Raw genomic sequence first — 72,089 nt, 5'->3', positions numbered from 1 at the left:
CTTTCATCCTTCTTTCATTTCCATCACTCTTGGGTAGCAAGGGTGTATAAACCTACTTGGATACTCAACATTCATTCCAGTAAACTATTATAGGAATAGTTTAAGAGATACAAAACATTATTCCTATTACAAGGAACTACACCAGAGTCAGTTCATTCATGAGTCTATATTAATACATCAATATGAAGAGATACTAATACATCAATATGAAGAGATACTAATACATCAATATGAAGAGATACTATTACATAAATACTATATCATGAGATACTATTACATATTATATGTGTAGATTCTATTAGATATGTATGGGACTAACCATTCTACGCCCAAGACTGTTAGCTACAGTAGGGAAAATGCACATCGACGGATGTCTACGGTTAATACTTTTCGGCGAGTTTCCACGCCGTGTTTATCCTGGTACCAAAGGATAATACTTCAATGAATATATTTTCCCTAATACTTTTATTTTGTGACACATTCACATAAACGATGAGGTAGACAATAATTGTTAATATTCACTCAGGGGAAAAACCATCTTTGTTACAAAAATGTACCTTTCAAAACAGTCAGGTCTTGGTAGAAGACTACTTTTATACTAGTAGGAAATATGGGATTTTCTAGGGTTTTCACACTTACATCAAATGTTTCATCAACAAATGCATGTTTTTCATAACAGCTTTCCAAATCAATGACACTTAAATACTTATGAATTCACCAGCTTTATGCTGATCTACACTTTCAAAATAACTTGTATTCGCAGGTCACCAGTAGACAGGTACGATGACCAGGTTTTGAGAAGACGGAGCATAGACATGACTCGTCTTTTATTTTGATTGCATATTTTGGTGTCTTATTACAATGAAAGAACACTCTTGTATTAAAACTTTACTTTTAATGCAATGGATGATGTTGTTGCTTGTTTACTACTTTGCACTGTTATGATACTTCACATGACATCCTCCACCCCTGAACGTTTCCGCCGTTCTTGGTTTTGGGGTGTGACAGATTGGTATCAGAGCTTTGTTTATAGTGAATTGAGAATATCAACCCATAAAAGATATACTAACTATAAATACAATGGGAATAAAATACTCTGACCAAGAGTATATACTTTTAAATAATAAAATATTTAATTAAGTATACGTGCATGCATTCATACTAAAATCAGTGTCGCAATGACAAGAACAAAAGTATTACGATTGTTGAATATCACAAGTAACCTCGGGGATGTATGGTCAGTCCTGGGAGTAGCATAGCCTGATCAACTATGCTAGTCCGAGGAGTGATTAGCATATGCCCAAGAATGGTTGTGATGTGGTAACAAGTCTAAAAACTTACCAACAGTACCACAATGAAATACCATAGGGGTATTTGGTGTTACTGTAATTACTTATCTGAGAACTAAATAGATCTTTATCAATAGGTCAATAGTTGCTTAGTGGATACATTAAAATTATATGTATCTAGGATGTCATAGACTCAGAATCTGTGAATCTTTGCTTTATGTCCTATCCTCGTTGGGTTGGGGGCTTAGGGTTAGGGTCACTTATTCGAAGGTCTATCCTGTCCTAAATACATATAACTAGTATGCACTAAACAAGTATTGGAGTAACTGATAAAGATCATCTTATAATTATCTTAGTTAGTTCGACTATTTAGTTATTTCTTATATCCCTTTTGTCGCGTAGATATCATGGCTGGATTCCATCCCCACGGCGACCCGTACTTCCCAAACCAAGGCAATGCTGGATGGCTAGAGGAAGAACCAGAAGATGATCACCCAATCCCTTTGGATGATCACCATGCTGAAGGCTTTTCTGATAGTTCTGACTCGGAGCCTGAAGTCAACAACCTACCCCAAGCTGCTCAAAACCCAAACCTGAACCCTCGTCCAGCATTTCAAGGACCCACACCTTTGTGGGCCACAAACTTGAATAGATGGAGTTAGGAATAGGGTCAACCCATCCCCTACAATGGAGACAGAAGCTTCTACAACCTCACTGAGGGAGGTTCAGCTGACAGGGTCCTACCCATCATGATTAATAGGATTTCTTGGAACACCGTACTGGGACAAGCGACTATCGATCGAGTCGTGGAGATTGACGCCAACTCTGGCGTTAACACCGTCCGCATTCGCCAACTAGAGTCTGCTCATGAAAGGACTCTGGTCCGCAATGCAGCTCTGCAGAGAGAACTTGCTGGAACCCAAGCTGAAGTCAGGGAACTTCGAGCTCAACAAGTAAGATCTGACAGGCGTATGAGGGATATAGAACGCCTACTGTCGGAATCGAGAACTCACTCCAGTAGTTCTCATCGCCGATAAAATCTCATCTACTTCTCTTTTAGATATAACCTAGTTATGTAAAACTTTGGTCTAATTCCCTATGTTTGTAAATATTAGACCTGTTAGGTCTTGATTAGGTCGTAATCCTGTCAAAATTTTCCCATCTTGGTTGATGTAAGGCCACCTTCAGTTGGCCATTTTTCCCGAACTTGTTACGTCTGTAATTCCAGTAATATTGATGGGTACCTAATCTAAAAGGGAATTATTATCCAATTGCTATCATCTGTTGTTGAACTATGGCGATTTAGTTCATGAAACACGTTCATTTTCTATACTATTGAATTTTTATCATTGCCTTTATCTTTTCAACTTATAGTTGAAAAATGCCGCCTCGCAGAAGTACAAGGCATAACAATAATAACGAAACACCGATACCACCACCTCCTCCACCACCTGTTCAGTTTGACGCTGCTATGTTCCAAGCGGCCTTCATGGCGGCCATAGCGGCTGCCGTGTCACACATCAATACTCCTGTCCCTAGTGGATCGGGAACAGGTGCACCACCTTCCAACCATGGCGAGAGCCGTGGGCATCCCCAGGAATACACCTACAAGGATTTTACGAATGCCAAACCCCGGAACTTCAATGGAACTGGTGGGGTTATGATCTTAAGGCAGTGGATTGAAAAGACAGAATCGGTCTTTGAAATTTGCGCCTGCCCGGAGGGCAATAAGGTCAAGTTTGCTACTTGTACCTTTTCTGACAGGGCTTTAACTTGGTGGAATGGCCACGTTAAGTCTCTGACTTTTATAGTGGCAAATTCTATCAGCTGGGAAAACTTGAAAGCCATGCTGATGAGAGAGTACTGTCCTCGAGGGGAAATTCAAAAACTCGAGCAGGAACTCTGGGGTCTTGAAATGGTTGGTTCCGACATATCAACCTATACTAATAGATTATGTGATCTGGCAATTCTATGCCCATATATGGTTGCTCTTGAGAGCAAGATAATAGAGAGATATATCTAGGGACTGTCGCCCCAGATCCAGTCAAGTGTGTTAGCATCCAGGCCTGTTACTTTTGATAGCGCCAAAGAGCTGGCACAATCTCTTATAGATCATGGAAAACACCAGAACCCAACAATCCGTACACCCGAGCCACAAAAGGGAAACAACAACGACAAGAAGAAGGGGTGGAACAAGAGGAAGAGCGGGGCTTCGCAAGAATCCTCAAAGAGACAACAACTAGTGGCAATCAATGCTGCCACGGTAACCCCTGTTGTCCCTGCCAACCCCTTCCCAACAAAGCCTTATGCCGGTAATCTTCCGAGGTGCAACAAATGCACTTTTCATCACCACGGACGTTGCCGGGAAATGCAGTGCTCTAACTGCAACAGGAAGGGGCATACCGCCCGTTTCTGCAAGACTCCAGCAAGGCCGACCGCTCAAGTTCCTAACGTCGGGGTGGGCCAAGCTTGCTACGGATGTGGCGATGTGGGCCACTATAAGAGGAACTGCCCTAAGGCGGGGATAGTTGGCGGAGTGGGAAGAGTTCTGGCCATAGGCCACGAGGAAGCCATACCTGATCCTACGATAGTTACTGGTACGTTTCTCCTTTATAACTCATATGCTTGCATACTTTTCGACAGTGGAACAGAGAAAAGTTTTGTAAGCCATAAATTTGCACACCTACTTAAACAAAAACCTCGTGCTTTAGATAAATCATTCACAGTAGAAATGGCAAATGGGAAAACGGAAAGTACTAACTGCATATACGTGGGTTGTATTCTAACATTAGGTGGCCATACTTTCAAGATAGACCTCATGCCAGTCCCAATTAAAAGTTTTGACGTCATTATCGGCATGGATTGGTTGAGTCTTCTTCGCGCCGACATCATGTGCTTTGAAAAAGCAGTCTGTCTTAACCTTCCTAACAGCGAAACCTTAGTTATCTTTGGCGACAAACCTAGTACTAGCCTTCGCATCATTTCATGCATCCAAGCCCAGAAGTGCTTACGAAAGGAATATCATGCATTCCTCGTACACATCGTCGATACGAGTCAAGAAGTAAAAGACATTCAGAACATCCTAGAGGTACGTGACTTTCCCGACATCTTTCCAGAAGAACTCCCAGGATTACCACCACAACGCCAAGTCGAGTTCAGAATCGACTTAGTGCCAGGGGCTACTCCTGTAGCCAAATCCCCATATCGTCTGGCACCGGTAGAGATGCAGGAACTTTCCAGTCAGCTTAACGAACTTCTCAAGAAGGGATTCATTAGGCCGAGCTTCTCACCTTGGGGAGCACCGGTCTTGTTCGTCAAGAAGAAAGACGGATCGTTTCGCATGTGCATCGACTACAGGGAACTCAACAAGCTTACCATTAAAAATCGTCATCCCTTACCCCGCATTGACGATTTATTTGATCAACTTCAAGGAGCCAACTACTTCTCGAAGATAGATCTACGATCCGGTTATCACCAACTACGATTGTTAGAGGAGGATGTTCCCAAGACAGCCTTCCGAACTCGTTATGGACACTACGAGTTTGTAGTGATGCCGTTCGGATTAACAAACGCGCCCGCAGTATTCATGGATTTAATGAATAGGGTGTGTCGTCCTTACTTGGATCAGTTCGCCATCGTCTTCATCGATGACATACTCATCTACTCTCGAAGTAAGGAGGAACATAGTCAACACCTCCACAGAGTCTTAGAAACATTACGATCGGAGAAGCTCTATGCGAAGTTCTCTAAGTGCAAATTTTGGATACGGAGAGTCGAATTCTTGTGCCACGTAGTTAGTGAAGAGGGAATACACGTGGACCCTTCCAAAATCAAGGCCATTGAGAACTGGTCAGCACCGAAGACACCTACGGAAATTCGTCAATTTCTAGGTCTCGCTGGCTACTATCGCAGGTTCATTCAGAACTTCTCCTGCATAGCGAAACCTCTTACAAGATTGACCCAGAAAGGCGTGGCCTTTGACTGGGAAGAGAAACAGGAGAGAGCGTTCCAAACGCTCAAGCGAGCCTTGTGCACCGCACCAATACTATCCCTCCCCGAAGGGATAGAAGACTTCGTTGTCTATTGCGATGGTTCAAATCAAGGGCTCGGTTGTGTTCTGATGCAACGAGGTAAGGTCATCGCCTATGCCTCGAGACAGCTGAAGACACACGAGGTCAACTACACCACCCACGATCTTGAACTAGGAGCAGTCGTGTTTGCTATGAAGATCTGGAGACACTACCTGTATGGTACAAAAAGCACAATTTTTACAGACCACAAAAGTCTACAACATATATTCGACCAGAAAGAGCTCAACATGAGACAACGACGGTGGGTCGAGCTACTCAGTGATTACGAATGCGAAATTCGTTATCATCCGGGGAAAGCCAATGTAGTAGCTGACGCCCTAAGTCAGAAAGAATATTCTGGCCGCAGAGTCAAATCATTGACTCTAACTATCCATTCACACTTGTCCACACAAATTAAGGAGGCTCAGCTCGATGCTTTGAAACCTGAAAATGTGGCGGGTGAATCTCTGAGAGGGATGGATAAGAAATTGGAAGCCAAGGGTGGCGGAGCCTTATACCTCATGGATCGGATCTGGACACCGAAACTTGGTGGTTTCAGAGACTTGGTCATGAACGAGGCACACAACACTCGTTATTCCATCCACCCAGGTTCAGATAAGATGTATCTGGATCTGAAAAAGCTTTACTGGTGGCCCAACATGAAAGCAGATATTGCTACCTTCATAAGTAAATGCCTTACTTGCGCCAAGGTCAAGGTCGAATACCAGAAACCCTCAGGTCTACTGCAACAGCCTAAGATCCCGGAATGGAAGTGGGAGCGGATCACTATCGACTTCATAACCAAGTTGCCCAAGACAACGAGTGGACTTGATACCATATGGGTCATCGTCGACAGATTGACCAAGTCCGCACACTTCCTACCCATCAAAGAAACCGACAAAATGGAGAAACTTACGAGAACCTACAATAGGGAAATTGCACGGCTGCACGGTGTTCCCATATCCATTATCTCGTACCGAGATAGTAGATTCACTTCGAGGTTCTGGCAGTCGCTACAAAGTTCCCTAGGAACTAGGCTGGACATGAGTACAGCCTACCATCCACAGACCGACGAACAAAGTGAGAGAACTATCCAAACCCTGGAAGATATGTTGCGAGCTTGTGTGATTGACTTTGGGAAAGCTTGGGATACTCATTTACCCCTTGTAGAATTTTCCTACAACAATAGTTATCACACGAGCATAAAGGCAGCTCCATTAGAGGCCCTCTATGGTCGTAAGTGCAGATCCCCTCTGTGCTGGGCTGAAGTGGGTGATACCCAGTTAGCTAAAGGACGAGTTCCTGAAAGCACTCTCACGGGTCCGGAGATCATTCGGGAAACGACAGAGAAGATCGTTCAGATTCGTGAACGGTTGAAAGCCTCTAGAGACCGACATAAAAGCTACGCTGACAAGCGAAGGAAACCATTGGAATTCCAGGTGGGGGACCGTGTTCTACTGAAGGTCTCACCCTGGAAGGGCTTGATATGCTTCGGAAAGCGTGGGAAGCTCAATCCAAGATACATAGGGCCTTTCGAGATTCTTGCCCGAATCGGCCCAGTAGCTTACAAACTCAATCTACCGCGCGAACTCAGTAACGTACACCCTACTTTCCACGTATCGAACTTGAAAAAGTGTCTGTCCGACGAGACTCTTGTAATTCCACTCGACGAGATCGAGATCAACGAGAGCCTCAACTTCGTGGAAGAACCAGTAGAGATCATGGACCGAGAGGTCAAGCAAACGAAACAAAGCCGTATCCCGATAGTGAAGGTTTGCTGGAACGCCAAACGGGGACCTGAATTCACTTGGGAGCGAGAGGATCAGATGAAACTGAAATATCCTCGTCTCTTTACTTAGTTATTTGTAACTACTTATTTGTTTAAATTCTAATTTCGGGACGAAATTCTTTCTAACTGGGGGATGATATGACAACCCGAAATTTCTATTCTATACAACATTTCAATTCAATAGAAGTCAGAACTGTTCCTGCTAATTTTCAAGCTTTTTGGAATAAGTTTGAGTATTTTAGGATTAACACTTTAGGAGATATCAAGAGAGAGGATGCTCTAGGGTTATTGTGCAACAATAACATTCCAAAACTCCAAGAGTTTGGAGTTTACGGCCTAAACAAGGTGTTTACGGCCATAAACCCTAAGGGAAGGGGGTATATAAGTGACACTTAGTCATTTTTACCACTTTTTCCACCTTTCAAGATCAAAGCTCAATTCTCTCTCAAGTATCTTCGACTTTTCCTTCTAGATCTTCAACTTGTGAGTGTTTCTAACCCTTTTAAGTTGGTATATTACTTAATCTAGTGATTTAACACACTTCCATCCGTGAAATCATTCCAAAAGGTTAGATCTTCAAGTTTCACCAAGAACACACACTAGTGTTCTTGGCCTTTTGGTACCTTTTCGAGCCTCTATCTTGTAAGTACTTCTATCCTAGAGTATCCTAAGGCTTGTTACACTTCCATATATCAAGAAATCAACCAAGAAACACCAAGATCAAGGTGTTTACGGTCCAAGGTGTTCTTGGACCGTAAACCCTACTTAGGGTGCCAAAGTGTGCCCTAGTCCCTCCTAAGCCTTGGAAACTTGCATAGATCCCTTCATTGATGAGCTAAGGGCTTGAAAACATCAAAAGACCATATACCATAGGGGTTTACGGCCGTAAACCCAAAGGAAATTGGTCTTAGGACCGTAAACTCCATTTAGGAGTGAAATGGTGCCCTAATCACTTCCATAGGCTTATACTTCAAGTGGAAATGCTTCTATGGGCTTGTAGAGCTTCAAAACAACAAATGGTCAATGAAACATGAGTTTACGGCCGTAAACTCATGAGTTTACGACCGTAAACTCAATGAGTTATGGTCATAAAACCGTAAACTCTAAAGAAGGGTCCTCTTGAACCCTAAACTCAATAGCAAGGTCCTACAACACTTAGATGCAATCCTTATGACTTGTAGCACTTAAATAAGGTGTTTTACATGTCTTAGGATGTCTTAACTTTGATAATTAGTTGTTTAAAAACTAATTGGATACATATATGTGTTATTATATGTTAACTATGATCATTGTGTGTGTACAAGTCTTCACTTGACACTTAGCATCCTACATCATTCAGTACATCCAAACCACCAACTACAGGTGCGTTCATACCCCTTAATAAATCTTTTAAATGATTTTAAATGCTTTAATGGGGGGGGGGAATACTAGTAGAAAACATCATGTTATAGAATCAATCACATGTGATTTATAACTGTGTTTTCAATCAACTGATTCACATATTTCAAAATATGATAAACACCATGGTTTTCAGTCCTGTTATACTTGGTTATCAAATGAAGTATTTTTGAAATGTTTTATAAAATGACATCAAGTCATCGTTATTCTTGTTCAAAACTCTTAAATGTTTTACAAAACCTCTTTCAACTTATTGTTAAAAACCATATCTATACACTTATGTTTCATGTATATATGTATTGATATGAGAGCTTTCATCCTTCTTTCATTTCCAACACTCTTGGGTAGCAAGGGTGTATAAACCTACTTGGATACTCAACATTCATTCCAGTAAACTATTATAGGAATAGTTTAAGAGATACAAAACATTATTGCTATTACAATGAATTACACCAGAGTCAGTTCATTCATGAGTCTATACTAATACATCAATATGAAGAGATACTAATACATCAATATGAAGAGATACTAATACATCAATATGAAGAGATACTATTACATAAATACTATATGATGAGATACTATTACATATTATATGTGTAGATACTATTATATATGTATGGGACTAACCATTCTACGCCCAAGACTGTTAGCTACAGTAGGGAAAATGCACATCGACGGATGTCTACAGTTAATACTTTTCGGCGAGTTTCCACGCCGTGTTTATCCTGCTACCAAAGGATAATACTGCAATGAATATATTTTCCCTAATACTTTTATTTTGTGACACATTCACATAAACGATGAGGTAGACTATAAATTGTTAATAATAGTCACTCAGGGGAAAAACCATCTTTGTTACAGAAATGTACCTTTCAAAACAGTCAGGTCTTGGTAGAAGACTACTTTTATACTAGTAGGAAATATGGGATTTTCTAGGGTTTTCACACTTACATCAAATGTTTCATCAACAAATGCATGTTTTTCATAACAGCTTTCCAAATCAATGACACTTAAATACTTATGAATTCACCAGCTTTATGCTGATCTACACTTTCAAAATAACTTGTATTCTCAGGTCACCAGTAGACAGGTACGATGACCAGGTTTTGAGAAGACGGAGCACAGACATGACTCGTCTTTTATTTTGATTGCATATTTTGGTGTCTTATTACAATGAAAGAACACTCTTGTATTAAAACTTTACTTTTAATGCAATGGATGATGTTGTTGCTTGTTTACTACTTTGCATTGTTATGATACTTCACTTGACGTCCTCCACCCCTGAACGTTTCCGTCGTTCTTGGTTTTGGGGTGTGACAATATTTCGGGGGAGAATACAAGTAAACACACGGTTGATCCCGAGTGAAAACGTGAAAAATCTTGTTATACTTTGCATGCATTAGACTTATACAAAATGCATAGTATCCAGGGTAGAATTCCTTGTTAAACCATTTTATGCATTCAAGGAACTCATGCTTTATGCTTTGTCAAACATTGTGAAAGGGGATAAACATTGCATACAAAACTACTATTTTAATACAGACTTAGTTGAGAATCTGTGAGACGATTACATCTTCAAATGCTACCTTTGTGTTACAAAGGTACTACCTAAAGTCCTGTCTATTATAACCAGAGTCTCCCGTTTGAAGAGCGTGTCAAGTGTGTATAGATCTATACGGGAAGTCATGATCCTGCGCCCTGACTGTTAGCTACAGTCCTTTGGGTGACAGTTTGTCATAAACGGTACGACGCCTGAAGACCGTCGCCACAGGCATATTATGTTTAGTATGGTTATAAAACTCACCGGATAGACAATTATTATGGTATTCTGCTTTTATGAATGGATAGCTATTAAAACTATTCTTCATCTAACAAGTGTAATCTTCTTATAGCTTTATTATATAAAACTATGTCTCAACCTTTCAAGTATGTCAGTTGCTTGCGATTTTCGGTCTTGGACATTAGAGAATGCCTTTTTCTTTAGGAAAATAAGGGATTTTCCTGTATCCAACACAATCAACTAATAGGAAAATAAGGGATTTTCCTAGTGCAACTATTTACAATTTACAACGCAAATATTCATATGCATTTCATACTTTAATAAGAAAATAAGGGATTTTCTTGGAAAACGCACGAACTTTGGAATGGCATACATTTTCTCAAAACCGCTTATGAACTCACCAACTTAATTGTTGACACTTTTTCTTTGAAATAACTTGTATTCTCAGGAAACCGCTAAGCAGGTTTGGAAACCAACTTTTGGGGATTAACGCTCTGACGTTAATTACTTCGTTTGAATGATGTTTATGTATTTATCTTTTCAACATGTAACAAATACAATTATGTAAACATTTTGAAACCTTTATATGTATGTGTTGGATTAATGTCTAAGTCCATAACTATATTTGGTATGTACTTGACCCGACCGTGCATGGTCCATTTGGGTTGCACTTCACCGACACAGTTTATATGGATAGTCTTTTGAGAATAGTATATTTATGATTTATATTAATATATTATAAGTTCTAATATATTAATATGGAATCATATTATTTAATTAGTATTGATCAAGAATTAATTTAGAATTAATTAAGTGATCAAAAAAAACTAATTAAATATGGACTCTTATATATATGGAATGGGCCAAGTTCATTTAGGTTGGGCTAAGCTTTCATGGATGGTCCATGGAGCTTTTAACCCATGGATCCTATGTAAATGAAAGGTCATGGGTATTAGGGTTTACATGGATGTAACCCTAATGCTCCATAATATATAAAGGGGTCCTTGGCTCACAAAATTGACACAAGTGTGTGAATATAAGAGTGGGCCGATTTTAGTGTGCATACATATTCTCTCAAGTTCTTCCAATGTGTTTTGGTGATTTGTGATTCCATTTGAGGCTTCCAGACTATTGGGGCTAAGCTCTTAAAGCTTGAAGACATCAAACTACATCAAAAGGTATGTCATCTAACTAGAACTTTGTAGTATAGGTGCTTCATAATATGCTAGTTAGGATGAAACCTTGGAATATTTAATATTTGTATGTATAATAGAGAAAACATAGATCCCAGGTTTATAGGGTTGTATGTACACCATATGAGTGTTAGAATGCTCAAAACCCAACAGTGGTATCAGAGCCATGGGTTGTTTTCTGTTATATTGATGCAAATGTTTTATTTTCAAGTTGAAAAAAAAGGAAAAAAAAACATGACGTTTGTCAAATTTTAAGATAATTACTTGTTTTTGTGAAAAACTAATTATTTGTAAAATTTGAATCATTTGCTATATGAGTTGAATTAGGTCAAATTTAGTAAAAGATAAAATGATATGATTATTTTATTTGTTTTAAAAGTTTGATCTAAAGAGTTTTTTGAAACCTTCATAAGTTATGGATATGAAAAGGTTTTAAAAAAAAATTGATTCAAAGTTTTTTATGGAGTTACAAAACTTGGTCTTAATGTTTTAAAGAATTCCATAACTTGTTCTTAAGTTATGGAACATGAAAAGTTTCATCATAAAACAAGTATTTAACTCCATAAGTTATGGAATCCAAAAGTTTTCAAGAGTTACAAAACTTGCCCTCAAGTTTTGGAATTTGGAAAAAAAAAATTTATGATAAAAAAAAGAATTGAATTCTAAAACTTTTGGGTTCATAACTTAAACAATTAATTAAATGGTTTTAATTTTGAATTTCATAATTGAAATTATGATGTTTTATTGAATAATTCAATTAACTCTTATGGACTTTATTAATAGATAATTAAAGTGTTTAATTAAAAGAGAATTAATAATTCCATAATGACATGGTTTAAATTTAATTAAATTAAGAGTATAGTTTAATTAATAGATTAAACCACCAAGTATTTTATAATATTAAAAGTTTAGTATATTATATGTATAAGAGCAAGTCGTCTTACCATTAGTAGGCCTCATTCACGAAGCCGGTCTATAAGGGGGGTATAAGGTTACTGCCTATAAAATGGCAGTTTAATGGGTGTCCACTCTCACTCACCGCTTCCTTGACCGGTGGAGGGTCGTTAGCCGAACAGGTAGGACAAGGACTATAATTCTCCCTTCATTATAAGTATAATGATAAATACTAAGTAACTAAACACTTATAAATTCCCAATCTTAGTTACTTAGGAAAATGTGAATAAGGTGCTAATCCATGAAATTACACTTTGCACTTTGTTTAAGCTGTTAGTGGAGCGTGTGTGGTTAACCGGCACACTAACATGGACTTAACAAGGTAGGAAAAGGGTAACTTAATGTTTATCATAGTATCGTTGGAGCGTGTGTGGTTAACCGGCACATCGATTGAGGGGTAAATATTAAGGGTACCAAGTATATTTGCATGGTTACTTCACACCTTGTTTTGTGATCCTCGGCATCCCAGTCACAAAACCTGAAAGGCACACTCGAGATTGAAACATGCCATTGAAAAGTTCAATGAATCTCAAAAGAATCTAGGAGTTTCAAAACCAATTAAAACCTAATAATACATTTCGTTTATCTTGGTGGAAATTGGTGAATCGTCATTCACCTACCTTCAAATATTTTATAGCTTGGATTACGGCGTCCCTCTTCCAAGTTATAAAATAGTTTGTTGGGTCCTAGCCTTAATATATCATATTGGGTGTTATATTAAGGACTTAAATCAACTTTACGTGAATTTCTCCCATTGTTGATGTCTGGTTTAGACAACAATGATCTTCCTAAACCAAGCTTTCCTAATGAATATGACTTCCCAAGTTTGGCTCATGGAAGTCATACTTCTCTTCCTCCACCTCCTCCAATTATTCTCTTTAACCCACAAGTTAAAGGTCACTCAAGCCCTAATGTCAAGCAAGGTCTATGTGTGATCACATCTTAGAGATGAAGTCACATATTGACAAGCCGGGAGAGTTGGGTGTCAAAGTCTTGAGAAAGTTGGATGTTCAATCACTTTCTAAGTCACATAGTGAGTTCCTTTGGGACTACTATGAAACAGACTATGACATGAACCTTAATGATCATATCTATTTGCTTGGTGCTGCTGAATCAGCAATGATTTGGAACGATAGTAAAGCAAATTTGATTAGAAGATCAACTTCCCCAAAACTTTATGGACAGTGACAATGGTGACACTGGAAATCCAGAAAAAGCATTCTCTTCCCAATGGAAAGGGATTGGCCATAGTCAACCCGGTTGACCAAATGGTAAAGAGAAAGGCTAAGTCTGAGATAGTCCCATTACCAAAGGGTCCATATGTTTATTTTGCCAAAGGAAGGGGCGTTGATTGCAAAGCTGCCAAATTTACCTAAGGATGTTAAAGTCAATAAGTTTGACTCTACATCAGGTAGAGCCCATTATCTAACTCTGTTAAGTTCTATTCTGAGATCCTCATTACATGATGTGACTGGGTCACATGTTGATGTTTTAAGAATCAAAGAATAGAGAGAAATCTTAAAGGAAGTATATGCTGATTCTGATCGCGAAGGTGGATTTCGATCGCATCAGAATTTTGAGCAGTTGCTTAAGAAGTTATGATATATTGCTAAGGAATAGATAACAACAATTTTCCATGTGGATTGTAAGGATAAGTTTTTCCGCAAAGTTTTAAAATAAAAGAAAATTGTTTAATTTTATTTATTTGAATTACCTTACAATGGCATTTGTGGAAAATTGTTGCTTATATGATTCCACTGACAGCAATATTGGAAAATGGATTTGATTCTTTCATTTGTGGTAGTGTCTAAATTTACCAAATCAGGAAAGTTCCTCATCGACCAAGTTTCAATTGGACCGAAACTTGGAATCATGCAAGTTGAATAGTATGATGAATGAGAACTTTCAAGCATTGGAAAATCAAGACTAATTACTTGTTCACATGGATGTGTGAGTCAAGTGAAGGACTAAAGGGATCGAGTACACATTCTTGTGTACTGGTCATGTCCACCACAAAGCTCGTTAAGACTATTTGATTTACTAAAGTTTAGTAAATATGGTTATACTTACAAGTTTAAGTATAATTCTGAAACATTGGAAAAGTCTCAATGTATGGCAGAACGAATGGGAAGAATCAAATTAGGCAGAAATATAAAAGTTTCTTAAATCTGAAAAGATGGGAGAGTACTTTAGTATCATGTTTGTGATCATCTTAATGATTTAGAAATCATATCACAATTAGTCCTCTAAAGGTCATCTTAGTGCATTCTTATGACTAAGAAGAGGAGTCATGAATTGTTGAAATGGTTAGATCAGGAAGATGAGTCATACTTCGTTCCAAAACAATTCTTAGAGTCATACTCCAAGATTGTAACTTGAGTGACATATCTTAAAGAAAGGTTTAAAACACTTGTCAAATGTAAGAGTAAAAGTGTCCTACTCTTGTACATTTGAAATTGGTAAGTTATGATGTTTTGGATAAAACAAAGACCAACTAAGGCCAATTGTGTGAAGTGTTTGTCTTGATAAAGAATCCGCACTATCTCTTGAATATTTGGCAAGATAGTCTTATATGTCAAGAGGATAGTGGGAGTCTTAAAGATCCTAAAAAGAATTTCAAGAACTAATCAAGAATAAAACCTGAGGTTCTTCACTAGCACACGACTTGAGGTTTATAACCTATCGTGTTGACATATTCTGTGCCCATTCCAGTTAAAGTTGGCTTTGCATAGGAGTTCTGAAAGTTCTCAATTGGTTGCATAACAACTTGGAAGCAATGGCAGGACATGTACTGCCAGGTGGCAAGAAGTTAAGATTGCATAAGTTCAATCCATATGAGTTTGGATTTGTCATTATCCTTGTCTTGTGACTATGGTTTTGACGATTCACATGGATAAGAACACATACAGCATAAAATCTAAGGTTCATAAGGTTTCTCTCCGATTCATGAAAATGATGGTGAGGAAACACTTCCACCAAGTAGATTTGAAGCAGAAGGCAAAAGGTCTAAACAATTGAGACTATGATTACGGCATCCCTTTTCATAGTTCTGAAATTGTTTAGACACACATGCTTGCTATCTAAGGAAAGGTGTATGATTTTGATAAAGTTTTATCAAAGCATCTCGTATCAGAAATCTGAACTTTGGTAAGAAAGTCAATAAAGTATTGATTTCTAGAAGTCCAGCTGATTTCTGAGTACATGTTAAAGCTAGTGGGAGCATAAGTGTTATGCTAATAATCATCATGTTAGTGGGATCATCATAATTATTGTTAGTGTTGCAAGTTAGCAATGTTAATTATAGAAAACAAAAGTTTCAATTCGTGAGGCTGCAGGGATTGAAAAAGTTGTTTTGCTATAATTAAGGGAGAGGATATACTTCATTTCAGTTCTAAAGGCTTAGATTGAGACCTTAATCATCCTTAGTCAAGAATATATATATGAATTTCATGTTGGATTGGTTCAACTTAAGGAAATTATATATATTGCGTTCTCAAAATTTGATTATGATTACGGCATCCCTCTTCATAGTCAAATTTTGAAAACATGGCAAATAAAAATATTGTAGCAAAAGACTGGTCTAGAATCGTGTCTTTATGTGAGACATCATGAATCGTGTACCATTTGCTTTGGATACAGGATCGATTTCATGTGCTATAATATTTGTCATTTCTAAATTTTTCCAAATGCCCAGAGGCATTAAGAAGGGAAAAGGTCTAGAATTGGATATGACTAAAATGATTAAGCAATTGTCGAGGACAATCTGAGGTTTACCAAAGATTGGTTGCTCAGGGACAGTTGGAAGTATAGTGCTAATTTTGGAAGGACCATATTGACATATTCTGAAAAGAGGCATCTCTTATTCAGAAGTGATAGTCAAAATGAGAATATGGAGTTGTCTCCATAGGTGGAAGTTATCTGTGTAAGATTAGAAAACTTAATGCAAGAAGCATGTCCAAAGCAATATACTTTGAATATGAGACTTAGTTTCCATGGAGTTGATCTCCATTGGAATACCTTATAATGACTGTTGACAAATCTTTGTGACTTTGTACATATTCATTACAGGAGGGTCAGTGCATATAAGTTTAAAATCTAAACAGATTTCGATAAATGATAGGAATTTGAAATTCTCACATTTTTTATAAGGATTTGGGAGTGTGAAATTAGAATCATTGAAATTATGTTCAGTTGGTTTATTTCACAAAGTAAGGATCATAGACAAACATAGAGTGCATACTTGGTGTATGGCAAAGCTATTGTTTAAGAAAAACATAGTGTATATGATTGGAGCATGGGACAACTAGTGTTTTTAATTCAAGTATAAAGTTGATAAAACCGAAACAATGAATAATGAGTAATCAGTATGGTGATAAATAAAAGTGTTTATTTATATTCATAGGGTTTGATACCATATTTGATTCATTTATTCTTGTGTTTCACTTTGCATGTTTTGACTTCCAGAATAACTAAGTCGCTCTTCCTGAATGATTAAGTTATTCAAACCATCCACAGTCGGTCATATGTTGGAAGTAGATATGAATCAAGACTGTCATGGGTTGGTTTGTAGAGGTCCAAGTTGGTGGACAAAGTGGTGCTACAACACTCATGAGTGCTCATAAGTTCTGAGTATTGGATTCAACCCACGCTCATTTGAATCACTTCATGGATTTTATCACGAGTGATCATGAGACGATAATATCTTATATTCTTAAAACCTAGAGATATGAGTTGTTACTATGAGTTGGTTATACATTGATTGCACGAAAACGCATTGGTAACTCGATGTTATAAAACGTGCCTTTGTGTATGATTCAACAAGTAGTAGAACAAGCCATATGAGTCGAAGTTTATCCATTCCTTTTACCTTCGGGATAAAAGCGATATTTGTGGGCCCCTCGATGATTTAGCGATGACACATGTGAGTGCTTGGCCAAGCCAGGACTTATTTGATTTGTTCAATCAGTCAGTCATCATAAATCAAAAATCGGGAAACAACAAATGGACAGAGAGAATGATTATAATCCATGTCTCAGTCCATATGATATCTAGAATGGAGGAATATATGATCCTTTATCTAATGGACAAGTCATTGAAAAAGATCAGAGTTCGACAGCGGCTTTATGAGCTACGATTGCCAGTTAGGTTTTGAAGTCATACTCAATAATAGTTTTAGACTTATCCAAGTGGGAGACTGTTGGATTAATGTCTAAGTCCATAACTATATTTGGTATGTACTTGACCCGACCCGGCATGGTCCATTTGGGTTGCACTTCACCGGCACAATTTATATGGATAGTCTTTTGAGAATAGTATATTTATGATTTATATTAATATATTATAAGTTCTAATATATTAATATGGAATCATATTATTTAATTAGTATTGATCAAGAATTAATTTAGAATTAATTAAGTGATCAAAAAGAACTAATTAAATATGGACTCTTATATATATGGAATGGGCCAAGTTCATTTAGGTTGGGCTAAGCTTTCATGGATGGTCCATGGAGCTTTTAACCCATGGATCCTATGTAAATGAAAGGTCATGGGTATTAGGGTTTACATGGATGTAACCCTAATCCTCCATAATATATAAAGGCGTCCTTGGCTCACAAAATTGACACAATTGTGTGAAAATAAGAGTGGGCCGATTTTAGTGTGCATACATATTCTCTCAAGTTCTTCCAAGGTGTTTTGGTGATTTGTGATTCCATTTGAGGCTTCCACACTATTGGGGCTAAGCTCTTAAAGCTTGAAGACATCAAGCTACATCAAAAGGTATGTCATCTAACTAGAACTTTGTAGTATAGGTGCTTCATAATATGCTAGTTAGGATGAAACCTTGGAATATTTAATATTTGTATGTATAATAGAGAAAACATAGATCCAAGGTTTATAGGGTTGCATGTACACCATATGAGTGTTAGAAAAAACCCAACAGTATGGTGGTGTGTACTTTCCTTACTATGAACTGTTATGATACTGAATATGACATCCTCCGCCCCCGAACGTTTCCGCCGTTCTGGTTTGGGGGTGTGACACAAGTGAATTCAGGTCCTCGGTTGGCATTCCAGCGAACCTTCACTAATGGGAAGCGGCTCTGAATCGTTCGCCTGACCTCTCGGTCCATGGTCACTATAGTTCTTCCATGAAGGTGAGGCTCTCGTTGGACCCGATCTCGTCGAGTGGGATTACAAGAGTCTCGTCGGACAGATACTTTTTCAAGTTTGAGACGTGGAGGGTAAAATGTACGTTACTAAGTTCACGAGTAAGTTGAATTTGTGACTTACAGGGCCGATTCTGGTAAGAATCTCGGAGGTCCTAACTATCTTGGATTTTAGCTTTCCACGCTTCCCGAAGCGTATCAAGCCTTCCCAGAGTGGGACTTCCAAAAGAATTTGGTCTCTCACTTGGAATTCCTAAGGTTCATTCTTCTTGTTTCTCTTCCCAGTCAAGGGCCGCTCCCTTCTGGGTCAAAGTCGTAAGAGGTTCCGAAATTTGCGAGGAGTCCTAAATGAACTACGACAGTAGGTCAGCGAGACCTAGAATTTGGCGAATTTCCGTCGGCGTCTTCGGTGCTGACAAATTCTCAATGGTTTTGATTAATTGAAAGGGTCCTCAAGAATTCCCACATTACTAATAGTGTGTCTTAGGAATTTGACCCTTCAATTCCAAAACTTGTATTTAGAGAACTTCGTATAAGGCTTCTCTGATCGTATTGTTTCTATGGTTTGTTGTAGATGCTCTTTATGATTTCTTTCTTACTACGAGAGTAGATAAGTAAGTCATTTACAAAGACAATGACGAACTGATCCAAGTAAGAATGGCGTACCCTATTCATTAAGTTCATGAATACTACGGCGCATCGGCCCTATCTGAGGGGTATCACTACGGACTCGTAGCGTCCGCATCGAGTTTGGAAGATTGTCCTCGGGACATCCTTCTCTAATACTCGCAACTGGTGATATTCGGACTTCAGGTCCATTTCTGAAAGGTACGTCATTTCTTGCGGTTGGTTCACCAACTCACCTAAGCGAGGTAGAGGTAATGATCTCTAATGGAAATCTTGTCGAGGTCTCCGATAGTCGATGCTCCTACGAAACAATCCATCTATCTTCCTGAAGAATAAGATTGGAGTTCTCCAGGGTGAGGAGCTTGGTCTTTGAATTCCATTGTTGAGTAGTCGTTAAGCTGTCCGGATGGTTCTTGCATCTTCGTCGGTGTTAGACTGTAGGGAGATCTGGTTACAGGGGTAATATTGGGTTCTAAGTTTGTTCGCATGACGATACGATTGCTCGTAGTCCTGGGCAGTCTCCGTCCTGAAGTTCATATTAGAATTCATACATGGTTTATCAATCACAGTCTCGTGTATACGAGTCGTATATAATTAAGATTGAAAAGGTAGTCGAATAAATGATTCTTCTTTAAGCTCACATCCCAACGAGGAAAAGAAGCTAAAGGGGAATCATCAATTCTAAACTTGTAGAACCTTGATTATATACTACCCTTGTGTATACATTCTTCATCGATAGATTAACCGTAAGAGTCCTTGTATTGAACCTGACGTACTGCACGAGTGGTACCTCAGGGAGGTTTGCTGAGGTTTCTTTGGAAAGGATAAGAAACATGAGATACTCTACGCATGAGTACTTCGGAGTTTTGAAATGAGGGCTGCGCTAGAAAGACGTTTACGGAGAAAGAGGTGTACGTACGAGTTGGTATTGTGAGGATCGAATTGACTCAAGTTGTATGATAATATCGGGAACACTTGGAAATAAAGACATTAGTACTTCGGAGTTTTGAAATGATGGCTGCGATTATGGTTGACCCTAGATGTATTTCGATCGTATGTGTAAAGAGTAAAAATAAGTTCTACAGGGTTTGACCTACATTCCTATGATGTAGTCCTAGTACAGAGTAGAAGTATGTTACCGAAGGTTTGACCTACATCCCTATGATGTAGTCCTAATACAGATTAGAAGTATGTTCATAGAATGAACTCATGACGTTTGACGTCTAAACCAGGGTATTTTGGTTGGTGGATAACATGATCCAACCTTTGAAAGAGAGTTGGGAATGATCCCGGAGCTAAATTACCCTAGTTCAATAACTTGACTAGAGTAGGATTCGGATAGATCCCAACGAAAGTATGATGAGAGTATTTGAACAAAGAGTGGCACAGAAGTTAGCCGACTATCAATATCATTGATATTCATGACGTAATAAGTCTGGGAAAAATGACCTGGGAGCAGGTCTTACATCACGTTCAGAGTAGAAAAGTTTTGGCCGCATAAAGGCCTAACTAAAAGTACCTACAGTACAAGATAGTTTCATAGAAAAATGCCACGTAGGACATAAACAGGAAAACGATTCCTTTTAACAGGGAAAGAAGTAAGGCATCTACTACTGGTGATGGTCATCCCTCTGGTGAACCCTCAGTTCAGCCAGTTGACACTCCATATCAATTAGGTGCCTTTCGTACACCCTTTGGCGTACTCGGAGCTCTATGACTTCAGCTCGAGTTTCAGCTAGCTCTTGCTGCAGGGTCTCATGGTCTACTCTAGATCTGTCACGAGCATCTTCCAGACGAATGGTGCGGAGGGTATGCATTCTTGCATTGGTGACAACCTCCGTGATTTGATGGAGGGCTGTCCTGCCTTGAATCTCATTTCGGGCCACTCTGCGGACCAGGATTGGCAAGATTCTATCTGCTGAGCCACCCTCGCTTATGTTATAAAAGCTTCGGTCTCCATTAAATGGCATGGGCTGATCCTGCCCTTGGCTCCATGTTTCCAAGCTTTCCACCCACAGAGGCGTCGGGCCTTGAAAAGTCGGACGAGGGTTGGGATTTGGAACAAGAGCCATCGGGGATAGGTTCTCCACTTCAGGTTCGGAGTCAAAATCATCAGCAAATCCTTCAGCTTGGTGACCATCCATAGGGATTGGGTGATCATTCTCTGGCTCCTCTCCAAGCCATCCCGCATTGTCAGGGTAGTACGGGTCGTCGTGGGGATGGAATCCAGCCATGATGTCTACGCGAGAAAAGGGATATAAGAAGTAACTAAATAGATAATTATAAGATGATCTTTATCAGTTGCTTCAATACTTGTTTAGTGCATACCAGTTATATGTATTCAGGACAGGATAGCCCTTCGAATAAGTGACCCTAACTCTAAGCCCACAACCAAACAAGGACAGGAAATAAAGCAAAGACTCACAGATTCTAAGTCTATGACATACTAGATACATATACTCTTAGTGTATCCACTTTGCAACCATTGACCTATTGATAAAGACTTTTAGTTCTCAGATAAGTAATTATAGTAACACAAAATAATCCTATAGTATTTTAAGTTTAATGTTCTGTTCTACTGTTCTCGTTGTAGTAGTGTTGGTAAGTTTTTAGACTTGTTGCAACCTCACAACCACACTTAGGCACAAGCTAATCACTCCTCGGATAATGTAGTTGATCAGGCTACATCTTCCCAGGGTTGACCATATGTCTCTAAGTCTATTTGTGTTGTCCAACAATCGTAATACTTTTGTTCTGTCCTAGTGACACTGATTTTAGTATGAATGCAGGTATGTATACTTGGTTAAATATTTTATTATTTAAAAGTATAAACTCTTTATCAGAGTATTTTAATCCCGCTTGTGTTTATAGTTCGTATATCTTTTATGGGTTGATACACTCGATTCACTATAAACAATGCTCTGACACCAATCTGTCACACCCCAAAACCGGAACGGCGGAAACGTTCGGGGGTGGAGGACGTCATGTTCAGTATCACAACAATGCAAAGTAGTAAATAAGCAACAACATCATCCATTGCATTAATAATATAATTTCATACAAGTATGTTCTGTCAAGTTATAGAGACACAAAAAATAATATACATCAAAATAAAAGATGAGTCTTGAACGAGCTCCATCTTCTTAAAATCCTGGCACCGGTACCTGTCTACTGGTGAGCTGAGAATACAAGTTATTTTGAAAGAGTTTATCAGCTTTAAAGCTGGTGAGATCATAAGTATATTAGTGTCTGTGTTTGTATGAAAACATTTGTAAGATGTTTGTAATGTATAAGTTTTGTAAAAGTTTGTATTTGCATGAACTCTCCTAGAAAACCCTATGTTTCCAACTAAAAGTAGCCTTCTACCAAGGCATCTAGTGTCTGTGTGTGTGTCTCTTGTAAGAGTGTGTATTTTCCCAAATCTGACTATCATTAACCAAAAATATAGTTCTTACATTATTGTTTATTGTGTGAATATCACAAAGTAAATGTAAAGGGAAAATAAAATAGTACTGTAGTGTTGTATTAAGTAACTACTGCTGTACTAATTACTTTAAACAATTTGTTGTTATTTAAAGTACCATGTGATCGGCCTGTATCCTGCTACCGACTCAATAGTAAAACGACGATGTAAGACGCCGTAAGAAATGACGTTTGGCACCCGTAGACTTGCAAGTCCCACTGTAGCGAGCAGCAAGGTGTAGGATAGTCAATCCAGTATAGATCTATACACAAACTCATACGCTCCCCAATTAAGGAGATTCTGGATACAAAACGGGTCATGACAGGTAGTTCCATGCCCCTGTTAAGTGGCTCACATAACTGTATGTAATGTATATGTATGTGCTAGTTGTATTGTGTGTTCTTTCTCTGTCTAGCTTGTATGTTTTGTTTCTCATCACTATGTATTATGTTTGTTTCTCATTACTATGTATTATGTTTGTTTCTCATCACTATGTATTATGTTTGTTTCGCATCACTATGTATTACTTATGAATGAACTGACTCATTGTATGTTTCATTGTTCTAGTAATAGTATCTTCCTAAACTATACCTATTATAGTTTACTAGTAATGTTGTTTGTGTATATGAACATGTTTGTATACCTTTGCTACTCAAAGGCATTGGACTGAATGAAAGAAGTAACCTTTATGTCTATATATGTATACATGATATATAACTAATATTTAGACGACATTCGGACGAATAACCGATACCCTAAGGCCACATCCAAACGAGGAAAAGGGAATAGGGCGAGCTAGCCTTCCTAAGTCCTTTAAACATTACTTATATAACTATACATATATAGGCATGCATTTGTCAATATAACAGAATATAAGTTTAAAAGAGTTTAATAAAAGTATTTGATAAGAAAAAGAGTTTGTAAAACAGTTTGAAGTAAAACAGTTTGATAACACAGTTTAAAAAGTAAGAAATCCACTTGTTTGGTAGTTATTAATCACATGTGATTGATATAATAACTATAATAGTTCAACTTGTATTCCCCCCCCCCATAAAAGCATTTAAAAACATTTAAAAGGTTAATTAAGGGGTATGAACTCACCTGTAGTGAGTGGTTTGGATGAACGGACTGTATAGGATGCTAAGTGTCAAGTGAAGACTTGTACACACTCAATGATCCTAGTTAACATATAATATCACATATATGTATCCAATTAGTCTTTAAACAACTAATTAACAAAGTTAAGACATCCTAGGACATGTAAAACACCTTATATAAGTGCTATAAGTCCTAAGGATTGCATCTAAGTGTTGTAGGACATTGCTATTGAGTTTAGGGTTCAAGGGAACCCATTATTTGAGTTTACGGTTTTATGACCATAACTCATTGAGTTTACGGTCGTAAACCCATGATTTTACGGCCGTAAACTCATGCTTCTTTGACCATGTGTTGTTTTGAGGCTCTACAAGTCCTTAGAAGCATTTCCTCTTGAAGTATAAGCCTATGGAAGTGATTAGGGCACCATTTCACTCCTAAATGGAGTTTACGGTCCTTGGACCATTTGCCTTTGGGTTTACGGCCGTAAACCCAAATGGTTTATGGTCTTTTGATGTTTTCAAGTGCTAAGCTCATCAAGGAAGGGATCTAGGTTAGTTTCCAAGTCTTAGAAGGGACTAGGGCACACTTTGGCACCCTTTTTAGGGTTTACGGTCCAAGAACATCTTGGACCGTAAACACCTTTGATCTTGCCTTTGTTGGGTGTTTTCTTGGTGATTAGAAGTGTAACAAGCCCTATTATACTCTAGGACAGAAGTACTTACAAGATAGAGGCTTGAAAAGGTGCTAAAAGTCCAAGAACACTAGTGTGTGTTCTTGGTGTTCTTGGTGAAACTTGAAGATCTAACCTTTTGGAATGATTTCACGGATGGAAGTATGTTAAATCACTAGATTAAGTAATATATCAACTTAATAGGGCTAGAAACACTTACAAGTTGAAGATCAAGAAGAAATGTTGGATGATACTTGAGAGAGAATTGAGATTTGGATCTTGAATTTGTGAAAAATGGTAAAATATGACTAAGTGTCATATTTATACCCCCTTTTAGGGTTTACGGCCGTAAACACCTTTGTTTAGACCGTAAACTCCAAACTCTTGGAGTTCTGGAATATTATTGTTGCACAATAAACGCTAGGGCATCCTCTCTCCTGGTATCTCCTGAAGTACTAACTTATAAACACTCTATCTTATTCCAAAAAGCTTGAAAGTTTGCAGAAACTGTTCTGACCTCTATTGAAGTGAATGGTTGTACAAAATACAAATTTCGGGTTGTCACAAGGTAATAGGATGTGTGCTTTCCGCTTCATTTCCTGTTCCTTGTTTTGTTGTGGTCTTGGAACAGATTCACCCACTCTACTACCTATTCGATTCTAGATATATATGTCCAGTATACATTGAGTCATCATAAGGGTACCAGGTATGGGTCAAGTCATAGGACACAGAGTCAATGCACAGTTTTCTAGAACATAACATACTTTCAAAATCAGAACTTTTGGTATACAAAACTAGAAACCTACCAGTTCAGGGTTTAATCCATTTTATTAAACCAGTATAAACTTAAAGGACCTTAGGTGATTAACTCTATAATACTTTAGTTTATACAGCATGGTTATATATCATTGATACCCAATAGGTAGTTCGATGTGTGCTTTCCGCCTTACTTCATGTTCCTTGTTTGGTTGTGGGCTTAGGGCAGATTCACCCCATTAACTCTCTATCCGATATTAGATCATATATAGCTAGTATAAACTAAGTGATTATAGGAGTAATCACTGTGGTCACCATTTTATTATAAGGAATAAGGGTTTTCTTAAAGAATCTTTTCATTAAATATAAAGGAACTATTACAATTAACTCCATGAGTAACAAGTGAATACACCACGGTTATATACCACAATGATCAAACAAACAATGGGATGTGTGCTTTCCGCCTTAGAGCAGATGCGCTCAATCGATTGTTTGTTTACTCTGAGTTGTATATCACTTGTATCCATTTAGTACTCATAGAAAGGATTGTAGAATCATTTTTACTTATCTTACATCAAAGTAGAAAATATAGGATTTTCTAAGAGGAACATGCGAACTTTTCTAAACAGAACTTACAACTTACTACATTTTACAACTTACCTACATCACGAAAATCTTATGAACTCGCCAGCTTAATTGCTGATCAACTCTTTCAAATAACTTGTATTCTCAGGAGACTAGTAGATAGGTACTCGCACTGGGATTCGGAAGGTGGAGAAGTATAGCTCCAAGTCTTGTTTGTTATTTGCCATTGAATTCTATGTTTTGTGAACACACACTTTGTAAACACTTTCTTTCTAATGAAATGGTTGTCTATTACTTTGATTACTATGATGCATGCCTTGTGATACTAAACATGACATCCTCCACCCCAGAACGTTTCCGCCGTTCCGGTTTTGGGGTGTGACAAATATACGAAACCGTCTTTCACAAAACAGTTACAAACCCTTTTCATGCAAAATTCTTATGAACTCACCAACTTAATTGTTGACACTTTTCAAAATCACTTGTATTCTCAGGAAAACAGTAGACAGGTACTCAACCCTTCTTGAGGGTTGGCGTCGTCGTCTCATGTTTTCCTACTTTTCAGTTATTTGTATTCAACTTTTGAACAACAGACTTTTGTAAACAATGTAATACTTGAAATCTCAATGTATGAATGTTTGTGTTGCTATGTTTCATTACTATTCAATTGTTATGATATTGTACATGACGTCCTCCGCCCCCGAACATTTCCGCCGTTCCGATTTGGGGGTGTGACATTATTCTTATTTAATCAAAACTTGCCCTTCTTCTTTTTCAGATGTCGACTTCCAACAATGCTTCAGGTTCCTCCGACAACAACAACTCCTCCAACAACTTCTCCTTCTTGGCCATATGCTTAAAAGTCACCTTTGATGGCACCAATTATTATGATTGGATGTGAAACATCAAGATGGCTCGAGGACAAGGAGTATGTGCTCGAAAAAGAACTAATCGAGATTGATGAAACAAAAGCTACTCCTGAACAACTACTGAGTATAGGAGACATTACCATGATGCTACCAAAGTGTCATGCATCATGGTGGCTACTATGAATCCTGAGCTACAAAGGTTCTATGAGGATTATTGGTCATACGAGATTAATAAGTACATGATGGAAAAGTACCATCAACGAGCTCGTCAAGAGAAATACGAGGTAGTAAATTCTCTCATTACCAGCAAGATGAAGGACGGAGAGTCTGTCACGAGCCACTTGCAACGTATGGAATGATATGTGGATCGCTTGTTGAAGCTCAATGTGAACTTCGATGAGGAATTGTCTATTGACATAGTCTTGCACTCATTTCCCAGCTGTTATGATCAGTTCATCTTGACTTATCATTTGAACAGCCAAGAGACCACATTGGCTCAACTTCAGAGCTTACTGAGAACTGCTGAAAGTGGAATGAAGGGAATGAGTATTGCCTCCACTCCTGTTGCTGCTCCTGTCTTGGCGATTGGGCAAGGAAAGGGGAAGAAGAGGAAAGGTCCTCCCAAACAGAATTGGAAGGGAGGTCCCAAACAAGGTCCTCAAGCAATGGACCCAAAGGAAATGCCAATTCTGATGCTCCTCCTGCCTCTGATCCTAAGGAAGCTACTTGCTTTTACTGCCATGAAAAAGGGCATTGGAAACAAAGTTATCCTAAATACTTGCAAGATATTAAGGATGGCAAGGTGAAGCCTGATGGGTTTTGAGCATTCTAACACTCCTATGGTGTACATTCAACCCTAGAAACCTTGGATCTATGTTTTCTCTATTATACATTCAAATATTCATTTTCCAAGGTTCTCATCCTAACTAGCATATCATGGGGTACTTGTAACATAAAATCAAGTAGAATGACATACCTTTTCCTTGTGGTTAATTGCTTGAAGTTTTGAGAGCCTAGCACCAATAATGTGGATGCCTCAAGTGGAATCACAAATCACCACACAACTTGAAAAGTTGAGAGAATAGTAATGCACACATAGAAATCGGCTATGCCTTCTTATCTCACACACTAGTATCAATTTCAAGTGCCAAGGACTCCTTTATAATGTATGGTGGATTAGGGTTACATCCATGTAAACCCTAATACCAATGACCTTTCATTTCCATAGGATCCATGGGTTAAAAGCTCCATGGACTATCGATGGACTTCCATGCAAGCTTAGCCCATCCTAAATGAACATTGGCCCATTCTCTCTCTCTCTCTCTCTATATATATATATATATATATATATATATATATATATATATATATATATATATATATATATATATAAGAGTACATGTTTAATTAGTTACTTTTTGATCACTAAATTAATTCCAAATTAATTCTTGATCAATACTAATTAAATAATATGATTTCATATTAATATATTATAGCTTATAATATATTAATAAATCATAAATATACTATTCTCAAAGACTATCCATACAAATTGTTCTGGTGAAGTGCAACCCAAATGGACCATGCCGGGTCGGGTCAAATACATACCAAATATAGTTATGGACTTAGACACCTTATCCAACAGTCTCCCACGTGGATAAGTCTGATAACTATATTTGCAAGTATGACCTTAGGAATCGACCATCAATCGTAGCTTTTCAAACTCTGTTGAACTATGAAGTGCCATTTTAGATAAGTGATCACATAATCCTCTATTCAAGATATCAGCCGGACAAATACATGGAATAACATTCAACTTATTGTCCAGCATTTTGTTTCCCGATTTCCGATTTGTTTGACATAGAACCAAATTGAACACATCAACTAGGTTCTGACCGGGCCTGGTACATAGGTCAAAAAAAATCATCGAGGGGCCCATATATCGCTTTTAATCCTCCAAGGACTAAAAGGAACAGATAAACTTCGACTCATATGCTTGTACTAACTACTTGTTAAATCATACACAAGAGCACGTTTTATAACATCAAGTTACTGATTCGTTTTCGTACAATCAATGTACAACCAACTGATAGCCAACAACTCATATCTCTAGGTTTGAAGATTTGTATGATATTACCATCTCACGATCACTCGAGATAAATTCCACGAAGTGTCACACCCCAAAACCGAGAACGGCGGAATACGTTCTGGGGTGGAGGACGTCATGTACAGTATCATAACAATGCATAATAGTAAAGACAAGCAACAACATCCATTGCATTAATATAATAATTGTAATACAAGCGTGTTCTATACAGTTTGTTAGACACCAAAAGTATAATCAAAATAAAGAGGAGTCTTGTATGTGCTCCTTCTTCTCAAAAGCTGCATCTGTACCTGTCTACTGATGACCTGAGAATACAAGTTATTTTGAAAGCGAGTATCAGCATAAAGCTGGTGAGTTCATAAGTACTTTAGTGTCATTGCTTGTATAAAAATGATTAAAACCATGTAGTATAATAATTTATCTCAATGTTGGAAAATAGTATGCTCCCTAGGAAAACCCTATGTTTTCCAGTGAAAGTGGTCTTCTACCAAGACCCGGTTGTATGTATGTTTGATCCTTTGAAAATGTAAAAGTTTTCCCAGAGAAACTATTAGTAGGAAAATATAGTTTTGGACTTCATTCATGTAAAGTAATTGGGAAAATAGTGTTTTACCCCAGCAGTATCACTGCCAGCTAATGAAATGAAAATGCAGACTCCAGGTAGTATTAAATGTACAATACACCTCGGGGAGTCTGTTTTGCCTTTAATTCTTAATGTATTAATTAAAGGTCGAAATGTGAACTTGTATGTAACCATGTTGATTGACGATCGAATCCCTGATGACCCTCCGAGTCATCTGTAGAAATGTGACATTTTGTCACCCCTAGGCCTAGTCGGCTTGGACTGTAGCTAGCAGTCGGGATGTGGGAGTGTCTGTCCCGTATAGATCTATACACATAATGCCCGCTCTCCCTCCAGGAGACTCTGGTTACACGGTGATAGCACAGTGAAGTGTCGTATCGAGAGATAGTATGTCACATTCTGTTGTAGTATGTTCTCTTTGTATAATGTATAATGTACTTTCTGGTATAGTGTATAGAGTGTTCTCTTGTATAGTATATAGTATTCTCTTTTTATAGTGTTTAGCATGTATTGACTCATTACTGTACTGACTCTGGTAGGTGTCATTGTAATAGTAGTAAGGAGTTGCAATCCTTAACTATACCTATTATAGTTAAATAGTAATGTTGGTTGCATGCCTTTGTTACACAAAGGTATCGAACTGAAGTGAAGACTTTTATATCTAACACAAACATATATGATATATAACTAAGAATTCAACGACAGTCGGACAAATAACCGAATACCCTAAGTCCACAACCAAACGAGGAACAGGAAATAAGGTGAGCTATCAGTCCTACGTCCTTCAAGTCTTAATTATATAAATATATTAGTATAGATATGGTTTTGAAGATAAAACAAGTTTAAAAGGGTTTGAAAACGGTTTTAGCATTTAAAGAATTTGATAAAAGGTTTGAAACACTTGAAAACCCAAGGTTTGATGGAAATCTGAAAGTAGCAATAAATCTTGTAGTCTGTTCTAGTTATTAATCACATATGATTGACACAATAACTATAACAGTTCAACTTGTATTCCCCCCCCCCCCATAAAAGCATTTAAAATCATTTAAAAGGTTAATTTAGGGGTATGAACTCACCTGCAGTGAGTGGAGTAGATGGAAGTGTCGGGTAGGATGCTAGGTGTCAAGTGAGGACTTGAACACACACACGGATCCTATGTAACATGTAGTGATACATAAATGTATCTAATTAGTTATTTAATCACTAATTAATCAAGTAAAGACACTCTAATGCATGAAAACACTTTGTTTCAAGTGCTAGGAGTGCTAAGGGTTGCATCTAAGGAGAGTATGGCCTCACATTGGAGTTTACTCCTCATTTGGTAGTCCTTATGTGTGTTTACGGTTTCTGGGCCATTTCCCCCATGAGTTTACAGCCGTAAACTCATGGTAGTGGTGCATTTGTGTGTTTCAAGGTCCTATATCTCACAAGGAAGGGTTCTAAGTTCGAATCAAAGGCTTAGGAAGTGGTTAGGGCACAAGAGGACCCCTCATTGGAGTTTACGGTCCTTGGACCATCCTTGAGAGTTTACGGTCGTAAACACTTGGGTTTACGGTCGTAAACCCATGAGTTTACGGCCGTAAACTCATGTATGCCTCAACTTTTTCGTGTTTTGGTGTTCCTAGCTCATGCATGCAAGTTTCTAGTCACTTATACAAGCATAGGAAGGTTTTTAAGGCACTTAAACGCCCTTAAAAGGTGTTTACGGTTTTGGGAGGCCTTCCCAAACCGTAAACTCATGTTTGCACCATTCAATCCATGTTTTAGGGTTCTAAGATCTTTCCAGCAAGTTTCTAGGTCATTAGCTAAGCATTGAAGAGGGTTTGGGGCATCAAAACCCCATTTTGGGGTGTTTACGGTTCATGAATGTTCATGAACCGTAAACTCATGTTTAGTCCCATAAACACATGATTTTGATGTTCTAAGTTCATGCATGCAAGTTCCTAAGCCATAGCTAAACATTAGAAGAGGTTTGAAAGGGTTTTGGGGATTCAAAACCCCCTTATGGGAGTTTACGGTTTTGGGAGGTGTTCCCAAACCGTAAACACAAGTTTTTGGGGGTTTTGAGAGTTTAACCCATAGATTTGCATGCATGTTAAGTTAAACAACAAGCTAGGAAGGATTACTTACGATTTTGGAGCTTGAATGAGTGATTCTTGTGCAAAAATCCGATTTTTAGAGAGAGTGTAGAGAGAGAAAGTTCTAAGGTGGGAAAGGACTCAAATGGTGGCCACTCAACCTTTATATAGGCCTTGAGTTAGTGGCCAGGTGGGGACACACCCAATCCCGACATTAAACGGAGTTTAAGATTTTACCCGATTAAGTGACCGTAACCCGACTTAGTCGTAAACTACAAATTTTTCCAAAGGATTATCGAGGGTATTATATGTGATTTTTATTGATTTCCTACACGTAGGAAATTATGACAATAACCCTAGATGAATTATTTAACTTAAAAGTTAATGGACAATTTTTAATAATAAAATAAATTTTATTAACGGAAAGGGTTACAGTGACGGAATAAATTTCGGGTTGTCACACGAAGTGATACAAGTGAGTGTGGGTTTAATCCAATACTCAGAACTTATGAGCACTCATGAATGTTGCAGCAACTTTTGCTATGTCTAAACCCCTTAGACATCTACAAGCCCAATTCATGACAATCTTGATTAATACCTACTTCCAAAGTATGATTGATTGTGGAGAGTTTGAATAAAGTAATTATTCTGGAACTCAAAACATGCAAAGTTGAAACAATAGTAAACGATTGACACAAAATAGTAACACTTTAACCATAAACAAATAACAACTTTTATTTAATCACCAAATGTCAATTACATTTTACAAGTTTCAGAAATAGCTATCTAATTATTAAAACTAATATCGTCCTTCAGCCCGATGCTCCTCGCATGCTGCAAATGCTTAACCCTAGTCAGTCCCTTTGTGAGGGGATCTGCTGGGTTATCTTCTGACGATACCCTCATTGCCACGAGGAGTCCTTCTTCTATCTTGTGTCTTATGAAGTGATATTTTCTATCAATGTGTCTGGATCTGCCATGATCTCTCGGTTCCTTGGCTAAGGCAACCGTACTATTGCTGTCACAGAAAATCTCCACAGGTTCCTTTATAGCTGGTACAACTCCAAGGTCTCTGATGAAGTTGTTTAGCCATATCGCATCCTTTTCCGCTTCACTCACTACTATATACTCTGATTCTCATGTTGAATCATCTACCGTCTCTTGCTTGGAAATTTTCCAAGTAATTGCTCCTCCATTCAGGGTAAAAACCCAGCCCGATTGAGAGCAGAAATTATCTCTGTCGGTTTGAAAACTGGCGTCATTGTACCCTAACACTCTCAAGTCACCACTCCCACCGCAGTTAAGGACCCAGTCCTTTGTCCTTCGCAGGTACTTGAGAATGTTCTTTACCGCAACACAGTGGGTTTTGCTAGGGTTCCCCTGATATCTGCTGACCATGTTGAAAGCAAAGGCCACATCAGGGCGGGTATAAGTCATAGCATACATGATCGAGGCAACAACGGAAGCATATGGTAATCCACTCATCTCAGCTATTTCATCATCTGTACTCGGACTCTGAGTCTTACTCAGTCTGGCATTGTGTTGGATCGGTAAGTCGCCTTTCTTGGAATTCTGCATGTTGAACCTTTTCACCACCTTGTCCAAGTAAGTGCTTTGACTAAGTCCAATTAGTCTCTTACTCCTATCTCTCAATATCCTTATCCCTAGGATATAGGCATCTTCTCCAAGGTCCTTCATAGCGAAACATTTCCCAAGCTAAGAAGCTGACTATACTCCCACTAGCTCTGACATATACACAGGACTCATCCTCGCTTCTCGAAAAACCAAACTCTTTGACTTTCTCATCAAAACAAAGATTCCAGCTGCGAGATGCTTGTTTCAATCCATAAATGGATTTCTCAAGCTTACACACTCTATCAGGGTACTTTGCATTGACAAAACCCTCTGGCTGACTCATGTAAACATCCTCTGCCAACATTCCATTAAGGAAAGCGGTTTTGACATCCATTTTCCATATTTAATAATAAGGAAATGCGGTAATGGCTAGCATAACCCTAATACACTTAATTTTCGCCACTCGCGAGAAGGTTTCATTATAGTCAAGTCCAAGACTTTGAGTGAAGCCCTTCGCGACCAGTCGCGCCTTGTAAGTGTGTACCTTCCCATCCATGTCGGTCTTCTTCTTGAAGATCCATTTGGACCCGACTGTCTTACGACCCGGTTCATTGTCAATCAAGTTCCAAACTTAATTGTCATACATGGATTGGATCTCGCTGTCCATAGCCTCTTTCCATTTAGCAGACTTGGGGCCTGCCATGGCTTCCCTATAGCTGTTAGGTTCATCCAGATTTACCAGTGTACTATCACTGATAAATGTATCACCTTCCGCAATAATATGGAAACCATAATAATGCTCTGGTGCATTCCTAACTCTAATGGAACGTCTCAGAGGTACGGGCTCGTCAGTTGATTCAACAGGAGTTTCCTCCTCAGGTTGATTGCTAGGGTTTGAGGTTCCTTCACCGCTTGACTCTTGAAGCTCTTCAAGGTCAATTTGCCTCCCATTGTTTCCTTGGCTTATGAATTCTCTCTCATGAAAGACTCCTCTCGTTGCCACAAAAACCATATTCTCACTGGGACTGTAGAAGAGGTAACCAAATGATTTCTGTGGGTAGCCGATGAAAATACATCGCTCGCTTCGAGGTTCGAGCTTATCATGAGTCTCGTGCCTCACGAAAGCCTTGCAACCCCAAATATTGATGTGGTCTAAAGTGGGAACTTTCCCAGTCCACATCTCGTGAGGTGTTTTTGCAACCTTTTTAGTTGGGATTAGATTAAGGATATGGGCGGAAGTCTCTAAGGCATACCCCCAAAATGAGATTGGTAACGAAGCTCGAATCATCATGGAACGAACCATGTCCAACAAGGTTTGATTGTGCCTCTCAGCCACACCATTCAGTTGTGGTGTCCTGGGAGGTATCAATTATGAAACAATTCCACATTCCTTAAGATAGTCAAGGAACTCTGTGCTAAGATACTTACCACCATGATCGGATCGAAGCATCTTAATGTTCCTGTCCAACTGATTCTCCACTTCCTGTTTAAATTCTTTGAACCTTTCAAAGGTTTCTGACTTATGCTTGATTATGTAGATATAACCATATCTACTATAATCATCAGTAAAAGTCACATAGAAGCGGTTAGCATCCCTTGTGGCAGTTTTGAAAGGTCCACATACATCTGTATGTATGAGATCCAACAATCCCTCACCCCTTGCACAAGTACCAGTGAAGGGTGACTATGTCTTTTTTCCAAGTAAACAAGAGTCGCAACTATCATCTGACTTTAATTCAAATGACTCCAAGACTCAAGCCTTCTGGAGTTGGCCTATGCGCTTCTTGTTGACATGTTCAAGATGACAATGCCACAAGGATGCCTTATCTAAACTAGGGGAAGAATCAATATGCAACACATTATTTCCTAAGTTATCTACAACATTCACAGCTTCATATACACCATTGCAAGGTAATGCTTTAAAATAAAACACATCATTATAAAAAACATTAATAGCACCACATTCATTATCAAACGAAAAACTATATCCTTGTTTGTACAAGCCATGAAAAGAAATAATATTTATCGCCATTTCAGACGAGTAACAACATTTATTCAAATTTAATGTTAACCCACTACTTAGCAATAAAGAGTAAACTCCAATCTTGGTGACAGGTGATGCTTTCTTATTCCCCTTGATTAAGTTTATCTTCTCGTGCTCCACTTCCTCACTTCTTCTTAGTCCCTTCAAATCAGAACAAATGCGAATTCCACACCCTGTATCAAGGACCCAAGAATTAGTATGTGGTTAGTTATTAGACAATATAGTGTAAATACATGCAAAGGAGGGCTTGATCTTCCCATCCTTTATATCCTGCAAGTACTTGGGGCAGCTTCGTTTCCAGTCCCCCTTTTCCTGACAATAGAAGCATTGTGCTTCTTTTGGGTTGGAAGAGGGAGTAGCAGAACCACCTTTGGTCCCACTCGAAGAGGAGCCTTCAAGAGACTTTCCGTTGGTACCCTTCAAAGGGGTCTTCCTCTTTTTCCCTTTTCCATCCCCGATTGCCAGAACAGGGGCAGTGGTAGGAGTAGAAACAACATTTTCCCTTTGAGGTTGCTTTCAGCAGTCCTCAAAAGTTCCTGAAGCTTGGTCAAGGTGACCTCCTCCTTATTCATATGATAAGTCATGCGGAACTGATCATAACAGGGAGGTAAGGAGTGCAATATGATGTCAATGGCCAGCTCCTCATCAAAGTTCACATTCAGTTTGAGCAAACGGTCCACAAATCTTTTCATTTTTTGTAGGTGGGTCGTGATGGACTCTCTATCCTTCATCTTAGTTGTTATCATGGAGGCGATTATTTCATACCTCTCTTGACGTGCACTCTGATGGTACCTTTCCATCAGATCCTGGTGCATCTCAAAAGGGTAGAAGTCCTCATAGGACTTTTGGAGTTCAGGTGCCATAGTGGTAAGCATGATACAAGCTACCTTGGTGGCATCTTTCTCATGTGCCCTAAAATCCGCAACCTCCTGTGGAGTAGCAGACGACTCATCAAGTTCCTTAAGCTCCTTGTCAAGGAGATATTCCTTGTCCTCATAGCGTGTGACCATTCTGATGTTCCTAATCCAGTCATTGAAATTAGTTCCATCAAAAATGACCCTCACACAAAGGTTCATGAGTGAGAAGGAGCCAGTAGGGTTTGAGCCTGAAGCATTGTTGGAAGACATCTGAAAAGGAAAAAGACAAGTTTAAATTAGATAAAGAATCCTTAATAAGACACCCAAATGTAATATTAAGGCTAGAACCCAACACAATATTTTATAACTTAGAAGAGGGATGTCGTAATCCAAGCTATATAATATTTGAAGGTAGGTGAAAGACGATTCACCAATTTCCACCGTGAAAAACAAAATAAATTATTAAGTTTTAATGAATTGAAATTCCTAGATTCTTTTGAGATTCATTGAACTTTTCAATGGCATGTTTAAATCTCGATTGTGCCCTCTCAAGTTTGTAACCGGGATGCCGAAGATCACAAACAAGGTGTGAATAACCATGCAAATTAACTTGGTACCCTTAATTTTATCACCTAATCGATGTGCCGGTTAACCACACGCGCTCCAAAAATCTATGATAAACATTAATTTACCTTTTGCCACTCTTACTAGTCCATGTTAGTGTGTCGGTTAACCACACACGCTCCACTAACGACTTGGTAAGGTACAAAGTATAATTTCATGGGTTAGCACCAAATTCACATGTTCCTAAAGAAACTAAGATTGAGAATTTATAAAAGTTTTAGTTACTTTATATTTATAGGCAACAACCTTATACCCCCGTTATAGACCGGCTTCGTGAATGAGGCCTACTAACGGTAAGACTGACTTGATCTTATACACACACACACACAGATATATATATATATATATATATATATATATATATATATATATATATATATTATTAACTTATAATATTATAAAGTATAAGGGTTGAGTTTGAAGCTTTTAAAACTCTAGGGTTTGGAATAAAAGTGTGTGTGAGACTTTACAAATTCCAAAACTTGAGGGCAAGTTTTGAAACTATTCAAAAACTTTTCATTTCTCTAACTTATGAGTCTTAATGGTTTTAAAGAAAATACTTTTGGAATTCCATAACATGAGGACAAGTTATGGAGTCCATTAATTGACATTTAGATCAAGAATTACACTAACAAACAATTTGCAAATAATTCTTATGATCTACTAGAACTCATAAGCATGAACATTCAAATCAAAAAATTTCAAGAATCATATAAACATATATAAAACTTGAAAATTTGATAAATATCATTGAAATTGGATTAGCATAATCATTACCTCATCAAAAACAGATTTTACAAGTCCAAAACAGTTTAGGACAATGATTCTAGTCCAATTCCAGCAAAAAAACTCGAAAATCTGCACACACGGCCTCCTACTCGCCGAGTGCAGTAACCTACTCGACTAGTAGGATGAAGTTTCACTTGGACTCGTCGAGTCCCCCCATGGACTCAGCGAGTTCACTGAACAGTGAGCAGAATTTCGACATTTTTCAACAATTTGCATCAAGTATAATGAAAACAAGCCTAGGCTCTGATACCACAAATGGGTTTTGAGCATTCTAACACTCCTATGGTGTACATGCAACCCTAGAAACCTTGGATATATGTTTTCTCTATTATACATGCAAATATTCGTTTTCCAAGGTTGTAATCCTAACTAGCATATCATGGCGTACTTGTAACATAAAATCAAGTAGAATGACATACTTTTTCCTTGTGGTTAATTACTTGAAGTTTTGAGAGCCTAGCACCAATAATGTGGATGCCTCAAGTGGAATCACAAATCACCACACAACTTGAAAACTTGAGAGAATAGTAATTCACACTTAGAAATCGGCTATCCCTTCTTATCTCACACACTAGTGCCAAGTTCAAGTGCCAAGGACTCCTTTATATAGTATGGTGGATTAGGGTTACATCTATTTAAATCCTAATACCCATGACCTTTCATTTCCATAGGATCCATGGGTTAAAAGCTCCATGTACTATCCATGGACTTCTATGCAAGCTTATCCCATCCTAAATGAACATTGACCCATTCTCTATATATATAAGAGTCCATGTTTAATTAGTTACTTTTTATCACTAAATTTATTCCAAATTAATTCTTGATGAATACTAATTAAATAATATGATTTCATAGTAATATATTATACCTTATAATATATTAATAAATCATAAATATACTACTCTCAAAAGACTATCCATACAAATTGTTCTGGTGAAGTGCAACCCAAATGAACCATGTCGGTTCGGGTCAAGTACATACCAAATATAGTTATGGACTTAGACACCTTATCCAACAAAGCCAACCTCGGCAGATATTTACATCAACTTATCTAAAAAATCCTCATAATCTCATTCTTGGGTCCTTGATACATGATGTGGTGTTCGCATTTGTTCTGATTTGCAGGGGCTAAAAAGAAGTGAGGATGTGGAGCATGGGAAGATCTGATTATGATGAATAGGAGATCGTCACTTGTTACCAAGATTGGTGTTTATTCTTTAGTGCTTAGTAGTGGGTTGTGTTTGGATTTGAACAATTGTTTCTATTCTTTAGAAATGATGAGAAACATCATTTCATGTCATGGTTTATATAGACAAGGTTTTATATATTCCTTTAATAATAAGAATGGTTCTATTTATGCTTATAAAAATGGTGTATTTTATTTTGAAGCATTACCTTGGGATGGCGTGTATGAAACTGTAATGGTTGTAGACAATTTAGGTAATAGTGTTTTGCAAATTGATTCATCTAATGGTTTAGACAAAGCATATTTGTGGCATTGTCGTCTTGGACATGTCAACAAGAAACATATTGCCCAACTCCAAAAGGATGGAGTGTTGGAATCATTTGACTTAAGGTCAGATCATACATGCGAGTCTTGTTTACTTGGAAAAATGACGAAATCACCTTTCACTAGTTCTTGTGAAAGAGGTGAAGGATTGTTGGATCTCATACACATAGATGTGTGTGGGACCTTCAGATCCACCACAATAGATGGAAATCGATTTTATGTGACTTTTACTGATGATTATAGCAGATATGGCTATATCTACATAATCAAGCACAAGTCAGAAACCTTTGAAAAGTTCAAAGAGTTCAAACAAGAAGTCGAGAATTAATTGGGCAAGAAGATCAAGATGCTCAGATCTGATAGAGGTGGTAAGTATCTTAGTATCGAGTTCCATAACTACCTCAAGGAATGTGGAATTGTTTCACAATTAACACCTCCTTAGACACCACAACTTAATGGTGTGGCTGAGAGGCTTAATCGAACCTTGTTGGACATGGTTTATTCCATGATGAGTCGAGATTCACTTCCAATATCCAACTGGGGGTATGCCTTAGAGACTGCCACCCATATTCTCCATCTTGTCTCTACAAAGAAGGTTGCCTAAACACCTCATAAGATATGGACATGGAAGTTTCCCTTGTTGGCACATATCAAGGTTTGGGGTTGTGAGGATTTCGTTAGACGAGCGACTCACGACAAGCTTGAACCTCAAAGTAAGAGATGTCTTTTCATCGGTTACCCACAAAAGTCCTTTGGCTATTTTTTCTACGGACCTAGTGAAAATGTGGTCTTCGTAGCACGAAAGGGAGTCTTTCGCGATAGAGAGATGATATGCAAAGAGGACAGTGGGAGTACACTTGATCTTGAAAAAATTCAAGAGTCAAACGATGAAGGAACCTCTAACACTAGTGCTCAACCTGAGGAAGAAATTCCAATTGAACCTATTGACGAGTCATTACCTCTTAGACGTTCCAGCAGTGTTAGAATGGCACCTGAGTTTTATGGTTTCCATATAAATACATATGGTGATACGTTTATCAGTGATAGCACACTGGTAAATTTGGATGAGCCTTCTAAGTACAAGGAAGCCATGGCGGGCCCTGAGTCTACTAAGTGGAAAGAGGCAATGGACAGCGAGATCAAGTCCATGTATGACAATCAAGTTTGGAATTTGGTTGACAATGTACAAGGTCGAAAGACAGTTGGATGAAAATGGATCTTCAAGAAGAAGACCGACATGGATGGAACGGTACACACTTTCAAAGCTCGACTGGTTGCGAAGGGCTTTACTCAAACCCAAGGGGTTGACTATGATGAGACCTTCTCACCAGTGGCTAATATTAAATCTATTAGGGTAATGCCATCCATAGTTGCGTTTCATGACTATGAAATTTGGCAGATGTATGTCAAAACCGCTTTCCTTAATGGAAAGTTGGCTGAGGATGTTTACATGAGTCAGCCAGAGGGTTTTGTGGATGCTAAGTACCCTTATAGAGTGTGTAAGCTTGAGAAATCAATCTATGGATTGAAACAAGCTTCTTGCAGATGGAATATTTGCTTTGACAAGAAAGTTAAAGAGTTTGGCTTCTCTAGAAGTGAGGATGGATCTTGTGTATATGTCAAAGCTAGTGGGAGTATGGTAACCTTCCTGGTGTTGTATGTTGAAGACATACTACTTATAGGAAACGACATTCCAACCTAGCAGTAAGTTAAGTCCTGCCTTGGAAATTGTTTCGCTATGAAAGATCTGGGAGAGGCTGCTTACATTCTGGGAATAACGATTTGAGAAACAAGAGTAAAAGACTAATTAGACTTAGTCAAAGCATGTATTTGGATAAGGTGATAAAGCGTTTTAGCATCGAGAATTCCAAGAAAGGAGAGTTGCCTATCTAGACTAATACCAAACTGAGTAAGACTCAGAGTCAGAGTACTGATGCAGAGATAGCAGAAATGAGTCAAGTTCCATATGCTTCCACCGTTGGATCGATCATGTATGCTATGACATGAACTCGCCCTGACGCGGCTTTTGCTTTGAGCATGGTTAATCGATATCAGGGAAATCCGGGTAAAGCTCATTGGATAGCGGTCAAGAACATTCTTAACTATATGCGAAGAATTACAGACTGGGTCCTTGTGCTTGGCGGCAGTGATGACTTAAGAGTTATTGGGTATAGTGATGCCAACTTTCAGACAGACAGAGACAACTTCTGTTCTCAATCTGGCTTGATGTTTAACCTTAATGGAGGAGCGGTAACTTTGAAAAGTTCCAAGCAGGAGACAGTGGCTGATTCTACCTGTGAATCAGAGTACATTGCAGCAAGCGAAGCATCAAAGGAGGCTATATGGATGAAGAACTTCATTTGAGAGCTTGGAATTATGCCAGCCATAAAGGAGTCAATGGAGATTTTATGTGATAATGAAGGAGCGGTTTCCTTCACAAAGGAACCAATAGATCATGGCAGATCTACACATATCGACAGAAAATACCACTTTATCAGACATAGAGTATAAGAATGACACCTCGTCATTAAGAGGGTATCATCTAATGAGAATCCTGCAGATCCCCTCACAAATGGTCTAAGTAGGGTTAAGCACGTTCAGCATGCAAGGAGCATTAGTCTGAAGGATGATATTAGTTTTATTAATTAGATAGATATTTAGAAACTTGTAACAAATAAATATAATTGAAATTTGATGATTAAATAATGAAGATTTATTTATGAGTAGTTTTTAGAATCTTTTATCAATTGTTTATCATTATGTTTCATTTTGCATGTTTTACTTCTCAAATAATTAGATTATTCAAAATATCCGCAGTCCATCATACGTTGTAAGTAAGTAGTGAATTATTAATAGTATGGACGACCGTGAGTGGAAAACCGTCGTCCAAATCGTAGCTGTTAAAACTCAATCAACTTTTCATCTGAGCCGCATAAACTCCAATCTGGCGGTTGTTTGCAGTTCAGTCGATCGGGTACTACTTCTTCTACCCATGATTCCGTCTCTACCCACGATTGTGTCCATGCTGGTAACTGCTGAATCAGTTCGTCCTCATCCGCCTATATATTGATGGTTCGATGTTAGATGTTTACATCTTTCAATTGGTAAAAACAATTGCTTCACACTTTCTTCCAGATCTTCTGTACAAATCAATATTGAATCACATCAACCTCTTCACCACCCATCTGAAATTGAGTCAGGATTCATACAATAAAATCATCAATTTTGTATGATTATGGGTAGGGTATTTTAGGCGGGGTTCGTATCAGGAGAAGGTTTCGAGTTGGCCTGGTCGAACATCTTGATTGAGTTTGGATTTCGATCACTCGTAGAAACTGTAAGTATTATCCTTATCTTCCTCTGATTTGGGATAATGATCTGACTTCAATTTTGTTTTAATCGAAGCAATCTAATGTTCTGTAGTTTGTTATTCCTTATAGTGGAACTAGAAAGGAATTAAATGGGAAGAGAAATAGTCACAATCCGAAAAGAAAAAAGGTATGATAAACCTCCTAATTCATTCTTCATTTGATGTCAACATTTATGGATTCAAGTTCCACTGAATATAGTTCACTTAAGGTAAATTGATCGAATTTTGCTTAATTTTTCAATGTTTCAATGAGTTTCTTCAATTGATTCCTTTTGTTCCAGAACAGTTGTTGATATACAATTTCGTCTGAATGTTTCAATGACTTCGGCGTGAATGGATACAATTCTCGATTAAGTGAGATGTTTTGGATTCTCAAGGCAAGCCATCAGGCAAATGGTTAGAAATATTGTCGAGGTCAGATTATTCTAATTATCAATCTGCTAATTCCATTAAACAGAGCCCATCTGCACCTTCATATGCTATATATTTCCCAGGTGTACGCCTCTTTTTATCTCTCTACACACCGACACACACACAACACGCATATACACAAATATAAGGATCAGATTGAGATTAATTGATTTAATTGTTGTGTGCAGATCAGAGTAGTTCAAGCAGTTTCAAAGACTTTAGGTTTTATACATCGTTTTTTGTTAATTTTTAGTGATCTTGTGTGTCTTTTAATTATTATTTGTCATAATGATGCAGAATTTTCAAGCTTTTAGTGAGAAGTATAAAGCCAAAGGTGAATAAGATGATGATTGAGAGTGTTGTGTGACCTTAAAAAGAAACTCTTGCCTGCCAAGTATTTGCTAAAATGCTTGAATGAAAGACTTGATTGTATCTGTTCGTTCCTTGCTTCCGGTTCAGCCCCTTATGGATGCATAGTTTCGACAGGTCGGTTTTTCATCTGGTTTAAGTGATCCTTTTTTTTTGACTTATTGGACTTATGGAAACAAGATTTAATCTGGTATGCTATAAATGGGTGATTATTTTTTGCATGATACATAAACAACAATTCAATATAGAAAGTTAAGAAAAGCTTGGTCTCCCTATTAAGTCCTTAAATTTTTTATGAATTTCCCCTCATTTATTGTTGGAACATTCTCTACACAAGATCAAACATGCACTAATACTCACAGTAAAAGAAGGAACATGCAATCTGAAGATAGGACAATTTTCTGTGTATTACTCATTGATGAAAACAGAAAATACATACATACACGTCCTACACCCTAGAAGATAAACCCTACTCTATTTATAATAATAAACATGCTATGAAAAAGTAGAACTATCAGCTAAAAACACAAACATAGGACTACTAAGTCCACGTTTATTGAAGCTCCACGAAACCAGGTCTTTCATTAGACCAAGTCCTGATTATTCAACTTGTGGATAAGGAAACTGGAGCGACCCATTCGAATCCGTACCCATGAACAACTTAACCCATCAAGATTACCCAACATTTATTTCTATCGTCCATGTCCCAAATGTGTTGTCCATTGCTCATTCAAAACACTCTATTTGTTTGTGGCTCTTAGTTACATGGAAGAACTAAAAGAGTGGAGTCATAATTTTAGTTGAAAACTGGAGCTCACATTTTGTGAAGACACCTGTTGGTTTTAAAATTATCTGAATCATACAAATAAAGCCCCTCAACCTCTAGTAAGTTTCAAATTCAGAAAGTTAATATATATATTTTTAGATATTAAAAAAGTTAAGTAATAGAATCCTTGCTAATACCGTGTAAACACATCAGATGTCACACTTCAGCTTTTAACAGGTTTGAGGTATTTAGTTACTTAAAATAAAATAAATCAGAAGTACGTTCTTATTTTTTGGTAAAAAACGTAAATGGGAGTAGAACAAAACCGGTTGCTATTTTATGAACTTTATCTTGATTATTGAATCGTAGACATTGGTGCATTTGTACATGAAGAAAGTTGTGAAGTAAACCTTTTATTTTATTTATTATAATAATGTCTAATTTGTCGACTTATTCTTTTTTTAAAACTTTTTTTCATAGAAAAACTTTCATAAAATTGATGTTTGTTAAACAAATGGATGCATCAAACGTGATACCAGATTCTTGTATTTTCAGTTGTATTTTAGGCAATTGTAATAGTGAAGATGACATCATAAAGTTAGTAAAATGTATATTCATGTTTATGCAAATAAAGCTAAATTAAATGATGTTTTTTTGTGGAACGATGTCTTTTTAAGTTATGTTTTGCGATTCAACAACCCATTTCATGTTTTTATTAATAAAAAATCATTGGGTTCAGATGATGCATCAAAGGTAGAAGAAGTTGTTGGAAAAAGTTTCTGAAGAAGTTGATGCAACAACAGGAGAAGGTACATTATAGTTTCTAGATTGTTTCATTGATCAGAGATTTTGACGCAATTTTTTGGTGTATTTGTGGTGTTATTGTAGCCGAATGATACATGTTTTTCATCATTTATTTACATTACAGTAATTGATCATATTAAGAGGGGAAAAGAAAAGATTGGAAGAGTAGTAGTTCCAGTTTCTTCAAATCCTACTCAACAAGAGGTTTTATTATGGTTGAAGAATCTGAATTTTATTCTCTGTTAAGGAGAATACCATTCTCACACTAATGATGGTTCCCTCTTATAGTCCGATGTGATAATTCTTGATGTTAAAGTAAGTAGTTATCTTCCCTGCATCTCTTCTTTTACTTTTGTTATTGATAATTATTCAATTAAATGAGGATATGATCTACTACACACTCATTTTCTCATTATTCTATACATCTAAAAACATAATGGAGAGCTTTTCAAAGAAGGGATGTCTCTTATGAAAGATGGTTTTGTCCGGGTAATAAATTCTAATTCATAAGTTCTTTTATTGCTTCAATATCTTTTTTCTTATTAATACTTCAATTATATGCCAAAGCTTCCTTAAAGGGGCTCGTCAATTGATGTGTTTTCCACCTTGTAGGTTAGCTTCTAAAGCTGATCTTAAGGTCCTGTTTCAGCCACGTCATTTTTTGAATTACTTTATTTACAAAAACAATGGCCCTGATTATCAACATGATGGAAAGATCTCACAACTTGAGAATGTGTAGATTCATTTCACTTCCATTTTAAGAGTAACAGTATCATAACAATAAATGTGAAATGATCATACCAAATACACTTAAGAACACTCATATGTTCAAGCGATTGGAAGCTATAATTAAGGTTACTTCCAGAATGCTCTTGGATAGTTTATTTTTTTTTATTTCTGAATTCTTTTATATATTGTTAGTATTGTTTATAAAATATAAATAATGCAATTTTTTTGGTTTAAGGGTAAAAGTTCAGCACTTGGTTGTGGTCGATAACAAAACTTGAATTTGTTCACAGATTTTACAAAGTTGAGGATGGAATGACTATCGAAATATAGCTTTGACATCCATTTTTTGTATGCTATTCAATCAAAAAGGTCATAATATTTTCTTTTTTCTTTTATTATTTATTTGTTTTTTTTTACAGATACACATTCATCATTCATTCTAGGGGTAGATGCATGATTGGAAATAATGCGTTTTGGAGTATTGCTTGCTTCCTATGGTGAAATCAGCATTAATTGGGTTTTTTGTTTATCAAATGGAATATGTTGTTGGAGAAGCTTTTAAGACTTATATTCCTGAAGATTTTGGTTAAAAGAAAAGGTTTAAAACTAAACCCCATTTCAATGATGTACTATGTGAGGCATTGCAAACAAGTACCCTTTTATCGTTTTAATCAAAATGGTATTAAGGTGGGATGCTATGATAATTGAAAGTTTATTATAGCATCCCACTTTCATTTCTTATTACAACATTGTATATTTTTTAAAGAACAATGCCTGAATGAGAAAACATTGAAAGTAGAATTTTGTAATAGAAAGATATGAAAGTACGATGTTGGAGATAAGAATGTTGACTTTCAGATCTATATTGAATAATATTTCAGTTTTTTAGTCTTAAGTTGACTGTGTTGTTTATTTTATCTTATGTATGCAACACAATTATAGATATTATTTCAAAAGATAGAAAGATAATTGGATAGATTTGTCATGTACATAAGTAATATAGAAAGGAAGGAAAGTAATATGCTATAAAAATAAGATAAATCAATATATTGTTTATATATTTGTCAACCTGTCCACCGGACAGGTACGACACTAGTTAAGACTGTCATGAATCAGACTATAGATTGTCAAATTGTTTAGACATAGCAATGGTTTGTTGCAGTATTCATGAGTACTTATGAAATGGAAAATTTGAGTATTAGATTAACCCACGCTCAGTGAATTACTTTATGGAATTTATCACGAGTAAGTCTGAGACGATAATATCATATAATCTTTAAACGGAGATATATGAGTTGTTATTTACGAGTTCGTTGTGCATTGATAATGCGTAAACGCATCAGTAACTTGATGTTATAAAACGTATTGTTGAGCATGCTTTGATAAGTAAATAGTGTAAGCATATAAGTCAAAGTTTATCAGCTCCTTTTTCCCTAACGGGAAAAGTGATATCTTGGGCCCCTCGATGATTTGGTGTTGACTTTTGTGTCGGACCCGATCAGGAATGAATTCATGTGTTCAATTGTAGTCATTACAACTCAGAAATCGGGAAACAAGCTTCTGGAAAATGAGAATGATTATGCTCCATGTCATTTTTCCACATGATATCTTGCAGAACGGAGGATTATAATTACTTATCTTAGGACACGTAACTGAATAGGTCAGAGTTCGACAGCGGCCTTCAGAGCTACAATTTTCTACTCAATTTTGAAGTTATACTTGCAATTGTAGTTATTAGACTTATCCATGTGGGATACTGTTGGATTAGGTGTCAAAGCTCATAACTATACTTGGTATGTACTTGAATTGATAGTAGCACAGTCCTTTTGGGTTGCCCTCATACTAGCAACTAGACAGGATGACTTTTGGAGAAGGAGGTTAAATTTATTATTTAAATAATAAATTAAGAAGATTGATTTATTAATGTATTATGAAAATAATATATTAATTAGAAATCATATTATTTAATTAATGTTTAATCATAAATTAATTGGAATTAATTTCGGGATTAAAAGAATTAATTAAAAGTGTACGGACTAAAGTGCAATTGTTTAATAATTGAGCAAAAGGTTCCAGAACCTTCCTAGAAGGTGGTGCACGGTTTTACTAAGGATAATTAGAGTTTTTATATTATCATATGTAGATAATTAAGGAGGTGGATAATTACCAATTTGAATTAATAATATATTATTCAAATTAGGGTTATCCAGTGTATCCTTTCTGCACTATAAATAGACCTTTAGGGCTTCTCATTTTCGGCTACTCTAACCCTAAGAAGAATAGTTGAATTTATCAAGCATCTCCTCCTCTCTCCTCTCTCAACCTCTTGCTTGGTGTGGGTGTGAACCATTAGAGGTGTTACACTTGTGGCACTTGCTCTCAAGCTTTCAGAAATTTCAAGATCTTCAAGGAATCCATTTTATTACAATATAACAATAAAGGTATGTTTACTATCCTTTGTTATGAATTTCAAAAATAGTAGACACTTCCTAGGGTTTTTCCTTTTATGTTCAATAATTGTATGTTCAATAGAGAAAACATAGATCCAAAGCGAATTAGGGTTGCTTGCACATATGATTGTTTGGTTTGCTCAAAACCCATCAAATTGACCAATCTGTCCGCAAGTGAAACATCCTCTCCTTGTCTCCCGACAGCCTCCTGCATGGGTCCTCCCACACTTGGCACAATGGCATCGGCCCTGTTAGCCTCCCACAAGTGAATCCTTAGTCCTGGGCCTCTTCGCCTGGCCCACTGTGGTCTGAATCTGCTCCGCCTTCTTCTTCCCGAGGTGCTCCAAATCAATTTCCCACTTACGGATATGAGCAATCACATCATTCAGGGTCTTCCACCCTGACATGCTCACAAACTCGCTTTCCAACGGTTGCACTATGATATCTGGCTCAATCTCTGCCCTAAACTGGGTCACAAACTATTCCCAAGACATAGTTTCTCTAACTCAGTAAGTGTAACAGATTGTGCAATCAATTCCCAACAACTCCTTGCCGCATGATGCAAGAGATCCAAGGAAAAACGAACATTGGCTCCTATGTGATAGGGTCTAGCACGGAGGACACCTTCCATCTCCTCAATCCAATGCGAACTCGGAACCCTGGCAGTCCTCCCACCAATTGGCTCATCACCAGAGCCTGAATCAAAACATGAACCTTCTACATGCGTGCTCGTCACCATTCTGAAAAGAAATCATACACATGATCAAAACATACCCAAATAGTCCTCATCCCACTGGCTTCTTAGATTCTTTGTGACACTCCTCGAGTCGAGTATGGATCATGTGCTTTCAGTAGTATGGGCCCAATACTATCTTCCACACCTATCCGTACTTTCCCCAAGAATTATCCCGAATCCTCCAGGTCACCTCCTCAATTTGGTACTCTAAGTACTTGCTAAACAGCACATCCGAACCCACTAAAACACTTCCTAGGCTCTCCTAACTTCCCGACCTCACCCTGCCATCAGTTGCTGAAGAACTCTCACTAATGTCAGCTAACTACTTCATGAATATAATCACATGTCGCAAACCTTAGGTAATCCTTCGAGTAAAGGATTCAACCCTACAACGGTTAGACTCAAATGAGAGTTACGCAATAGAGTCAAATCCATCACTCTGAGATTATTTAACCTTTGCAACATGTGACTTAACATATTCACTCAATAGTTAACTTACATCACCAAGAGTTCCACAAATCACAAAGCAAGCAGAATTCGTGCAGCAACACTCTAAGCCAAAGAACAAACAAAGAACCTTCATCGCTCTCTTAGTACAAATCATGCTAGGAACTTCCACTCTTACTGTTGGCTGCCTTATGCATGCAAATTATACACAATACAGGATCAAATAGACTGTCGAATAAAAGACTCCACCCTAGGACAACAACCAAACGATGAATAGGAAATAAGGCCTAATCAATCATTCTAGGGCTATATGATCCTAACCGTATATAATTTTTAAAGCATACACTTAGCAATTACTATTACCAATACATATTCCTAATCATAGGAGGCAATGCTTCCTAGGCTACAAGGCATCACATATCAGGCCATTCTATTATGCAATTCCTGTAAATATCCATATCCTTAACCTAGGATGCAAAAATTAATATCATATAGCATATCAACATGTACGGGTATTCTGGGAAGCACTTACTTGAGCTCGGCCGATTGCATGCATCACACACCCTTTTCTTTACGAAATCTTTTTAGAAATTTGTTTTCTTTTAAAATATTACCAATTCCGCAGTTTGAGTTCAGTCACACCCAAGAGTGTGCCCGAATCCCTCAAACTAAGGCTCTGATACCAACTTGTAACATCCCAGAAGTTATAAGGTAAAATTTTCATTTTTAATTCAACCATTAAAACACCATTTAGTATTAACAATCACTCAAATGTATAATAATGTAAAAACAGTTATTAGAGTACAGTCCCAAAAGCATAAGGTTACGGAAAAATCGGTGGATGTAGTGCAGTCATGTCGGGCCCTTCTATTTTGTACCGGAAGTACCTGAAACCATAAAAATTAAACCGTAAGCACAAATTTTAGTGAGCTCCCCCAAAATACCACATACCATACAAACATAAAGTCAAGCATATATGGGTGCTTGCATTCCCCTTCGGTCTCTTTCAATCGGATACTGTCACACATATCTGGGTGCTTGCATTCCTATTCGGTCTATTTCAACCGGTTACTGTCTAGCATATCTGGGTGCTTGCATTCCTCTTTGGTCTAATTCAACCAGATACCGAGTCTATTTCACCCCCTATCTCTACCACATAATATCATAGCAAAAGAATCATAGAGTCATTAAACAATACAGGCATAACAAATGATTATCACGAAGACCATCATCACACTACAAGTAAAACTAGTGGGCCAACATTGGAGCCTTCGACCCATAGATACAATGAAGGAAACTCACCTCAAGCTGCTGGATATCTAAGATAAAATCTCGGACTGCCGATTTGGAAAAATCCCCGCGCTAAAATCATCAATTAATACCCAATTAATAATTAGCCCAAAACCCATTGTTGGAATCCTAGTTCGATAGGCCAACACTCAGGGTAAAAGTCCATTTTACACTTTCCTTACTCGGCCCAAAAATCTGAAACCCAAACCAAAAGCATCAAAGAGCCCAATATGGCCCAACTTCCTAGCTAGGCCCAAAACCCATCATGGGCCTAATCCCATAAGGCACAACTTCCTAAAAGACACCCAAAGCTCCAAATGGGTCTAAGCACAATATGGTCCATCGACAGAAAACTAGGGCCCAACAAGGCCCAAAAGCCCAAAATCACATCTCACGTCGTGACCAGTTCTTGGTCATGTCGTGGGAGATCACTCGATCAGATCCCAACTCATCCCGACTCAACCAAGCCAACTTAATCAAGGAATAACACCTGAGCTGACCTCACGAAGTGAGCAGCCAATGCTCACATCGTGAGTCTCAACAAGCTCATCAGAAATGAGACCAAACGCTCCTCACATCGTGATACCTTGTGTCTCACGCCGTGAGACCTTGTGTCTCATGTCGTGAGAACAGTCTGAGGCTAAAAATCCAACTTTTAAGTTCTTAATCCATTAAGCCTTGAACTCTTACTTCCATAAGGTCTTATAACCTCTTAATACATTAGAAATTCGATGCTTTTAATACATATATGTCCAATATATATCTAGATCTCATTTACATCCATAGGTGAAGAAAAGACATCCAACTTTCACACAATGCTCCAAAAACTCAACCATTTTCAAGATCTGAACTCCAAGACATCCCTAAGGCCCTCATAACTCATAAAGTTGCCAACTTTATAGTTTCTACTCACTCAACATGCTCAATCAAGAAGAAAAGTGGGACAAAACTTAGATCTAGCCTTAAATAACCATAAAGGAAGAAGCTTTAACACTTACAATGGTCCACCAACAATGTACGGTGATGTTGATGATGATTCTTTTTCAAGCCACAACACAAGACCACCTTCTTCATCTTCTTTCCTTCTTCTTCTAAACCAAGAAAAGCTTAAAAACCATGAAAGATCAAGCTAGGATGGGCTCTAGGGTTTTTCTGAGATGCAAGAGGGTTTGAGACTGATAAGAAACTCTAAAATAGGGTTAGAGATGCTTAAATGCGAAGGAAACCCTAAAAGATCATGGGCTTGGGCTTCATCGCTCCTCCTGTCGTGAGCTATTATGGCTCATGTCGTGAGCTTAGTCCCGGAAAAAATCTTCATGCAGCCTATCTCATGTCGTAAGACTCTATGCCTCATGTCATGAGGACCATTTTTCTCCAAAATCCATCCTTTTGACTCCTTCAAACCGTAATTCAATTAGTCCTGGAAAAATGGGTGTTACAATGTATTTTGAACACATAGCCAGTAGTAGATCGACATCAATCCTGATCACCAGCATGATCTGAATCCAAAAATCCAGTAACTCGTACATACTTCTGGAGAACCCATTCTTCAGCATGAAAGAGTCAAATCGTTTGTACCACTATCGATGAGACTGCTTCAATCCATATATTGATTTCCTCAAGCGACATACTTGACTTTCTTTATCAACAACCTTGAATTCCTCAGGTTGATGCATATAGATTTCCTCATCCAAATCTCCGTATAAGAAAGCCGTTTTTACATCGAGTTGTTCCAGCTCCAAATCACCATGAGCAACAAAAGTCAACAACACCCGGATGGAAGTTTGTTTCACTACCGGAGAAAATATCTCATTGTAGTCTACTCCTACCTTTTGTGCAAAACCCTTTGTGACTAGTCTTGCCATGTACCTTGTACCACCGAGTTCTGAAGAATCCTCATTTTTCTTGTACACCCATTTACAACCAATAACTTTCTTCCCTATGGGTAATGGGAACACCTCCCAAGTTTGGTTCTTCCAAAGAGACTCCATCTCTTCTTCCATATCAGCCAACCAACTCTCATTATTGCCATTCTGAATAGCTTCCTTGAAGGAGACCAATTCATCTTCCTCCATTGAGAGTGCATACTCAACCAAATTTTCTTGACCGTAGTGCTTCAAGGGTTGATCAAACCCCAACTTTTGAACTTTCTTATTTGATCACCTCGACCTAGTAGAGACTGAATTGTCCCTGAGCTCTTGTTCGTCTGGTTCATGTACATTTTCTTGCTGAATCGTCTCATGTTCAATATCATCGTGAATTCCACCAAGATCTTCCTCGTGAACATGACTAGAACCTTGTTGGCTTTTAGGTTCTATATCAACTACTTGAGACTTGACTGTCTCAATGTCATCACCATCTGGGACCATAGCTTTCGAAGAACCTACATTGGAGTTCTCATCAAAAGTAACATCTCTACTAATTATAAACTTGGAATCTTCCAAACACCAAATACGATATCCATTCACTTATGATGTATATCCCAAGGAAATTGCCTTCTTGGCTCTTGCTTTAAGATTTTCCTCACTAACATAATAATAAGTTGTGCACCCAAAGATTCTGAGTTTCTTATAATCTGTATGTTCCCCTGACCATATCCTATAGGGTACATCTCCATCTAGAGACACATGAGGAGACCGATTAATAATGTAGCAAGTTGTAGTAATCGACTCTGCCCACCATTCTCTGCCCCAACCAGCATATGATCGCATACACATTGATTTCTCTCGCAATGTGTGATTCAGCCTCTTTGTGACCCCATTCTGTTGTGGTATTTTCCTGATTGTCCAATGTCTAGCAATGCCGTCCTGATCACAACATTCCATGAAGGCACCTTCTGTATACTCAGTATTGTTATCAGATCGGAGTGTCTTCAATTTATTGCATATATATTTTCAACCATTGCTTTGCATTTCTTGAACGTGTAAAATACCTCATTCTTATGTTTCAGAAAGTAAATTCAAACATACCTAGAATGATCATCCGCAAAAGTGACAAAATATCTGTGTAACCTCCCTTGGAAGTGACTGAAGCAGGACCCTAAACATCGATATGCACATATTTTAAAATTCCTCTGATTTTGTGTTTGCTTGACTTGAACTGAACCCGGTGTGCCTTACCGTACACACAATGCTCACAAAAAAATCCATGCAAGGCTTCTTCAAATTCTTCAAAAAACCTTCTTTACCAAGAAGATCAAGTCCTTTTTCAGACATATGCCCAAGTCTTCTACGCCATAACCAAGTGCTTACATATGGGTCACCACTCACCACCACAACCATTTGTTCCAACTGTTGCACCATCTGTCATCGTTGAACCCAAAAGAAGATAAAGGTTTCATTGACGAATACCTTTCATTACAACTAAAGAACCACGAACAACCTTCTTTACCCCTTCCCATGTAACTATCTTACACACACTGGAGTCCAATACACCTACAGAGATGAGATTCTTTCGCAACTTAGGAACATGTCTCACATCCAACAAAGTTCTGACCGCTCTATCATGCATTTTGATTCTAATAGAACCAATCCCAACCGTTTTGCAAGAATGGTTATTTCCCATTACCACAGTTCCACCATCTATGTTTATATAGTTAGTAAACCACTTCCTATTTCCGCACATATGGTAAGAGCAACCCAAATTAAGAATCCATTTAGCAAAGATTTCTTCATCAGAAGTGACAAAGTAACAATCATCATTGCTTCCTTCTCCCGAGGCATAACTAGCTTATTGCTTCTCTTGTGCATTTCCTTTGTTGGTGTTGTTCTTTTTCCATCCTACTCTCTTGTTAAGACAATTTGCTTCGTAATGCCCACGTTCATTACACTTGAAACACCGCCTTTCTGCAAGAGGTCTAGATTTAGACCTAGAATTTCCTCCATTGCCTTTTCTTCTCTCACTACTTCTACCTCTTACAAACAGTCCTTGTGACTGGTCTTTGTTACTACTAGCAGCAACCATGTCACCAGTTGCAATCTTTCGAATATCATCCGCTAGAATTGACGTTCTGGTCTCATATATCGTAAGACTGTTACCCACAAGCATCAACGTTTTTACAAGATTCTCATAAGACTTTGGCAACGAAAGAAGTAGTAAAGGTGTTTGATCCTCATCTTCTACCTTCACATCAATGTCTTTTAAATTTGATATACACCTATCAAATTTACTGATGTGTTTCCGGATTGAGAAACCTTCATCCATTTTGCAAGAAAACAAGTTGGACTTCAAATAGATCCTGCTTATTAGAGTTTTCGTCATGAAATTTGCCTCCAAATTTTTCCACATCGCAGCTGCCGATTCCTCATTACCTACCAAGAAAGAAACATCTCTTTCAAAGCATAAAATGATCGATGCCCGTGCTTCAAGATCTAACTCCTCCCAATCCTCATCGGATATATCTTTGTGCTTTATTGTCTTACTCGCCAAAGAATTATGTAACTTCTATGAGATTAGTAAATTTTTCATTTGCATCCTCCAATTAGAAAAATCATTTTTCCCATTAAACTTCTCTAATTCATACTTCCCAACTTTAACCGTCCCGCTCGTATATGTCATTTACCGGCTTGTTTCGGAATCTGCCTCTCTCATGACTTCTATCAAACACCTTGTGTGCAGAAAAAAAAATATCACCTAAATACCTCAAATCTGAGCTCTACCACCCGAATCTGATATTAAGCTCTGATATCAATTGTTGTTCCAGCAAAAACAATGCAAAAGTCAAAAGAAAAACAACTAACCTTGTGTAACTTCGATTCCCGTTTTTGCCCTTTGGACCCAAGATGAAACAATGACAACAACCAAACAATGAAAGTAAATAGATAAGAAACAAGATGTTTACGTGGTTCATTATTTTTGCCTACATCCACTGTCACACCCCCCGGCCGAGGTGGCAGAATATGCCGGGCTGTGCGACTTAGTTCATCGATCACAAACAAATTGAATATACATCGCAAGTTACAACCATAACGACATAGCAATTACATTCCAGTTTAAAGCTCTAATACAAGGTTCATACATATAATAATAAGTTCAGAAATTCGCTTTAACAAGTAGGCTGACATAACAAAAACTAAATAAGACTAGATTGCCCAAAAATCCATGAACAATTCTTTTGTTAAAGGCAGGTTCACTGATCTCCTGAGAATACATGTGATTTGAGGGTCAACACAAGGTTGGTGAGAGTTACAGGTTTTCTGCTAACTGCAGTAATGATACTTTATAAGTGTAGAAAGTATTTCTTTTGTGGTTAAAACCATGCTTGATAAAGAAAGAAATCATAAGTAAATTTGTGATTGAAATGTTTGTTAAAGAGATAAACCCTAAGTAAATCCATACTTAAAATGTTTGAATAATAGATAAACCTTAAGTAATCCATACTGAAAATGCTTGATAAAGAGTTAAACCATAAGTAAATCCATACTTCAAATGTTTGGTAAATAGATAAACCATAAGTAATCCATACTGATAATGCTTGATTAAGAGTTAAACCATAAGTAAATCCATACTTAAAATGTTTGGTAAATAGATAAACCATAAGTAATCCATACTGATAATGCTTGCTTAAGAGTTAAACCATAAGTAAATCCATACTTAAAATGCTTGATAAAGAGTTAAACCATAAGTAAATCCATACTTAAAATGTTTGGTAAATAGATAAACCATAAGTAATCCATATTGATAATGTTTGATAAGCAGAGAAACAGAATCTGTGGTTTCTAGTTAAAGAGTCCAGTTAATGCCTATAGTGAGTCCTATAATCGAGCTATGTGACCCGTTATAATCCCTGCACAACGCTTCATTAGACGTCGTAGTTATACTAAAGATAATTATCACCCGCTTCGATTGATCAGTCGAGGTTGTAGCTAGCAACCGCAGGTGGGGGTGTCAACCCGTATAGATCTATACATGCATATCTCGCTCCGAGGATTAACGGTTATAGTTTAAATGGGAATACTAAGTGGTTAAACTTAGGTAATGAATATTGTTTCACTATAGAGGCCATTAACTAGGTTATACAGTAAAGTTTCACTATAAAATGCGAGTAAGTTCGATAAATCCGTAAAAATGTATGTCACTCGCTTAAATATATAAAATTTTTCTTTACATGCATGAATGATTTCAAAGATATAATTGTTATAATTTGTACATATATAATTAATAAATATGTTTGTACATGCTCGAAGCAAGTGAAAAAAAAACTATGCACAAGACTAATAATATTTTTAAATGCACGTATATCGTAAAAAAATTGGTTTATAATACATTATTTTGGCAATAATAAGTATTAAAACTAGATATATGTTTTATATGTGTATTCCATAGCCGAAATATAAATTTAGCATGTTTATAAACACATTTCATAACCGGAAAATATATTTATATATATTTCACATGTATTCCCCCCAAAATAATAAAACATAAAAAGGGGCCGTAACACTCACCCTTAAAGCGTGAACGAGGCTCGAGGTGTAGATCTTATCCTGAGTTTTGTTACGTGACGTTCCTCGTTCTTAAAACGAACCACCGGGTATATTTAAATTACCTAATAAAACCAAAAGGGTAATTTTGGTATTTATTAATAAGTATAGGGTGGTCTTTGTTAAAAGAATTAAACTCTAGGGATTTATTTTGTTAAAACTATTCAACGAGGGACTAATCTGGTAATATATTTCCTAGGAAGGGACTGAAATTGTACATTCACAGCCTAAGTTGCAAATTTCGGACTCATCTTCATAAGGTTTTCGAAAGGAGGGGTTGATCTTGCGTATATTATATGACAGTTTGACTTGAATGTGAATTACTTCACAAGGAGGGAATAGACTCGTAAAAGCAATATAGCTTAGGGTTAGATTTAAATAAAATGTAACAATGTTTGCACAGTTCGTCTTCCTCGTTTTTGGACATGATTCACAGTCGAATGAAGGGAAACGAGACCCATCTGCTGGGTCTCTTGGCCTCGGTTGTTCGTAAGGGCTAAAACACGAATGATGGTGATGGCGAAAGGGCTTACAGTGGGTAGGCGGTGGTCGTGAGTGGTTAGCGTCGGCAGTAGCAAGTCCGGCGACGGTGGCGATTGGCGGCGTTTCAGCAGCAGGAGGCTGTTCCGACGATCTCTTGCTGGTTCGCACTTGCTCTGCTCGAGGGAGTTGACGAGGGAAAGGATGGAGATGTTGGTGGTGTTCAGAACAGCAGCACACGGTGATGAAGGGGTTGTTAGGTGGTTTTGTCGTCGGTCAAGGTTGGTGCTTGGTGGTTTACGGCGGCTTTTGGCAAAGAATGGTTGTGAAACGTCTTTGGCCACCCGGTTGACGACGAACTGGAGGGTAATGGTGGTGGAACTTTCAACGTAACAGTGGGGAAATTGTATGGTGGGTTTATGGTGATGATGGTAGTTGACGAGGGTGGTAGCCCTCTTGCTGCCTTCGGTTCCAACTCAGTGTGAGGAAGAGTGGGTGTTGGAAGCAGACTGTAATGGGGTGGCGTTGAGATGATTTCTGATCAAGAGGAGGTGGTCTAAAGGTAGCGGCAGCAGGTGGTTCACGGTAGGTTTGCGGTGGTCTGTGGTTCTACAACGGTGGTTCAACAATAAGACATGTGGAAGGCAGTAGGTGTCGGTGTTTTGAGGGTGCTTGGGTGGTGTTTGATGGTTACCACAACAACAACACCACCACTCCTTGGTGGTGATTATTCTCGGCAGTGAAGGAAAGGAGGTAAACAGAAAACGTGAAGAGTTGGTAGTATTTGGTGGTGCTTTTGGTTAAGAGGAGGTGGTGCAAGGTGGTCCTATGGTGGTTATGGTGGCACAACTCTTAAGAATGAGAGGGGGATACATGGTGTAGTTTATGGATTGATTAAAGAACAAGAAGCCAAAACTGTGCATTCATACACCATTTGTGCATCACAGTTTTTAAGTCCAGCGAAAGCATGTTCCTGCACACCCCCATTTTTGAAATGGTTGACTCCTGCAATAGTCCAAATGGAGAGAGAGACGTGACTAGGCTTATTTTGCTATTATTCTTTTTTTTTTTTTACTAAAAGCAAATATCTCATTAAGTCTTAAAAACGGATGTCGGTTTGTGTGTCCAATTCTTGACGTTGTGAAATTTTTTCTAATAGCGCCGATTGATAGATATTAATTCAATGATTCTCAAAAACCCGATCCGATAAATATTTCGGGTTATAGAACTTCGGGAATTTGCGTTTAAGGTTTCGCGTCTAATTGGTTTAAAACGTCTTGTTTTTTTGAATTTTACGAATATTTTTCTAGAAATATTTCGACTGGTAAATAAATTATTAGACCCGAGTCTGAGTCTAAAAACGCTCTCAAAATTTCCATCTGAGGTGTGCAAGTGCCTCTACGGATCAATACGGTTTATGATATCATATAACGTCAGTGTTATACCGGTTTGGTTTCTTAAAACGGTCATATCTTTTGCATGCAAACTCCGTTTTGGACGTTCTTTATATATCCGCGATTAGAGAAACATGTACTACGAGTCTAGAATAATTTTTTTGTTCACAGACGCTTAATACAAAATTTTAGTTTTTCAGTCGTTACTAGAGTTAAAGTTTGTGCTTTACATTCCGTTTGAAATTTTCCATCATTTGAGATAAGATACCATTTCTTATCTTATTGTATTTGAAATAAAATTATATTTTACTAAAATATGCATTGAAATTCAATCACTCGAGATACGAAAAGGTTTGCGGTGAACTGATCGTTTTGCAGATTCAGACCTAAATTCTAGGATGTCACATTATCTCCCCGTTAAAGGAATTTCGTCCCGAAATTATCTCATTCCTACAACTATTTCGTTCCAATAGTGGAGGTATCACCATTGAACAGTTGTGGGTACTTCTATTTCATTTGGTCTTCGCGTTCCCAACTAACTTCGGCCCTCTACAAGAGTTTCATTGGACTTTTACTATAGGTGTGCGGCCTTTAACCTTTCCTTGATCTGGACGATCTTTTGTGCGATTTCCTGAGTGACCTCGAGGCCAATACATAAAGTATCTCCAACATGCTTTCTAGCTAGTTGGATATCTCCAACTTTTGCCTAGCATGGCGGAAAGCGACATTTGCATCCATACAAGGCCTTGAATGGGGGAGCTTGTATGCTGGTGTGATAACTATTGTGGTATGAAAACTCGACTAGCGGTAAATGAATATCCTATGTCGTACCAAAGTCTATTACATAAGCATGGAGCATGACTTCCAAAGTTTGTATCGTCTTTTCTCTATGTCCATCTATTTGAGGATGATATGCAATACTCACATCTGGTTTGGTTCCTAGATATCTCTGCAACGATTGCCAAAACTTGAAAGCAAATCTGCTATCTAGGTCCTGAGATAATAGATATTGGTACTCCGTGCAGTCTGACTACTTACTTGATGTAGGCCCTGGTGAGTTTCTCCGTCTTGTCAGTTTCTTTAATGGCTAGGAAATGGGTGGACTTAGTCAAGCGGTCAACCACAACCCAAATGGTGTCATAACCGCTCAAAGTCTTTGGAAATTTTTTTATGATGTCCTTGGCTATCTGCTCCCATATCTATTCCGGAATCGATGGTTGTTGTAGTAGTTGTCACACCCCCAAACCAGACGGCGGAAACGTCCGGGGGTGGAGGACTTCATTTGTAGTATCACAACACATGCATTATAGTAATCAAAGTACAAACAACCATTGTATTTAAAAAATATAAATATTTACATGTGTTTCAATATTATATACTGAAACTAAATAGTTGTACAAAAGAAGAAGACAAGACATAAATAGCTCCATCTTCTCAAAAGCTCGGGGTGTACCTGTCTACTGATTCCCTGAGAATATAAGTAATTTTGAAAAGAGAGTATCAACATAAAGTTGAGTGAGTGCATAACTATTTATGTTCTAAAAGAATATCTTCTGTTTCTTGAATATGTAAACTGTTTCCAGAAAATCCTATATTTTCTGCTGTATTGTGAAAAGTAGTTTTAGTTGCATAAAACTGTTCTATTTGTAAACCAATGTTCTGTATTTGTAATCCTTTTGTAAACGTGTATTTGAGAGTATGTCTGAATTCATCAACTGTTATTGCAAACTGTAATGTAAGACTGTGAACTGTATCTTGTAAACTAGTACTTTGAAATAGTACATAAGTTTAATTAATTATACACTAACGTGTTGTTAATATCTTTTTAATGAGTTATTATAACCATACTGACTAGATGGCCTAACCCAACGCTATGAGTGCGTTGAAAACATGTTGATAACAATTTGTCACTCACAGGCGTGTATGCCTGACTGTAGCTAGCAGTTCGAGTGCAGGGTTGTCAATCCCAATATAGATCTATACACACATTGTTTCGATCCATGGCTGGAGATTCTGGTTATAATATCAGGGCTTTACTATATTTTTTAAATGAATTAAACAACCTGTACTACTTGACTCATAAAAGCATATAAACGTTACATGTATAATAGTTATGAAAAACCTAATCATTCTGAAGTAAATGACTGATAGTATGTTCTTGAATTAGTATTCTTAACATGTATCTGAAAGATGTATATCCTTGATTAGTTTTGAATCAAACATTTGTTCTTGTAAAACATTGTATTCTAGTATATTTGAATAGTGAATTAATGTTCTGTGTATCATAAATTATACATATTATAATTTATATGTACTTTCTGTATTGATACTTAGTATTCATGAATGCAACCCCTTGCTCAACTTGTTACAAAGGGTAATTGAAACTAAATGAACAAACTTTTATACTTGTATACATATACAAATATATATAAGTAAAATTTAAATGACACTCGGAAAAATAATTGTTACTTGTAATCCCACATCCAAACAAGGAAAACGAACCAAAGTGGGTTATCAGCCCTAAATCTTTTAAATCTTATTTATATAAACATATGTATACTAGTATGATTTTTGGGGAAAAATAAAAGTATATAAAACATTTAAAATGTGTTTGATATTTTGAAATCCATTTTGATGACTTGATGTCATTTTAAAACAATCATTTAAAAGCATTTTGATAAGATAATTGAAAATCACTTGTTTATAACACAAAAACTTTGTGTTAGACTTGTATTCCCCCCCCCCCCCCACCTTAAAACAGTAAAAACTATGAAAATGTGGGGTTATGAACTCACCTGATGTAAGTTATTCAAATGTAAGGTTGGTGTAGGATGTTAAGTGTCAAGTGAAGTCTTGAACACAACGGATCCTGTTAAGCGTATATTGATACATATATGGATATAGTTAGTGTATATAACAATTAATTATGATAGGAAACCACTTTTAGGGACTAGAAAACACTTGAATTTAAGTGTTACAATCACATGTGATTGCTCTATAGGTGTTTACGGCCACACAAGGTGTTCATGGCCATGGAGTTTACGGCCTAAGATGTTCTTCTTAGGAGTTTACGACCAAAGGGAGATGCTCATGGCCGTAAACTCTCATTGTTATTGGAATTGATTGTTTTCAAGGTTGTAAGTTATGAATTTCTGTAGAATAACTAGTATTAGGATGTATACTTACGTTTTGAAGCTTGAATGAGGTGTTCACGGCCTAAAGAACTAGTATGTGTTCTTGGTGTTCTTGAAGATCTAAGCAAAAGAGATGATTTCATGGATGAAATCCTAGAGTTTCACTAGATTAAGCAAGGTATCAACTAATTAAAATAAGAGAAAAACTTACTTAATTGAAGATTAAGGTGTAAATATTGATGATAGTTGAGAGAAAACCGAGTTTCTTGGGTTGAATATGTGAGAAATAGTGAGAAAATGAAGGAAATCTATATATATATATATATATATATATATATATATATATATATATATATATATATATATATATATGAGAGGGTTTACGGCCAAGGAGTTTGCGGTCCGAAGTCGGTTTGATGTTTACGGCCGAAGCCTCGTTTACGGCCTACGAGGAGTTTACGGTCCGAAGTGTTTACGGTCGTAAGCTCTTTGCGGCCCGAAGTGTAAACGGTCCGAGGCAAGAATAAGATGCGAAGTTCTCGATTTTTAGCCTTTTCCTTCTAAATTCAACTATGGATATTATAAAGATTTTAGAAAATAAAGGTTATTATCATAACCTTAAATAAAAATCCAAATAATAAAAAGAACTTTATTTGACCTTACTATGACTTTGGTTGACTTGAGTTGACTTTACAAATAGGAAAATACCGGGATGTTACATTATCCCCCCGTTGGAGAGAATTTTGTCCCGAAATTAAAGTTTAAGCGAATAAGTAATTACAAACAACTAAGCAAAAAGATGAGGATATTTCAATTTCATTTGATCCTCGCGTTCCCAAGTGAATTCAAGTCCCCGCTTGGCATTCCAGCAAACCTTCACTATAGGAATACGGCTTTGCTTTGTTTGCTTGACCTCTCGGTCCATGATTTCTACTGGTTCTTCCACGAAGTTGAGGCTCTCGTCGATCTCGATTTCGTCGAGTGGAATAACAAGAGTCTCGTCGGACAGACACTTTTTCAAGTTTGAGACGTGGAAAACAGAATGTATGTTGCTTAGTTCTTGAGGTAGTCGAAGTTTATAAGCTACGGGACCAATTCTAGCAAGAATCTCGAATGGTCCTATATACCTTGGATTCAACTTGTCACGCTTTCCAAATCGTATCATACCCTTCCAGGGTGAGACCTTCAACATGACACGGTCACCAACCTGGAATTCCAAAGGTTTTCTTCTTTTGTCAGCGTAGCTTTTCTGTCTATCTCTGAAAGCTTTAAGTTGCTCTCGGATTTGTACGATTTTCTCTGTGGTTTCACGAATGATTTCCGGACCAGTGAGAGTACTGTCAAGAATTTGACTTCTAGCTAACTGCGTATCACCCACTTCAGCCCAGCACAGAGGTGATCTGCACTTGCGGCCATAGAGAGCTTCGAAAGGATCAGTCTTTATACTAGTGTGATAACTATTGTTGTAAGAGAATTCGACAAGGGGTAAATGAGTATCCCATGACTTACCAAAATCTCTCACGCAAGCTCGCAACATATCTTCTAAAGTTTGAATCGTCCTCTCACTTTGTCCGTCAGTTTGTGTATGGTAGGCAGTACTCATGTCCAACCTAGTTCCCAAAGATTTTTGTAAAGACTGCCAGAAACGAGAAGTGAATCTACTATCTCGGTCAGAAATAATAGATATTGGCACACCATGCAGTCTAACGATTTCCTTGAGGTAAGTTCTTGTTAGCTTCACCATTTTTTTCGGTCTCTTTGATTAGCAAGAAGTGTGCGGATTTGGTTAATATATCGACGATTACCCAAATAGTATCATAACCTCCCGATGTCTTGGGTAACTTGGTTATGAAATCCATTGTAATCCGCTTCCACTTCCATTCTGGTATTTCAGGTTGTTGCAACAAACCTGAAGGTTTCTGGTATTCTACCTTGACTTTGGCACAAGTAAAGCACTTGCCCACAAAGGTAGCAATTTTAGCCTTCATGTTTGGCCACCAGTACAGTTTCTTAAGGTCCATATACATCTTGTCTGAACCCGGATGGATGGAGTATCGAGTTTTGTGTTCTTCATTCATAACCACATCTCGGTAACCACCGAACTTTGGTGTCCAGATCCAGTTCATGAAACAATAGACTCCATCATCCCTGACTCTAAAGTTTTTATCCATTCCTCTCAAAGTTTCACCTGCCACGTTTTCAGGTTTTAAGGCCTCGAGTTGAGCCTCTCTGATCTGTGTGGACAGATGTGAATGGATTGTCATGGTTAACGAATTTACTCGGCGTCCCGAGTATTCTTTTCTGCTAAGGGCGTCAGCTACTACATTAGCTTTACCAGGGTGATAAAGTATCTCACAATCGTAGTCGTTCAGTAGCTCTACCCATAGTCGTTGTCTCATTTTTAAATCTTTCTGATTGAAGATGTGCTGGAGACTTTTATCGTCCCTGATACTGTGCATTTCGTGCCATATAAGTAATGTCTCCAGATCTTCAGAGTGAATACCACTGCTCCTAGCTTGAGTTCATGTGTTGTATAGTTGACTTCATGTGTCTTTAGCTGTCTTGAGGCATAGGATATCACCTTTCCTCTTTGCATAAGAACACATCCAAGCCCTTGATTAGAAGCATCACAATACACTGCGAAATTCTCTGTCCCTTTAGGGAGAGACAGGATTGGTGCACTACACAAGGCTCGTTTCAGCGTTTGGAACGCTGTTTCTTGCTTCTCTCCCCAACTAAACGTTCCACCCTTTTGCTTCAGGGTGGTAAGAGGCTTAGCTATTCGAGAGAAATTCTGAATGAATCTGCGTTAATAGCCAGCAAGACCTAATAATTGACGGATTTCTGTAGGTGTTTTGGGTGCTGACCAGTTTTCAATTGACTTTGTTTTGGAAGGATCGACGTGTATTCCTTCTGAACTAACCACGTGAGCTAGGAAATCAACCTGCCTGATCCAAAATTCACACTTTGAAAACTTCGCATAAAGTTTCTCTGTTCTAAGAGTTTGCAAAACTTGACGAAGATGTTGGCTATGATCCTCTTCACTTCTTGAGTAGATAAGGATGTTGTCAATGAAGACTATGACGAATTTGTCCAAAAATAGACGACACACTCTGTTCATTAGATCCATGAACACAGCAGGTGCATTCGTCAATCTGAATGGCATCACTACGAATTCATAATGACCATAACGAGTTCTGAACGCGGTTTTGGGAATGTCATCCTCCAAAATCCATAAATGGTGATACCCAGATCTTAAGTCTATCTTTGAGAAGTAGCTCGCACCTTGAAGTTGGTCGAACAGATCATCAATGCGAGGCAGAGGGTATCGATTCTTAATGGTAAGTTTATCCAGCTCGCGGTAGTGTATGCACATACGGAATGATCCATCCTTCTTCTTCACGAATAAAACCGGTGCTCCCCAGGGTGAGAAACTTGGTCTTATGAAACCTTTGCTAAGGAGTTCGTTAAGCTGGCTGGATAATTCCTGCATTTCAGAAGGTGCAAGACGATAGGGAGATTTGGCTACTGGGACAGCCCCTGGAATTAAGTCGATTATGAACTCAACTTGTCGTTCAGGAGGCACTCCTGGAAGATCATCGGGAAAAATGTCGGGAAAGTTGCAGACTTCAGGAATGCTCGATATGTCCTTCACTTCTTGCTTCTTGTCTACTACGTGAGCTAAGAAAGCACGGTAGTCTTTGCGAAGGTATTTTTGTGCCTTGATACAAGAAATGATCTGGAGGTTCGTTATGGGTTTGTCGCCGTAAATAAAAAGAGTTTCGTTAGTTGGCAATTTCAGACGAATGGCTCTTTCATAACATAGGATGTCAGCATGGTTAGGACATAACCAATCCATACCTATTATGACATCGAAACTCTTGATAGAGACCGTCATAAGGTCTATTGGGAACGAAAATTTATTCAAGGTAAGAGTACATCCTATGTATATGTCGTTGGTGGATTCGGACTTTCCGTTAGCCATTTCAACTGTGAATGTGTCTTTTAATGGTTGGGAGTTTTGATTTAGTAAGTGTTTGAAATTATGGGTCACAAAGCTCTTCTCAGCACCACAATCAAATAGAATGCATGCATAAGTGTTGTTGAGAAGGAACGTACCCGTGACTACGGCTGGGTTTGCCACTGCTTCTTCGTCACCCAAGGCTAAAATTCTCCCAACTCCACCAGCATTTCCAGCTTTAGGACAGTCTTTCTTGAAATGTCCTACTTCACCACAATTGTAGCACGCTTGACCTACTCTAGCAGCAGGTATTTGGTTAAGTGGTTGAGGTGGTGCTCTACAGAATCGAGCAGTATGCCCTTTTCTTTTGCAGTTACGACACTGCATTTCTTTGCAATTTCCATTATGGTGAAAATTGCACTTGTTGCACTTGGGGAGATTACCAGCATAAGGCTTAGCTGGTACTGGGTTAACAGGAACAGCAGCAGGTATAGTAGCAGCATTAACTGTAACTAGCTGTTGTTTCTTTGAGGGATCTTGTGAAAACTTGCCCTTCCTATTGTTCCTACCCTTCTTCTTGCTGTTGTTGTTGTCATTGTTGTTGTTGTTGTTGTTTCCCTTTGGTTGTTCTGGTACAGCAACCACTGAGTGTTGATGTGCTCCGTGGTCGATAAGAGATTGTGCCAGCTCTTTGGCACTGTCAAAAGTAATAGGCCTCGATGCTAAAACACTTGACTGAATTTGGGGTGACAACCCCCAAATATATCTCTCAATCTTCTTGCTCTCCAGAGCAACCATATCCGGGCAAAGAATTGCCAGATCGCAGAATCTACTAGTATATATTGATATATCAGAACCAACCATTGAAAGACCCCAGAGTTCCTGCTCAAGTTTTTAGACTTCGCCTCGCGGGCAATATTCTCGCATTAGCATGGCCTTGAAGTTTTCCCAGCTTATTGAATTAGCCACAACCAGAGTAAGTGACTTAACGTGGCCATTCCACCACGTCAAAGCTCTTCCCGAAAAGGTACAAGCAGCGAACTTAACCTTGTTGCTCTCTGGACAGGCACAAATTTCGAAAATTGCTTCTGTCTTTTCTATCCACTGTCTTAATGCCATAACTCCCCCGGTTCCATTAAAGGTCCTGGGTTTGGCATTGGGAAAATCTGTGTAAGTGCACTATCGCGAGTGCCCATGACTCTCGCCATGGTTAGAGGGATTTGCACCAGCTCCCTATCCACTAGCACCAGTGTCACACCCCAAAACCGGAACGACGGAAACGTTCTGGGGTGGAGGACGTCATGTCAAGTATCACAACATATGCAGTATAGTAATCAAAGTACAACAACCATTGCATTAATAGTAATAATTTTACATAGGTTACATTTAACAACAACATCAAAGTAGATATAAGAAATAACATAAGCTGCAGCTTGGTACTAGGCTGTCTTCGCAAAAGCTCCCGAAGTGTACCTGTCTATTGATGACCTGAAAATACAAGTTATTTTGAAAGCGAGTATCAGCATTTTAATGTTGGTAAGTTCATAAGTATTTAATGACATTGGTATAAATACGTGTTTTACTTCAAAATAATCTCACACAATGATGGTGATTAGAATTTACAGAGTATTAGTATTTCTCCCAGAAAATCCTATATTTTCTAATAAAAGTAGTCTTCTACCAAGACCCAATCGTTTTATGTTTAAGAAACATTTTCCCTTAAAGGTACTATCGTTATCAAAATATAATTTATACTTTAAAGAATATGTGAGAAGATCACAATCAAAAGTAATAGGGAAAATAATATTTTTACCTCAGCAGTAACACTGCTGGCTAAAAGTAATTAAAACATAGACTCCAGGAAGTATTAAGTGAACAATACGCCTCGAAGAGTCTAAAACAAGGAAATACAGACTCCAGGAAGTATTAAATGAACAATACGCCTCGGAGAGTCTAAAACAAGGAAATACAGACTCCAGGAAGTATTAAATGAACAATACGCCTCGGAGAGTCTAAAACAATGAAATACAGACTCACGGAAGTATTAAATGAACAATACGCCTCGGAGAGTCTAAAACAATGAAATACAGACTCCATGAAGTATTAAATGAACAATACGCCTCGGAGAGTCTAAAACAATGAAATACAGACTCCAGGAAGTATTAAATGAACAATACGCCTCGGAGAGTCTAAAACAAGGAAATACAGACTCCAGGAAGTATTAATGAACAATACGCCTCGGAGAGTCTAAAATAGCCTTTAATCCTAAGTGGGTTGGCTTAAAGGTTTAAAATGTGGCCTAGGGTATAACTAGGAAAATAGGTTATGATGGTTTCATATATGGAAAATACCGTGATAATACTTATTACCTTAAAGCCATGAATTATAAGGTAAGCGTAAAGATACTCGTAACCATACTGATTGACAATCGAATACTTGACGACCTGTTGGCGTCGGAATGAATGTCACATTTGTCACCCCTTGGCTTGTTCAGCCGGGAATGTAGCTAGCAGTCAGGATGTGGGAGTGTCTGTCCCGTATAGATCTATACACACAATGCCCGCTCTCCCTCCAGGAGACTCTGGTTACCGCTCGACAACGGTGAAATCCGCGTCATGTGGATGTATCCCGTGTTTTGATTTCTATAAACCTTTCTTTAATTAAAATTATAAGTTTTTAGAATCTAGTTGTAACTAAGTTATCCTTCATGAAAGTTATGGTTGGTTTCTAAACTATACCTATTATAGTTTACTTGAGAGGTTATGTAGATGCCTTTGCTACCCAAAGGTGATGAACTGGCTGACAGAACTTTTTATGACTATATATGTATACATGATATATAACTAATATTTAAACGACCTTCGGACGGATAACCGATACTCTAAAGCCACATCCAAACAAGGAAAAGGAATTAAAGCGAGCTAGCCTTCCTAAGTCCTTTAAACATTACTTATATGACTATACATATATAGGCATGCATTTTTCAATATAAAAGCATAAAAAGAAGTTTTCGTAAAACCTTTGGAAATTAATAAATAAGAATTTATGACTTGATGTCAGTTTATAAAACAGGATTTGAAAACCTTTAGCTGGATAAAACCCTTTTAACATGCAGAAATCTATTTGCTAGACAGTTATTAATCACATGTGATTGATCTAATAACCTTCTAGTTCAACTTGTATTCCCCCCCCCCTCATAAAAGTATTTAAAATCATTTAAAAGGTTGATTCAGGGGTATGAACTCACCTGACGTGGGTGATTCGGATGAACGGATGGTATAGGATGCTAAGTGTCAAGTGAGGACTTGAACACACACGCGAATCCTATTTATCATGTAGTGATACATTTAAGTATCAAATTAGTCATTTAATAACTAATTATGCAAGTAAAGACATCCTAATACATGAAAACACTTTGCTACAAGTGCTAGGAGTACTAACGGTTGTATATAACGAGAGTATGGCCTCACATTGGAGTTTACTCCTCAAATGGTGACCTTAGGGGTGTTAACGGTTTCTGGACCACCTCCCCCATGAGTTTACGGCCGTAAACTCATGGAAGTGGTGTCATTGGGTGTTCAAAGGTCCTAAACCACTCAAGGAATTAAGCTAGACTCGAATCAAGGGCTTAGGAAGTGACTAGCGCTCGAAATGACCCTTCTTTGGAGTTTACGGTCCTTGGACCACTCCTTGGGAGTTTACGGTCGTAAACACATGGGTTTACGGCCGTAAACTCATGTTTGCCCATTTTTTTCGTGTTTTGGTGTTTCTATCTTATGCATGCAAGGTTCTAGTCACTTATACAAGCATTGTAAGGTGTTAAGGGCACTTAAACACCCTTTGAAGGTGTTTACGGTTTTGGGAGGTCTCCCCAAACCGTAAACTCATGTTTTCATGGGGATCTTGATGTTCTTCAAGGGTTTAACATGTATTCTAAGCAAATAACTTGATGGGAGGAGTGTACTTACTTATAGGAAGCTCGAATGAGTGTTTGGAGCCCAAGAACACTAGTGTGTGTTCTTGGTGTTCTTGGTGTTTTGAAGAACACTTGAAGGTCTATGAAAAAGACAAGATTTCATGGGTGAAATCGTGTATAAACACTAGATAAAGTGTTATGTGAACGAATCTGGGAAGAAAACACTTACATTTTGGCGGATTTGAAGGAATGATTTTATGATAGTTGAGAGAAAACTTGGGTGTTCTTGAACTAGGAAGTGAGAAATGAGCTAAAAATGACTAAGTGTCATATTTATACCCTTTAGGGTTTACGGCCGTAAACTCCATGTGTACGTCCGTAAACTCCAAACTTTTGGAGTTTCGAGACTTACGTGATACACGGCAACTTCTAAAGTATACTTCCTTTTATTTGTTCGCTTGACGAATATAAAATAAGAACACCCAACGGACTTAAAACCGGCCAAAAAAGTTTTGAGATGAATTTGGCTAATTTTTGAAGTGCTTGATTGCGGAGTTCAAACAAATGAAAATTTCGGGTTGTCACATCATCCCCCCGTTAGAGGGAATTTCGTCCCGAAATTAGAGTTCAAGCACACACGCAGATGCAATTGAGCGAAGCAAAAGATGAGGATGCTTTAGTTTCATCAGATCCTCTCGCTCCTATGGGAATTTAGGTCTTCGCTTGGCGTTCCAGCGAACCTTTACGATGGGGATGCAGATTTGTTTCGTTTTCCTCGACCTCTCGATCCATGATCCCTACAGGTTCTTCTACGAAGTTGGGCTCTCAATGATTTCGCTCTCGACGAGTGGGGTTTCGAGAGTCACGTCGGACAAGTACTTTTTCAAGTCTAGGACGTGGATAGATTTGGGTGGAATTTATGGAATTCCGGAAGTAGTTGAGGTCTGACGAGGGTTGGACCAATTCTTATCAAGAATCTCGGATGGTCCTAAGCTCTTGGGAAGATAGAACGTTTCAGTATTTAGAACATAATATACTTCCATGGTTAGATCATCACTTGGCGTGATCGCCATTCTGAAGTTCCAAAAGTTCTTTCGCACTGGGGGTGTATTCTCCGGTTTGGTTCTTAGAAGGCTCAGATCGTCTTCAGATTCGTATCTCCTACTGATTAGCTTTCGAATGTCTTCTGGATCATTGGGGGTGTTGGTTATATACGGGCATCTATTGGTCATGTGACATCTATCTCGATCTAGTGCAAAATGGACCTGCACTTCTAACTCTTGAGGTGTTTCTAACGGAAACTCTCAAAGTCGGTGTGATAGAGGGTTTTACCAGACCATGCTTAGAAAATTTAAATTTTCATTTTTCTCCAATAGATGCTTTCACAGCATCATCCCTTATCGGAAAGAATCATGCTCTTACTTGCTTCGTTGTTTCATGGATAGCAGTCTCTGATCAGGGCTGACTTAGCCCTTAGAGATTTTCTGAAGTGATGGACTATTTCAGGAGGTGGTTCTACTATTTCTTTCGAGATAGTATTCTTTGGAACACCTAGTAATCCAACTAATCTCTAAGACATGTCCCATTCTCTAAGGTGTCGGCTCCTTCCAGTTCGTAGGAAGCGCGTGTTCTTGTATAACCCATCGACTAACACCTATACTGGTGTCTAGTCTACAATCTCTTTATGATCTGGGTTATAAGGTTTAACGCAACATACCATTTTACTTTATTCAAGTATTCTTGGTTGCGGAGGTGGTCATGTGGTTCTTAGCATTCTAGTATTAACTTCGATGAACGCGGTCAATCGTCTATAGGGTGACGGTGACTTTTTTCTCGCATGAGGAGGCGTTGTGTCCTAGGCACTACTCGTCTGTAACGGGATGAACGAAGTGCCTGAGTAGTGCGACTATTACCTGCAACTACTCTTCTGGTGTTTCTGAGTTTTCTCTATCTAGATTAAATTTAGAGAGTATAGGGTTCCGTCACTCGGAACTTCTAATTTCCTCATCCACTCTTCTCAGAGTTTAACCTGTCACAGCTTTCCAGGTTTCTGGGATCTCTGCTGAGATGCTTAATTCGTGGGGTTAAGCGTGAATGGATGGTCGTAGTCAATGTTTTTGACTCTTACGACTTGAGTTACTTTTCTTACTGAGGGTGTTGGCTACTATATTGGCTTAAATGGGATGACAACAAATTTTGAATTTGTGGTCATTTTAGTAGCTCAACCCACAGTGGTTCTCTTAACTCCAATTCCTTTTCTATGGGGGAAAGGATGAAGGGTCTTATTATAAGGTTCGTGGTAGACCTTATACTCAGCTCAATCACTATTACTCCGTGTATGCAAGTCGTATATAATTGAGATTTGACGGGATGTTCAGATGTGTGGCCCCACCCCAGACCCACAACCAAACGAGGAACAGGGAGTAGGGAGGAAGCACACATCTTAAATCTTATTGATCTAAATTATATACCAC

The 72,089-nt window shown here is 38.0% G+C and overlaps 1 long non-coding RNA gene across 11 annotated transcripts; it reads left to right on the top strand.

Annotated features, from left to right (window-relative positions):
- The first annotated feature begins 41,743 nt into the window (after positions 1 to 41,743).
- On the top strand, positions 41,744 to 46,223 carry LOC145131647 (uncharacterized). 11 transcript variants are annotated; one of them, XR_013717803.1, is made up of 9 exons: positions 41,744 to 42,216; positions 42,320 to 42,377; positions 42,531 to 42,745; positions 42,849 to 42,882; positions 42,958 to 43,146; positions 44,535 to 44,604; positions 44,724 to 44,914; positions 45,042 to 45,453; positions 45,619 to 46,223. It is a non-coding gene; the product is annotated as an uncharacterized LOC145131647 (long non-coding RNA). The 11 variants fall into 11 exon arrangements; XR_013717800.1 differs by having other exon boundaries at positions 41,745 to 42,216; positions 42,531 to 42,882; positions 45,619 to 45,676; positions 45,748 to 46,223; XR_013717801.1 differs by having other exon boundaries at positions 41,745 to 42,216; positions 42,531 to 42,882; positions 45,619 to 45,697; positions 45,772 to 46,223.
- Positions 46,224 to 72,089: the final 25,866 nt, after the last annotated feature.

Source organism: Lactuca virosa, chromosome 8 (genome assembly GCF_052849685.1).
Source record: "Lactuca virosa cultivar CGN04683 chromosome 8, Lactuca_virosa_CGN04683_v6, whole genome shotgun sequence".
NCBI lineage: Eukaryota > Viridiplantae > Streptophyta > Magnoliopsida > Asterales > Asteraceae > Lactuca > Lactuca virosa.
Note: the sequence above shows the minus strand (reverse complement) of the source record. Positions and strands in the feature narration are given on the sequence as shown.